General features: G+C 42.0%; 1 protein-coding gene across 1 annotated transcript; it reads left to right on the top strand.

Moving 5' to 3' along the window:
• Nucleotides 1–16570: 16570 nt before the first annotated feature.
• LOC115139414 (scavenger receptor class A member 5-like) lies at nucleotides 16571–70641 on the top strand. The gene is made up of 9 exons (XM_065026356.1): nucleotides 16571–16898; nucleotides 19426–19544; nucleotides 21842–21973; nucleotides 37485–38159; nucleotides 40661–40741; nucleotides 41394–41501; nucleotides 46503–46568; nucleotides 58059–58247; nucleotides 68729–70641. Exons 2-9 carry the CDS (start codon nucleotides 19433–19435, stop codon nucleotides 68860–68862), a joined length of 1497 nt encoding a protein of 498 aa, XP_064882428.1. The 5' UTR covers nucleotides 16571–16898; nucleotides 19426–19432; the 3' UTR covers nucleotides 68863–70641.
• The last annotated feature ends 1448 nt before the right edge of the window (nucleotides 70642–72089 follow it).

Below are 72089 nucleotides of genomic sequence, written 5' to 3'. Positions count from 1 at the left end.
TTCTAGAATAATCGTGAAGACATCAACACTGTGAAATAACACATATGGAATCATGTAGTAACCAAAAAAGTGTTAAACAAATAAAAATGACAGCTCTGCACACTCTTGGCATTCTCTCAACCAGCTTCACCTAGAATGCTTTTCCAACAGTCTTAAAGGAGTTCCCACATATGCTGAGCACTTGTTGGCTGCTTTCCCTTCACTCTGTGGTCCAACTCCTCCCAAAACATCTCAATTGGATTGAGGTTAGGTGATTGTGGAGGCCAGGTCATCTGATGCAGCACTCCATCACTCTCCTTGGTCAAATAGCCCTTACACAGCCTGGAGGTGTGTTTCGGGTCATTGTCCTGTTGAAAAACAAATGATAGACCCACTAAGCGCAAGCCAGATGGGATGGCGTATCACTGCAGAATGCTGTGGTAGCCATGCTGGTTAAGTGTGCCTTTAATTGTAAATAAATCCCTGACAGTGTCACCAGCAAAGCACCATCACACCTCCTCCTCCATGCTTCATGGTGGGAACCACACATGCGGAGATCATCTGTTGACCTACTCTGCGTCTCACAAAGACACGCCGGTTGGAACCAAAAATCTCAAATTTGGACTCATCAGACCAAAGGACAGATTTCCACCGGACTAATGTCCATTGCTCGTGTTTCTTGGCCAAAGCAAGTGCTGCCATAGAGTTACATTAGAAGTGCCCATCCAAGAAGGCTCAAGGCACAGACATTTCAGCACAGGGTGGATGACGTGGCAGGTGGCATCGTGGTAGGCACACCTCGTTCCATGAATTAATCACAAAAATAGAGGATTAGCTGATAACTACGAAACAAAAATTCTGGATAATATAGAGATTCTGGAAGTATTTATTGATCAGCATTTTCATATGCTTGAAAAGGAAACAAATATATCGAAGCGAACGAGAATATCTTTCCTCGAGTTCTGAGAGCGAAACGGGAGGAAAGCCGCCGTCTAAATTCTAAACTTAACACTGGAGGGGAGCGTTTTTATACCTATGTCTCCAGAAGATAGAGCATTGCTTACAAGCATGAGCAAGCAGTTCAAAAACCGGAGCTATTACCTGGGCTACTGGGTTAGGTTGAGGCCTTAAAAACAGGAATGGATTACAGTAAAAAATGATGGAAATAATACGAGCGTAAAATAAGATATTGAAAACTCCCTAAAAGACACTACAGAGAGGGTACAGTATGACAATAAAACAATGAAAGCTGAATTACTTGAAGTGCAGAAGTATGAGAAATAATATTGTTATAATGGGAATAAAGGAGGATGAAAACTATTAGTCAACGGAGGAAAAAGTCAAGGTGTTCATGAAACTTCATCTCAAGATGACGGACGAACAGGTGGAAACAATTGATTTTCAAAGAGCTCAACGTTTTGGTGGCAGAGCAGAAGGAAGGCCCCGTCCGATCTTAGCTATGCTAACCCACTACAAAATGAAAATGGATTTTTTTAAACAAAAAAACATTTTTTTTGTATGAACTACTTTTTGTTTTGTTTTATATTCATGCATTATGGAACCATGGACTTAAAATAAGGTTGGATTTGTGGTAATGCAGAATGGGTATGATGAACTTATCCTTTTTCTATTTAGTCAATATGGAACTTTGGACTATATGGACGTAATATCAGGTTTTGATTTAGGGGAAGGTGAGGATGGGTATGGCTGACTTTTTTTCTTCATGATTTTTTAATGTATTTAATTTGAAGATTGTACATAAGAAATACCAAGGTACTTTTTTTAGTTTAATATAATATGTCCTAATTGAAGAAGTCGGGTATATTATGACTTTAAAGCTGTTATATAGAGCAGCCCTTGTTCGCCGATGTAAATCGGAATGATTAGCTTTTAAGCTAAAACCTAATAAATATGTATAGATGTATTACAGGGCTAGGATAAAGGATTATATAATTCAAAACCTGCCTAGGTTCTCTATTGGAATAGGCCTATACGATCCTAAAATATTTGCTATTACCCTTTTACATTTAAAAAATAAATCTCAATATAAAAAATGTAAAGGATGATTATTCTTCCGATAAATGGATGGATTAGGTATTGTCAACAGGGTTGTTGTCTCTAGTGTGTGTGGGCTGGTTAACACTGGGATAAAGTGATTAAAGTTAACGGTAGAACTAATACAATAATTGGCTTATGGAAGCACTTCTCTAACCGAGAGAAAGGTATAGTATATATTTCTATATAAGCTATTTATGTTACCTTTTATATTCCTGATCCTAATGATATAGGCCTAGGTGTAAAACAGCCGAGGTAATAGAGCAACGACCCTGGAATAAAAAACAATGTGTAGGGTGGAGAGAGCGTTGGTTTTACAGGTTTACTTTCTCTGGATTGTCAGTACTGCATGTGTTCTTGGCTGTCGTGCCATGGCTGTGTCAGAATCGATTGTGAGTTGAACTTGAATATGCCTTCCCATAAGGAAGTGACCGGGGTTGGCTTGCGGTCGGCTCTGGCACAGCCATGGCACGATACAACAGGATAATGATATAATGTGATGCCTAAGACAATTTTTTAAACTTGCGGTCGTTAGAATCTATGTTCCTTTTTCCTTCTTCCTTTTTGGTCGGAATACAACAGGATATAATGAGGACTACATGAAATATGTCTTGCATGTAATTGGCCTAAAAAACGGTGACTGGTCTTGCGATATATTATGTTGTTTTCTCTTTTTTTCATTTTTTTCATTTTTTTTTTTTTTACAAACAATTGAATCCAATGAACTGAGCAGGCTGGGCTGACATGCTTATAGCCTTGCTAGGACTTTCAAATTTGAGCATGCATGTTTAAGATTGTGCTGTTATTTTTTATATTAATATTATATATTATTGTTACTATTTATTTTTTTCTGACTGTTTTCCATGTTATTTGGTTAGTTCCCATAAGCACCCTCATAGATAATTATGTTATTCAATTATATTTCCCTCTGGCCAATGCCATTTGGCGACCAAGGGTTTGCCTTAGGACGCAAAGGTGCGTCATGAGTCAGGGAGAGGGTCTGATGGTCTTAGTGACAACAGACCTAGACATGGGGGGAGGTTTTAGTGGGTGGAACATTAGGACAATTGGTGGTTTACAAAAATCATGGATACATTAGAACTTGTGGATATATGGAGGTTGAAAAACCCTGACCTAGTGAGATATTCTTGGAGGAAGCTTAATCAAGCTAGCCATCTTGATTACTTCCTAGGCTCGTTCTTGTTGTCATCAAAAGTTTAAAAAGTATTAATAGGAGACAATGCGATCGGACCACCATCTAATTGGCCTCCATATAACTCTTACAGAATTTCCACGTGGATGGCTTTTAATCAAAGCTTTTTGGCTGACAAGTTGTTCTTAACTAAGACAAAATAATTAATAATTTACTTTACCTACTTCATAGGTACAGCATACACTTTCAAATGTACTTTTAGAGGCAATTCAATACAATACTAATCATTAAAACAAAAGTAGTTTAGGTCAAAAGAGATTAGACTAATAAAGGAAATAGAAGAAGTAACAGCGCAGGGAGATGGTATTGGAAATTGTACTATAGAGGCACAAAATAGGTTAGAGGAAAAACAAAAAGAAATGGAGGTACTTATTCAAGGACGATTAAGTGTAATGTATTACAAAAATAAAGCGAATTGGATGGAAAATTGGGAAAAATGCAGAACATTTTTCTTGATTCTTCCACACAGAAATTCTACCAAAAAGAATTTACAGAAACTCGTTACAAATGATGGAGTTATCCATGATTCACTAAATTATATTTTGAAAGAGGAAGCAAAACATTTTAATCATATGTTTTCCTTTCAGTCTCCTCCATGTCCACTGAATGATGTTAACTGTAAGGATTTATTTCCTAATAATAATAATAATAATGTCAAATGAACACATTTACAGAAAGACCGGTGTGAAGGCCAACTCACAGAAGGGGAAAGTTTTGAGGCAATAAAATGTTTTCAGTCTGGAAAAACACCAGGGCTTGACGGTATACCAGTATACAAGTAGAGGTATATCAAACCTTTTTTAATATCCATTATTAGCATGTTTTAATTACTCTTATACAAATGGTAGACTTTCAGGTACTCAACAAGAACGTCGGATTGCATTACTACTAAAGCAGGACCCAGGTGGTAAGTATAAAGATCCAGTCCGTTTAAAGAACTGGAGGCCTTTAACACTTCAATGTTGTGATGCGAAAATCCTGGTGAAATGCATCGCATATAGAATAAAAAAGGTTATACCAGATATTGTTCATCCTGATCAGACAGGTTTTTTACATTTTTGCATGGACGAAATATTGGGGATAATATATGACAATTACTTGAAACAATTGAACATTATGAAACATTGAAGATACCAGGTCTGGTCTTTATAGCTGATTTTGAAAAGGCATTTGATAAAGTACGATTATAATTTATATATAAATGCCTGGAATACTTTAATTTTGGTGAATCTCTTATACAATGGGTTAAAGTTATGTACAGCAACCCCAGATGTAAAATAGTAAACAATGGTTACTTCTCAGAAAGTATTGAGCTTTTAAGAGGAGTAAAACAAGGCTGTCCATGGTCTCCATTTCTATTTATTATAGCCATTAAAATGCTAGCTATTAAAATTAGATCCAAGAAGAACATCAAGAGGTTAGAAATCCAGGGGATAAAAACAAAAGTGTCAATGTATGCTGAGGACTCTAGTTTGGATCCCTGCACAGTCTCATTGAAGATCTTGATCACTTTTCTAGCCTTTCTGGATTAAAGCCTAATTATGACAAGTGCACCATATTACGTTTTGGATCGTTAACTAATACAGTGTTTACACTACCTTGTAGTTTGCCAATAAAATGGGCGGATGGTGAAGTAAACATACTTTGCATTCATATCTCAAAAAATATAAATGAACTTACCACAATTAATTTCAATAGAAAGTTAGCAAAAATAGATACGATTTTGCAACCATAGAGAGGTAAATACTTGTCTATTTATGGAAAAACCACATTGATTAACTCTTTGGTCCTATCACAGTTTACTTATTTACTAATGGCATTGCCTATTCCAGATGATTCGTTTTTAAAATCATATGAGCAAAAAATACTTCATTTTATTTGGAATGCTAAGCCAGACAAAATTAAACGTGCCTATTTATATAATGAATATGAGTTTTATGGGCTACAATTATTAAATAGTAAAGCTTTAAACCTCACTAAATGCTTCACTCATACATAAGTTATACTTAAATCCAAAATGGTTCTCCAGTAGAATATTAAGAAAAGCTCATCCTTTGTTCAAAAATTGCTTTTTTTTGCCTCCATACAGATTACAACTTCTCATTTCCGACTATTTGAAAATGAAATTTTGTTTAAAGTATTGCCCTTTCTTAAACAAGCCATACAAAGCTGGTTACAACTTCAGTTTTATCCTCCAGAAAAGATAGAACAAATATTAATACAAATGTTATGGTTAAACTAAAATATATTGATTCAAATAAAAAAAACATTCTTTATGGAAAAAAGTTTAAAAATTGTATTATATGTATTAATGAAATGATGAATAAAAATTACATTTACATGACATTTAAGTCATTTAGCAGACGCTCTTATCCAGAGCGACTTACAAATTGGTGCGTTCACCTTAAGACATCCAGTGGAACAGCCACTTTACAATAGTGCATCTAAATCTTTTAAGGGGGGTGAGAAGGATTACTTTATCCTATCCTAGGTATTCCTGAAAGAGGTGGGGTTTCAGGTGTCTCCGGAAGGTGGTGATTGACTCCGCTGTCCTGGCGTCGTGAGGGAGTTTGTTCCACCATTGGGGGGCCAGAGCAGCGAACAGTTTTGACTGGGCTGCGCAGGAACTGTACTTCCTCAGTGGTAGGGAGGCGAGCAGGCCAGAGGTGGATGAACGCAGTGCCCTTGTTTGGGTGTAGGGCCTGATCAGAGCCTGGAGGTACTGAGGTGCCGTTCCCCTCACAGCTCCGTAGGCAAGCACCATGGTCTTGTAGCGGATGCGAGCTTCAACTGGAAGCCAGTGGAGAGAGCGGAGGAGCGGGGTGACGTGAGAGAACTTGGGAAGGTTGAACACCAGACGTTCTGGATGAGTTGTAGGGGTTTAATGGCACAGGCAGGGAGCCCAGCCAACAGCGAGTTGCAGTAATCCAGACGGGAGATGACAAGTGCCTGGATTAGGACCTGCGCTGCTTCCTGTGTGAGGCAGGGTCGTACTCTGCGGATGTTGTAGAGCATGAACCTACAAGAACGGGCCACCGCCTTGATGTTAGTTGAGAACGACAGGGTGTTGTCCAGGATCACGCCAAGGTTCTTAGCGCTCTGGGAGGAGGACACAATGGAGTTGTCAACCGTGATGGCGAGATCATGGAATGGGCAGTCCTTCCCCGGGAGGAAGAGCAGCTCCGTCTTGCCGAGGTTCAGCTTGAGGTGGTGATCCGTCATCCACACTGATATGTCTGCCAGACATGCAGAGATGCGATTCGCCACCTGGTCAAAAATGGAGGAGTTATGTCACATATGCAGTTATTGAAAATATATGGTAATATCTGCTCAATACAAATTTACAACCAACTGATTGCAGCACAACCACAAAAATGGAGGAGGCAAGTGGAAAAGGGAGAAGGTTGGGAACTTGTTTGCCTGCCATATATTAAAGATACAAATTGGCTGAAAGGAACTGGCATAAATAGAAAAATATACCAGTTTATCTGAGGACAAAAATGTTGACAGCTGCACCATACAGGTTGCAAAATAAATGGGAGGAGATCTGATGTACCAATTCCATTGCACATGGTTTATGAACTGGTACAAAAAAACTGCACTTGACTCAACACTTAGAGTTTTTCAATTTCAATTATTACATACAATTCTTGCCACCGACAGAATGCTATATATAGGATATACAACAATCTCAGCTCTGTAGATTTTGGTGCGAAGAGACAGAATCACTAGATAATTTATTTTGGTATTGCCCCTATGTAGCTTGTTTCTGGTCACAGGTTCAGGAACGGTTAAAAAATCACAACATGCTCTTAAAATGAACCTTACAAACAGCAGTGTTGGGTGATCTGGAAAGCCATAGCCAGTCAATAAATAATATAATAATACTTGTATGAAAGGTTTTCATCTTTAGATAACAATCTGTGGATAATATACGATTACAAAGATTTAAAAAAGTAGTAAAACATCACAGCATAATTGAAAAATATTTGGCACATGGAAACCAAACAAGGGCGGTCTGTGGTGATAGGTGGGATGGGCTGAGAGTGGCTGAGGGTTGGGATTAAAGAGTTTGTTTGGTAATGTATTGTTGTTATATATAAAAGTACCATGTATGTAAAATGTATATGTAAAATGTATAGGTAAAACGTATGTATATGTAGCAAAAAAGCTGTAAAAAAAACAACGATGTTTGTCCTCCGTAGAGGAAAGCTTTTCTTGCTACATATTTTACCTATACATTTTACCTATACATTTTACATATACATTTTAAATATACATTTGACATACATGGTACTTTTATATATAACAACAATACATTACCAAACAAACTCTTTAAAGGAGGTGTAAAAAAAAAAGAAGGAAAAAAAACGTATATTTTTTTATTATTTGTGTCCTTTAGTAGTGGTTTCTTTGCAGCAATTCGACCATGAAGGCCTTATTCATGCAGTCTCCTCTGAACAGTTGATGTCGAGATGTGTCTGTTACTTGAACTCTGTGAAGCATTTATTTGGGCTGCAATTACTGAGGTGTAGTTAACTCTAATGAACTTATCCTCTGCAGCAGAGGTAATTCTGGGTCTTCCTTTCCTGTGGCGGTCCTCATGAGAGCCAGTTTCATCATAGCGATTGAAGGTTTTTGCGACTGCACTTGAAGAAACGTTCAAAGTTCTTGAAATGTTCTGGATTGACTGACCTTCATGTCTTAAAGTAATGATGGACTGTCATTTCTCTTTGCTTATTTGAGCTGTTCTTACCATAATATGGACTTGGTCTTTTACCAAAAAGGTCTATCTTCTGTATACCATTCTTACCTTGTCACAACACAACTGATTGGCTCAAACGCATTAAGAAGGAAAGAAGTTCCACAAATTACTTTTAACAAGGCACACCTGTTAATTGAAATGCATTCCAGGTGACTACCTCATGAACTGGTGGAGAGAATGCCAAGAGTGTGCCAAGCTGTCATTAAGGCTACTTTGAAGAATCTCAAATATAAAATCTATTTTGATCTGTTTAACACTTTTTTGGCTTACTACATGATTCCATATGTGTTATTTCATAGTTGAAATGTGTTCACTATTATTCTACAATGTAGAAAATAGTAAAAATAAAGAAAAACCCTGGAATGAGTAGGTGTGTCCAAACTTTTGACTGGTACTGTAAGTGAATGTGTCCCAATACTTTAGGTCCCCTAAAATGGGTGGACTACGTCCAAAAAGTGCTGTAATTTCTAAACGGTTAATCCGATATGGATGAAAATACCCTCAAATTAAAGTTTGCACTTGAACCTCATTGTATCATTTCAAATCCAAAGTGCTGGAGTATGGACGCAAAACAACACATTTTTTTTTCAACCCCTCATTTGTTGCATGCCAAACAATACACAGCCCAGTTTCATATTTTTTGTTTCATCTCTTTGGGTCGACGGCACGATTTGCTAACCTTTGGAATATTCGGGCAGCCCTCCTTCTGTCAGCTATGATTTAGTATCTCTCCCCGAGGTATATTTACATTTAATGTGAGTCAGCGCTTTCCTGATGCACCACTGCCCTGAATGGAAGAAATCAAATGCCATGCATCTCTGAGGGATATTAATCAGCCCGTCTAATTTGGTGTACCCCCCCCCCCCCCCCCCCCCCCCCCGCTGGGACCCTAGAGCCACAGGCTCAGCACTTGCTAATGTCCATGGAAGATGAGGAAATGTAAACACTCCTTTTATGGGGCACATCAGATTCAGCACGTCAGGGCTGGGCTGCACTTTTCAGGGGCTGGATTACTGAACAAAGAAAAACAAATCTGAACTTCCCGTAGAGGTGTTACTTTCACTGAACAACATGTTGTTGCTTACATTCGGCTGTCCTCCATTTTTTTGGTCTGCCCTTCAGAATAACGAGGAGATTGCAAGTTTGGGTTGTCTGACAAGTTTGTGGGGAAGTGGAAAGATGTATTGTGAGTCATGTAATAAAGACAAATGGACAGTGTCTAGGGCAACAGTATGCCTCTCAAGATTTAGGCCACTGGCTGATTCTACATATTGATTTTTAGATAATTATCAGTGGAGACAATTATTTCAAACAAACATGGATCAGACTTGGTCTTCATTAGAAAATAAGGTGTCAAGTCAGATTCCTCCACTAAATGGAGCTCTCAAATGCCATACCTTGTTTCGTTCCTGAGTTCTAGGCTGGATATAGCAAATGGATGTCTTCCTGTTTTTGAAAATACTACACAATCATACAGGTTTAGTGGTTTAGAGTTGGATTGCATTGTAAAATACGCTAAGGTATGAGCTTCAGATTTGACAGTCCTGCAGTTTTTCATGTGCATATACTGCCTAGTGAAACGTGGAGAACCTTAGGCATGCACCAAAATAATTCCAGCTGGTGCAAACAAATGTTATCATTATACTATGGGCAGAACATTTAAGTCTGGGGAGGGATTGCTCTGAGCAAGAAAGATTTGAAAGAAACAGACTTAGTATTTGCAAATGTAGCACTTTTATTTGCTCAACTTGAAAACATCCTTAATATGCCAAACCATTATCTCTATGCACTTTAAACTAGCACATATAATACACACATGATAACACAATGGACTGTTACAGTAATATGAATATGATTCGGCATCAAATAAAAGAGGAAATCTCTGCCTATACATACGTCTCTGTCTGGACGGTTTCTATGTATAGTTGTGTTTCATTCCAAGATGTGTCAGTGATCGTATGTGATCGACAGAAAAACACAGCCGACATCTTACAAGCAAGCATGAGGTTCGGAGCAACAAAAGACAAATAAAGATGACGATGCCGATGTCAGTCAGAAGACACAACATCTTTGCTCCAGCATCGAACTTATAAGCAAATACATTAGACATTTTGTCTCTGCCGGAAAACTCCCATTAAATGATCCCCCATTACCTTCCCTGTGAAAGACCTAATAGCTTGGAGCAGCATTTGGGATGTTATCTAAATGATGGCCATGTGTCCCTACATTTAACTCGAGACTAATTGACTTACTTTCCCTACTAATTCACACTGGATCTCCTGAGAGTAATATAACAGGCCATTAGCTAGCCAAATCACTGCTGGGTATGGGATTGCAACATTTAGTCCAGATGAGGGATGCATTGTATCCCCTTGTTCAATGGGGAATTATATTTTCCCTCTGCAATAACTGCCACATAGTGTATTGAGTATTGTAAAAAAAAATAAGACTGCAAGAGCAGCACAGAGCGAGAGGCAAGGACTTGATTCACAGAAGTGTCCGTGAAAATACCACTGTGCCAAAACCAATCTGGCCTTTTTTCTTCAGGTCAATGATTCCTGAAAGCAAATGCTTTTGTCTTCTCTAGACCTCCACATCGTAGAAGGGGAACATAAGAATATCAGAGACATCTTCTCCTAGTCATGAAGAGAAACACTCAAAAGAGAAAGCGCTAAAGAAACCTTTGGTTAAAAATACATTTTAAATGCAAGCATACCCCACTGTGAACAAAAACCCTGGTGAACGTATTTTATCTGTAGTATTGAACTTGAACTTGTTTTATGTATCCACGCCAAATAGCGTAACTTGTTCTGTCTTTTCTTTTCAGTTCTGTTGAATAATCCATCAGAGGCTTTCTCTTCTCTTTCGATGTCAATCTATTCTTGGCAGGGGATATGTATCTCTAGGCTAACCCTCTTGATGAAATACATGTCTGTCAATCATGTTGGCTGATGATGGAACCTTGTATGACTCTCTCGCAGTATTTGCACTGTCTGAGTTTATATGAGCCAACTGATATAGGCTACAAGTGAATTTTTTCTGCAATCTAAGAGGACACAGTATATGTCTGTCCCTTTATGATACAGTTTTAGACAATACAGTAGTTACTTCTTCATCAAAGAAGATGCCGTTGATATAGGCTACAACTGTATTCCTGATACAGTTTAAAGGGATAGTTTGTCATTCTGGCAATCAAACCCTTTTTTTCTACTTACTCAGAGTCAGATGAAATCCTTCTAGCTGCACCAGTAGAGAACCAGTCATTGCTCTAATGTTAGTTAGCAATGTATCCAGAAACGACCTTCAACTTCCTTCAAACTGCACTCAGACGTAAAAATGGTAGAGTGGAGTAAGTAGAGACATTTTTTACCTTCAGCATCACTCCATCAACAGAAATATAGTATTCTTTCTAACAAAGACACTGTATCTATATATATATATATTCAGGATGTGGTGTATCCCTGGAAATAATCAGAATTAATTTAAACATTACAGTTTTGAAAACATAGCTTGTCCAAAAAAAGTGGTCTCTTGGCACAGCTTAATCGTTATGGGTTAAGTTGAGCCCCCTACAAACTTCTGTACTGAATGAAATATTACCACTACCTTTTTAAAACCATGTCTGTATTTATTTCCCCAAACACAATTTAACACAATCACAATCATTTTTTGTCTTTTAATAATTTTAAGGATCATTTAACACAAGCTTAACAAAAACCAAGCCCTTTGTACTTAAAAAAAAAGCACTTTTAATATAGGCTAGGCCCTGTTGGTACCTCATATCCCAGCGATAATGCCTTCTATTATGCCTGGGAAGAAAACACTTCAATTTTCGAAACTTGCCATTGGCACAACCATTGCCACAACGTACCCCAAGGAAAACATTTTGACTATAATCCCACACAGCTACAAGGATGCACTTTCATGCTGGGTTTAGGACCTCATATTGAAGCTTATAGAGACCCCAACTGATGCATAGAAGATCTTAAAATGATCTACTTTAGTTTAGATACAAGCATCATGAAACATCTAACGCAATAAATTAATTTGAGTTTTTTGGACCTAACTTGCTTACCATTTTTTCCATGTGATTTCTTCCTTCGGACTCCATGAAATGATGACCTCTTCCTACATTTTGGTCAAATTATTACTTTTGTGTATGGTTTCCTAGAAACAAGGATGGCTCAACTAACCCTTTTGACTCAATTTACCCCACTCTCCCTTATCCATGAGTTCATTTGACTCTGGGTAAGATTACAAAATGGCTTAACTGCCTAAATGTCTAACTATCTCTTTAAGAGGAGACTGTAGAATCCCTCACCAGAGAAGAAGTTGATGTTCTCCAGTTTCTCCTGGACCCTGAGGCGAAAAATATCCAGCAGGATGTCCTTAAGATGCTCCCCCTTCACCCCCATCCTCTCCAACTGGTGCTCACCCATTATCAGCAATGGTGAGCCTGGGGAGGGGCAGAGCAAGGAGGCAAGAGAGGTGGTGAGGGGAGGCCACTAGAGTTGGGGACAAAATTATGCCTGTCAATTCAGGCTGGGTACATGGATTTTAAATTGAAAATTGTCTGAATTGCATGATCAACTTTATTTGTGTCAAACATGAGCTCTGTGTTCGTTATGATTAACAGCAATTGGGAAGATCATTGGAGGCAGTTAATGTTCCATGTCATTTTGTGGTGAACTGTCTGCAGGCATCCGATGCACACAGTACAGGGCTGGAGTAGGCCAGGGATAAAATATCACATATTCACAATTAAAAAATATATTTTTTAAGATCATAGCAGTGTATTAATAATGACTGTTATACATGACCATAGCTTCTTTTGTTCTAAGACAAGATTTGGTAAGTAGAGGAGCTACTGAAGATAGTTACCGGATATGTCATGCTTCACGATGGCCAGTTGGAGGACACTTTTTTGGTAGGGGTGCTTCTCCTTGACCCAGTCAAACACGTCCTCCATGGTCCAGAGGGAGACCCTTTTAGGGAGGCTCATTGTGGATTTCTAGCATGGGCTGCAATGTATATGCCAGGGAAGGAATAAACAGCACAACAAACTAGTGTAGATTGGAGATTAGCATCTCACAATGGATCCTTGGATTACATTCCTCAAAAAGTGGCAACCCACTTTCAGTACATCACTGCATTCTATACCAGAAAGTAGGCTGGTCCTCTTTGAAGTCATGTACAGTAGGTCGATTCATTACTGTCTTTTTATGTATAAATCTCTATAACAAAAACCTCAGTCTTTAGACGTACAAATGACCATGCCCGGTGTTAGGGATGGCTAACTCTGGAGACTCCTTTGGTCTCCACAGAGTTAGGTAAATCTGCTTTTAGTTTGTTCCATACATGGGTTGCAAACAATATACAGAGTTCCCTACAACTAGATGTACTGGTGCCTCTCAGACAGTTCAACATGTTGATTGGGGACATCTTTGCTGAGGAATGGGATTGTTCCTCTTGAGTGTGTTTTGAAATTGTGTATATTTGTATTATGTTGGATTAGTGAATTGTGTATATGCATGGCTCCCTTGTATAAGAAACCTTGGTCTCAATGGAACTCCCTGATAAAACAAATGAATACTGCATTCACAAATGTTATGACAGTGAGATTGTTGCTTTTGTAAATCAACTTCATTATAGTACTATTTCCTCAGTCATATCACCTAGGGTTCAACCGGTAACTTTTATAGAGCTAAAACTGCATCAATGTTTATTTGGCCTTTACATGCTGTGGGGCATAGTATTGTTTTTGTGATGTTGGATATATAGGAATGTACTTTTCTGATTTAACAAAGAGACTGATATATGATGGAATGAGCTCCCATATGAGTAATTACTGGACAGCCAGACCAGACAGTGAGAACCTCTGTCCTTGTACAGATGTAATTTGACCGCTCTGTTGCAGGGTGTAAAACGTGTAGTGTATTGAAGGTTTAAAAAGTCTTCTGAAGTTTGTCATTTCCATTTCACACTCGATTTTCCATTACGAAAAATGTATCAACCCCTACAAAAGTGTCCATTAATTATAATCCACATAATTCATATTTCCTGTTACTGCAGGATTATTTTCCTGATGTAGCAAACTGGCTCAAATTAAGATCCACATCTGTATAAGTACGTATCACCAGGAGTTTTTCCTACCCACATAAAGAAAGCACTCTGAAATGTTGCAGTAAGATCTTCTCCCCGGAGCTAGGGGCAGTGGGATTAGATCTGTATACAAACCTCACGAAAACCTGTATGAAACAATCTGAGCAGAGAAGCAAGCACCTTTCTTCATCAGTCCTGCTGCTTTCCAGAAGGATTACATCACCATCTTCCTGATCTGACCGGAATGAAACCACATAATCTGACCCAGTGCATTTCTGACTGGTGTGTAATTCGATGTTTTGTGTGATTCAAAGTCTAGAGTATTTAATTTCTTACAATACACCCGGGTTAATCACATGATACTGGAGAGATAGGATCTAAGTCGTGAAAAAGACATCCTGTGCATATTGACCATTACTCCCAACCCCAAATCTCCCCTTGGGCAGTTCCCTTCTGTTTGTTTTCACAAACTCTTGGAGAGTAGACCACGGACCAGACGGAGTATGAGGTTTGGAGTCAATTTCGCTTAAGACTGACCTAATCAAATAGTATATATCAGTTTTAGAGCTCTGCGGGCCTGGAATGTTATAGGAAAAAGGTTCAATAAACATTATATGGGTTGGTGGAATAAAGCTACAGAGAGAAGGTAAGAGGAGAAGGAGGGAAAATGAGAGGGAGATGATAGTACGTTTCTATGTGAGGAGATGCATACAGTAGGTTCCCCTTGCTCAGCTAATTCATCAAACTTGCCAAGTAATTGAACATACCTTAAACAGATGTTTAATGTTTTGAAGGACCTGGGTATACAATAAGTGTATATATATATTACGGACAGTCTTTTGCCAACAGAACTCCCAGTGGGTTTTTACTGAACAACATTAGGCCCAATGTGAGAAATACACCACCTAGTGGTGATATGCAATATCACAGAACATTCACCTCCCAAATTCTACTACTGACGGTCATTCAATAACGTTATATTGTACGTTCAAGCGCGACACATTTAATTAACCTTTCACTGCAGTGGGCTAAATCAGGGTCCCACAGAGTTTTTCTTGGTAGTCTTAAACAAATCTGCTTTGAAACAAAAGAATACACCTCATACAAATGGTTATGGGCTTAGAAAAAAGAAGACACCTGTACCATGTCAGATATAGAGTTGAAATATATTCCCATAAAATGGGGGGGCTATGTACAAAAAGTGCTGTCAAATCTAAACGGTTCACCCGATATGGATGAAAATACCCTAAAATTAAAGCTGCACTTTAACCTCGTAGTCATTGTATAATTTCAAAAAGTATGTGCTGGAGTACAGAGCCAAAACAACAACAACAAATGTCCCTGTCCCAATAATTTTGGAGCTCGGTGTAGACATGGTTTTAAAAAGGTAACCTTAGTGGTAATATTTCATTCAATACAGGCAAATGCTTAACTTTGTGGTCAAAACTGTAATGTTTATATGAATTCTGAATATTTTCAGGGATACTCAACACCCTGAAATATATGTAGACATCATTTTTTTGGAAGAATACTATATTTCCCTTGATGGAGTAGTGCTGGATGTAAAAAGGGCTCAACTTAACTAAGTTACCCCACTCCCTCTAAAGTAATGGTAGATGCCATTCACCGGAAATGTATTGAACTGCACTAAAAACCAATAAAGGTCTAAAAGTGGTGAAACCAAATCGGTAGTCTTTGTTTACAAGTGCCACTAGTATACAATCTACTGTAAACCCTACCACGTCGTATTTGTAAAGTAAACCTGGCTCTGGTAAGGCAGACTTGAGTAGGCTAGTCCTTGTCGATGTCCTGCTTTCACTATCACTATTCACTATCTACTAGGCTAGAAATTCATAACAGTTAAAGTAAAAGTTGTTGTAGTGTTTAATCAAGTACAGTTCATCGTTTTATCGGCAGTCAGATCTTACCTGCCCAACCCTATCTGTGTCTGTCACGCCCGCGTCCTGCGCACCTGGTTGGAGGAAGAACCGCTACTCGAGGGCGGCCTCGGTGTGGAAGGAACTCTAACTAAAATGTGATCTTGGACCACAGCCATATTCATCCAAATAAAAATCGCATTTCACGCAGAGGCAATAAGGGCTATTTTATGACGGACATGCTTTAATATAGGCTATTTATATACTGGGCCCACAGAGTCATGTTTACAAAATAGGCCTAAAGACAGAAATTAACATGAGTCTATTCTAATATTTTTGCAGACGAATTACTTTCGATTAAGAATAGTTTATTTTCCTCTGACGATATTGAACTATCTATAATGTATGTATCTTATGAGGAATTAGGATGGTAGTCTTTGTAGGATCTGTAGAGATACATTGCGCCTTTTCTGTAGGCCTGACGTGCCATGCTTAAATGCCCAGAGGAGGGCGCATTTGTTCAGAAATGTGTAAAAAAAGTTTTACCGCGGTACAAAATTTATACTGGACCCTGCCCCGGGCGCATGAATTGAGAAACTAGATACTATATAGAATGAGATACGAACACATCTAATCAGAGTTGTCCAGGAAGCGGTATTCGTCACATCGTAGTCTCCATGCCTCCACTACAATTTTTAAACAGGGATTAATTCACCCAAGCATCACAGACTGGCTGATGCACGGATCTCCACCCTGCGTTTATCTGCTGAGAGAGACTTCAGTGAATTGTCTTATGTTGAGAGGAAACATTTATTGAGATTTCAGTTCATTGGCAAAACATGCACCCTTTTTAGATAACATTTTGAGATGTGCATCTGTAATACTTTGTAGTCAGAACGTCGACAAGGTGAGTGACAAACTTTTCGAAATGTTGCATCAATTTCTGTCGTGTAATTGTGACACCTGTTCTATGAGTTATTTGAAAACATCAACAGAGTGAACCTGAAATGCATTTATACCCGCGGACCTTCTTACATTCATGTATGTCCATAGATACATTATTTTCAGTATTTTTGCATTATGACTTTGAAATTGCAAAAAAAGTTAAACGAGACAATTCACCTGTAGTCTCTTCATAATGACATCTGAATTAAATTATTGTATGGACACGTTATTTTACACCTGTGCTCTGGTATCCCAAAAAATAACGGGTCTGTGTTTCTCGTTGACTTCATGCCAAGAAAATGCACATCCAAAACCACTGAACGTTTTTTGTTCTATATTTCTCCACTCATGGGTGAAATGTCCGCGTGTTTAATTAACTGGGAAATGGGTTAATTCCCCACGGACGGATGGACACGGGATGTCTCTGTAGAGGTTTCCGCTGATGTGAGACTTCTGAGACCTCATGTACTGCTGACCCAGTGCACTCTGCAGAGAGACGCCACTCAGCTGTGAGGTGCACCCGAGGACATTGGACATTTTAATTGTTTTCTCTCCTTTAGATTCCATCACTATCCAAGTATGCTGGTTTTCAGTGCATCTTGTCTATTCAGACCTACCTGGTTGGCAGAGAGAAGGCAAATATTACAATGGCATAGTCATAGCCCACAGTGTGTCTTTTTGTCACAGTGATGGATGGAGACCTCTGTCTTCTCCCTTTGCCTATAGGGACTTTATTTTTCATGATATATAATGACCTCGTGGAGATTGGACATGCTCAAGGGTTTGTTCCTGTATTTGAGGAGACATCACAAGGCACACTCATTGCCAAGTAAAGCAATACCATGGAGGAGTTGTACCGTAGCTGCTGACCGCAAAGGAAAAATACCATGGTGGGAACCTATCAGTGCCCTGCCTCTGGGGAAAAACATGAACATGAAGGCAGGATGGAAGGGGTGTACATTCTCATAGTCCTGCATGGGGTGACCATGATCAGGGATGGTGTTAGCATACTGTACAGGTTTCCTAGCAGCCTGGTTCGGTAATGGCTGTCTGCCCCCTATCCAAAAATGTCAACTGACACTCCCTCTGCGTAATGAAAAAGGCCAGATTGAACTCTTTTTAATGACTTTGTTCAACAGTCCCACATCCGTCTCTGTATTCACTATCTATTCTCTATTACGGAGTTATTAATGACCTACTCCCCACCCACTAAAGTCCAAATGGCACTGTTTTCTCAGCCATAGCATACTGTACATGTACATGCACCTTTCTCCTAAATCTAGTGGATTATTATAATATTTTATGAGGTACTAGTTAATTTCCTGCTGCTACTTGTTCATAGGGGGAGGAGTCCATAGGTCTGCCTCTGCTGTAGCCCAGGAATGTGGGAGTGCTTCTCTCTCTCACAGCTGTTCAGATGGGAATGTTCACGCTCTCTCTCTCTCTCTCTCTCTCTCTCTCTCTCTCTCTCTCTCTCTCTCTCTCTCTCTCTCTCTCTCTCTCTCTCTCCCACTCTCTCTCACTCTCTCTCTGACTACAGTCTGATTTATGGCACTAGATGGCAGCACAGGAGGCTTTGAACCCTCTACATTCTTGTCATTGATTATTATAATTCAACCCATGCCCCTTGCTTTATGTTTTAGATTCTCTGCTGTTTGCTTTAGAGACAAAAGTTATGACCTTGGTGTTGTATTCCATGCTAAAAAGATAAGGTAATAGATTGGTAAGGATACTTGTAATAATATGTAGTAGTCTGAGAGACAGGTACAGTGTTCGAACCGACGGCCCTACATCCACACTTCAATTTCAAGTTAATAACGAACGCTTTGACACTGGCAGCCTGCCACATTAGTGAGACTTGAGATTGTTAGCCATGGCGTATAAGAGACAGATCACTCAGATCAATGTTGGAAACAAGAGTGGGGAGATATAGAGCTTGATAGAATGTAATAAGTCAGCTTTGTCCTGCCAGAGGTTTTACTGGAACATTTCATATATTCATGCAATCTGGAGTGCATTCATTGCAAGTATTTTTTCTCTCCCCTAAAGCAAAGACAGTGACTTCATCCAAGTAGTTCATAATCAGAACAACAGGCAAAGGGGGGGAGGGGCATGGCAGTGGCACACTAAATCTAAAATAGACCAGTAGAATAGAGCGGTGGTCTGGTCTCTTTAGTGCTCCTGAGCTGCTATGGACTGCCAGGCCATTACAGCCTGATTGTAATAGCTGTTATTACACTGGAAGTTAGTCTGGTGTCTGCTATTGTATGACAAAGACAAGCATTTCTGAAGGAGATACATCATCTTGTCCAGAGGGGTTAGAATCAGCATGTCAAGATGATGAAGCTCACGTGCTTTACATTACATTTCGGCTGTAATTCTCTGTTCCATGAATGACTATGGAAGTGCATGCATACAGAGAGCTTTTTATTGTTCTCTTGCATATTGCTTTGATTGCATGGAAATCATCTGTTTTGTCCACCCTACAGTTCCTGAATGGAGAATAAGGCCATGTACCTGAGTACATACGAAGAGAGGGAGAACGGATCCTTCTGTGAGGAGGGCTACGATGGCAGGAACCTATCAAAGCTGAACCTGTGTGAAGACGGTAAAGAAGCAGTTTCCCTTATGTCCTGTATAAATCCTTGCCCCTTGACCTTTCACACAAGGGCCCACAGGTCCATGCATAATCACAGCATATTAGAATCTCTTTGAATTCTGCCATTGATGGAAGAATTCATTTAGTGCCTCCATATGTGAGGTGCTCATATTTCAGCTCATGAAGGGATGCAAGCAGAGTTCCTTTGACCTGACTTAGTCATGACCTTTTTAGAGGATATGCTTGTAACTACAAAGATAAACATGGGAAATCTGACTCTTGTCCCCCAACCCTCCTGGGGACTGAAGAGTTCTCTCACCCAGCGAGCGGTGAAAAAACACTAAGTGCTGATAGTATGTTGTGTGTGTTAATGTGTGAGGGTTTCGGGCTTGGACAGGTGTAGCGGAGAAAATCTACTTTAGTGTTCTCAAGTTATGACCTCCGGCATGGCACGCTGGTGGGAAAGGCTTAACGAGCCTTACCAGTGAAATGGTTATAATTCTGTTGGCCTCTTCTTGCCCAAGTCAACTAGTTTGTCCCTAAACTTGCCAAGCATACTCACTGTAAACACTGAAGGACATTGTTGCCATCACACCCCCTTTTAAAAAAGTTAGGCTGTACATGCAGCCACATTCTGCCAAATTAACTTGTGGTCTTTGGTGTTGTGTCTAAACGTATTACAATTTCTGTCTTAATTTTGCAGGATTTTAAAAAAAGTCGAAGCTGTTCTGCTCCACTTCCTCTATAAATATTCAGTCTCACTGCCTGATGTCAGCTTGTGTTTAGACTGTATTGACCCCTATGAATGTCTAAGATAAGTAGATATTGTAATGTACACTATATGTGGTCAATACTCAGGGTGTATGGTAGGATATATGATACACATAATGCCATGAAGTAAACACTTTAAAGCACCAGTGTTTTTCTGTGGAACATTTTTATTTACGTGTTTCTCTTCCACAGAAAAACTAGTGTGATTTAGTTAGCAGGCAAATTTTCAAAAAGGCACATTTCAACAAACAAATGCTTAGTATTTGTATCATTGAGGTCCACGTTTGCACGGTTCAAATATGCTAAGGCCTCAACATTTCTATATGTTCCATATATTTCACTCGCTTAAACAGCCGTGTTTTTTAAAATTTCACCTTAAGAAAAGGTACCTTATCATGGAGCTCAGCCTAGTGGGATGTGATGTGAAGTGGCTCTTCTGCGAGGTTATTGTTCACACAGAATCCCAGCAGCCACAGCATGTGTGCAGCACAGATCCACTGCCTGTCTCCACTGACATGACATCACCAGTCTTAGTACAATTGAAACCAGGCTGCAGAGCAGGCACAAGGCTGTTTATGGAAAATAGGCTGAAGGCCTTGTCTGCTAAAGCAGGCTCCTCAGTGACTTCAGAGCTACATGTTCCACAGAGAGGAAGAGAAAGACCATAGGCACATAGAAGAACCATGTTTCAGGCTGTTTCTAAAAACAAGTCATTTTTTTGTCTTGTGGCTGGGATGAGTTGCCAGGAGAACATAAAATCAAAGTGTGTAATACTTTCCTCTCGGGTCTCTCTCAGGGCTTATGTCGCCTTGAAATAAGACAATGTGCTTCATAACGTAATAGCATAATACACTCTGGAATTGATACCAAATTCCTATTAGACTGAAATCTTCTTAGCATGACTAATGATGTCTTCTGTCACCATTTTTTGGGGGCCTATTTGACCAGCACTGAATGTTCCCTTGCTTGCTCAGTAATCCTTGCTTGCTCACACACATGTCGCACACACTTCCAACTGGAATGTCACGATGACAGTTTTATCAAAATGAATTCCCCTGAAACCGTTTGACCTGGACAGTGCAATAAGTGTTTAATGAATGTATATATTGCTCTGTATCTGGGTGGCAGCCCTGTGATGTATGGTGGTGCAACAGCGGCCAATAGGCCAAATGCCAGACTTGCAGACTTTGTTTTGACTCTCATGCTCACTACAATATCAGCCCAGTGGGGAATCAAGGCCTCCAAGTCGCTACATCAGTACTAATAGAGCAATAACACAATCATTTGGGGGATATTTCTTTGCACTCATAAAGTTGTCCTATGGTATGAGATGCTCATATTGTATCTGACCGCAACAAGTCATTCAGTCTACGGTCAGGCATGCATTTTCATGTAGGACATTTTTATTACCTCATGACATGTTATCCTAATTTCATCCGACTTCTTTTATCCTCTACCCCTCACTTCAGACCTCACCGAAGAGCCTTTATGTCCGTCTTTGTCGTCCATTTCTAAAGAGATGTTTTCTTTTTCAGCCGGCTCTGCCAAGAGGAGAAGAAAGTCAGACAATTGCTGCAGCCACCTGAACTCCCTGTCTGCCATCAAGTATGCCATCGTGTCTCTATACATCCTGGTACTCCTGTGTATCCTTGGCCTCTGTTTAGCAGGTATGTCAAATCACTTGAGTTACAAACTGGCTCTTTGTGAGTTTAAATTAACAACCACAGCGACCCTATCTGGGTAGTTAAAATAAGATAAAAGACTATATTGGACACTGTCAATGTTATTCTAGTTCCCAAGAGCTAAATGGTGGATATAACAATAATATCCTTGACATTTTTCCTTGTGGGATCAAATGTGATCGAAATCAATGATCTACACTGTCTGAAACGGGTATTCTGGTTGACTTGTGTTCAGATGTGTTCAGTTCTCAAGTTCTTCAAGTGAAATTCCAAATTGTTAGTACATCTGACTTCACTTGAGAACTCTGGTCTTCAGCCGTTTGCAACCAATGACATCAGATTAAGATTAAGATTAAGAATGAATTGTTAAATGTATGGGTACTGTAACATTAAAACAGTTAGTCTGCCTGAGGTAATACATAAGGATTATGCTTTGCAATTGTACTCCACTTTAAATTTAAGTAACTGTCTCATTCAGTATATGGAATAATGTAATTTGACACAGGCCTTTCCAACTCCTTCCATCAGGACCATAATTACTGAAGTTCTATAGGTTGAAACAGGCAACATTTCCATTCCCTGAATAATTCAGGCTGTTTTTGAGGCAAAGAAGGGTCTGTCCCAGTACTAGGGTGTACCTAATAAACTGTCCACTGGGTGTATATTTATTGATTATGCAAATCCTATAAATGAAAAGGGCCAATTTTGGTGCAATTAATTATCTTAATTTGTCAGATCAAATTAAATTTCAACAAAATAATGTTGCAGGAATGCTAAGCTTATCCTTTTCTAACAACGGCAACAATTTCAGAACAATCTGAGATGGTGGGTGTCATGGCTTGATGAGATGGTTCCGGAACGACTCTCCTGTCAAGCCGTGTCAAGAGCCTCTCCCCTCCTCCAGGCCTGAGTGTGTCTGTGGAAGGATGTCTATAACGTGACTTGTCAGGGTTAGAACCAATACCCTGGTGACCTGCAACGCTGATATGTCAGACGTGGGCAACACCTTGGTGCTTTATTTAGACAAGAGCAGCAGGACTAACAGAATGGGGCTTGAACAGGGGAGTGATGTGAAGTCACTGTCTTGACAGGTCTTTCAAGACTAATGACCACTCTGGTGGGATGAATGCAAAACTGTGGAAAGTTTGAAGTTGGATTTATGTTCATGTGTTTTGTTGTCGTTTACACCGATTTTGAATTATACCATTGTTGCCTAGATTGATTAACACTAGCTGTGACCCCACTCCCCGAGGGTGTCTCAGGAAGAGTGGGATCTGCGAAAAAACACATTTCCAATTCCAACATGCGAATGAATTACACGCCTGTACATGTGTGAAATAGGACAAACATAAGCACCAGTTTTGTTTTAGCTTTTTGATTGATTTGGAAAAATCCAAAACATCTGAAAAGAATGAGGCTCTTGGTAGCCATGGCTGACAAATGAATAATGTTTCACTGGTAGATACTAGGTCTGTAGCCCAGTGAAACCCTGCAGTGTTTCCCTGTAAATCACACCTCTGCATTATTCGTAAACGGGAAAAGTTTCCGGACAAAGACTTAAGCGTTTGGGTTGGTGAACAGCGGGAATCTGAATGGATAAACTCTGTGTAATCTCTATGTAATTTGAAGCAGGCCTTTCCAACTCCTTCCATCAGGACCATAATAACTGCAGTTCTATAGGTTGACACAGGCAAAGGCATTATTGAGACCGACATGCAATACCAGTGACATCATTTGAAAAGGAGCCTGAAAACTGTATGAGACAAACACTGTCATGGAGGTATTTAGTCATTTGTGGTTTAAATTTAAGCTAACTTAAAAACTAATCAAACAGAGCTTTCAGATAGTCCCTATAGAATTACATGTGGATCATTAGATGCTGAATGAGATTAACATAACATGAGGACCGCTGTGGAGGGGGAAATTACATAGTGATCCTGCCAAGTTTCCAGTGTGAACACGAACCAACACCCAGTGCACTTTTTAATCCACATTTGCTTTCATTCATATATATACTTTGCGTTCATATGTGAATATTTAGGACGTCTCCCTATATGACCTTGGCTTCAATCTCCGAGCCAGCACAAATATGCAGACCTGACATCTGAACCTTTAATCTATGCTTTTAGATAGATACTGTAAGAGAGAGGGGTCATATCACTCGATATTTCAGATGTACTCATTGACCCATGCTGAGCGATTACATCTCTGTAAGGTCGGAGAAGGCACGGCAGGAATACTGAACCCTGTGGACTGTATCAGAGGATGCTCACACGCTTTCCGTAAACAACCTCTGTTGCTTTACCTCTGGCCACTGCACACTGACTCAGAATGGCTGTTGCAGCTGTTAAACAGTTGAACAGCTTACATACAGTACAATCAAAGAAATCTGCTGCTTCGTAGGATTAGCATAACTACACATTACTCGGGCCATCACAGTAACTATCACCCTCCTCCTCAGGAATTGAGATGGAATGGAAGTGCCAAGGACAGCAAGGAGGGACATATGGAGAGAATAGAGAATTGGGATACTGTATAACAGTCTAAAATCTCAGGGTTCAGCTTGGCAGAGCAGTGAAGTAAAACTGAAGCACTTGTTCTATGGCTACTTGACCTTAGCACATGATGTTGAGAGTATATGAGAAGTGAGTGACCCAGCTAGTATTTAGGTTCCAGTGGGGACCTCCCTGATTAAGTCTGGCTCTCTCAGCTGCCTGAAAGTGTTCCAGTGAGTTTAACAACCTTTAGGATCCTTACTGTCTCTCATAGTTTTGATCCTCCATGTTTATGCGTAACAGTAATGCACTTGTTCGGCCAGTGTTTTTAGATGGGAAGGAACCGGTGCAGTCAAGAGGGAAAAGGCTGCAAAAAATAAATGAAATGCCAACCCAAAAACTGTATGCAGGATAGATGTGAAGGAGGATGTCACCGAGAGTTCATGCTTTTCTACTGTCAACAACTGAGCGTGAAGAGAGGCAGCTTCCTATTCCAGGTACATAACTAATGTGTCATGTTAGAGTTGTTCTATTTCAATAGCTAAACCAATTGCAGCTGCTTTAAAAAATGTTTTTAACTTGGCTACATTAGTCTGTATAAATGGCCCCTATGAATCATAATCAAGTGCCTAGTTAAGCTTCAGGCATTGGGAGCTATTACCCCCTTACAGTGAGTTCATGTTTCAAAGCGTGAAAACACCAGGATTTGCTGGTAATAACTGCTCTCCAAACCTTTTCCTGCATAGCCCTGTTCCAAATGCCTAAAAGTCATCTGGACAGTATTTCTACATATGAAATAAACCACATGGACCTGTTCAGATCATCTATTGTTTTGAAGGCCGACTAGTTGCCTATTCCTTGATACGGTCATAACCCACTGCGCACAGGCATCAGTTCAATGTGTACTTTTGATTTACATTTGGTTGAGTCTTCAACCTAATGTGAATTCAAGGTGAAATCAATCAAAAATGTCACCATGTTATTGGATTTAGGTTAAAAGACGAAAAGCACCTAAAGTTGATGACTTTTTGCAAATCCAAGCAGTTCTCCACATTGATTCAATGTCATCACATCGATTGGTGGTTAAAGTCCTCTTCATGTTTTGTTTACCTAGTTTCTTTCTGACAAGACATATGTTATGTTCTCGAATTTGGCCAAACTACGTCGGTATTTTACCTCCTGTTTTGGGCTCGGTGTGTCAATGTATGTATGTTTCTTAAACGCTTAATTCAATTAAACAGTCACTTATTTTTTTAACTTACCTCATTTAGCCAGCAGATTCCTGGTTTGAGAGAAACAGATTTGTTTGAAGCTGTAGGACAACGTTTTCCATAGGCCTGTCTGGCATACATTTGAAATATAAGAGATTTAAAAGAGCGTTGTTGGGCGTGTTTCAATGTGCAAGCCCAGTTCCATGAACTAAACCTCATCCATCTGTGTAAATAGTTAAACAGAGGAGCACTGCTGAGAGAGAACATTCAACAGAAAACCTTTCTGCTCTGTCATGAGTCATGACGGCCTCACCGTCACTTCTCCCCAGATGGTTATTAGTTGGAACGATGGCGACTTGATTTAGTTCTACAGGCTCAGCACCAGGTTAACATGCTCTGAGGCTACTTTATAAGGAATGCAGTCAGACCTGAGATGATATTGTTTTTTTTTATGTCTAAGCAGTTTCGAGAGATCAAGATCAAGGCACCAATCGCTGTCCATGTTTTTATAGTCTTGGTAAAAACATATTGGTCCGTTCACTGATACCAGTGTCTAGTTATTTGCTTTTCTCAATCAGAGTTTTGCTATATTTAGGAGTCCCTATTCTTGGACCTTCCTCCCTGCTAGGCTGTCTGGATAGAGACTTACATCCTTATTGTTGAGAGGAAATGACCTTTCATAGATACAGGCATCTACAGTATTTTACTGTAGACATACTGTAGACTTAGGCTATTGCTAATCATTGGCGTCCACAAACAATGTTTAGAAATGCCCTCCAACCCCTGTGTATTAATACATGTTATATGGCATGATTCTCTACCACAGGAACCATTTCCTGTATGCCTCTGTTTCCCCTATACATTTGAGTAATGTTCTCCATTTGAATGTACTGTATGTAACCAGTCAAATTTGTGCACATTTTTACTTATGGCTTTTATCCCGAATTGGATCGTTGGAAAAGTTGAGGGCTGCTGATTTTCCTGACAAGTTGCTGGTTAGCAGAAATGACCATAATACTGTAGGTTTCTGCTATGAAAAATCAGACCTCCGATTTTGTTTTCCACTTAACTTGTTTTTTTATGACATGGCATTCCTTAGATGTTCTGCTTTTTGGGCTGGACCTCGACTCTGCATGGATGGTCAATTGAGCCGCTCCTCATAGCTCAAACAGAACCTCAGTAGTACTACCACATCCAACTCTATGGTGCAAAATCTTTCTATGGTTTAATATTTAATTGGTTTTATATGTGATTTTGAAGTCATATGATTGTGTGCTATTGAACTTCTCCTGCCTTGCCGAAGTCAATTTGGACCAATGAAACCATCTTCCTTGTCTTCGGTATGATGTTTGCAGGATATGATCTGGACAGGGCGCTGGGGCTTTCTTGGCCCAGTTTGTGTAAAGCAGTAAAGCTTAGTCCCAAACCTCTCTGCTTACTCTCAACCACACTGCTGGCCAACATAACCACAAACTGACAGATTAAAGGAAGGTCTGTGGTCTGATGCCAACCTTGTGGCGTTTTCATTATCTGTGACCAACTAGAAAGGCACTACTCAGCCAAATTATTAGAAGTGTAGGACTTGGGCGAGGCAGGAGACATTCAAATCCAGTCAGAGTTTTTGGGAAAATAATGAGAAGTTGAGCTTAACATAACCACAGACAAGTTTTTTATGGTGTCTGAAGTTATTTATGACCATATTTACACATTTCATATAACATGATACAAGATTTTAAAAAGCATGAATCTATAACACATGTCATGCCCAGTTCACCCATAGAGTAACTTTCTCCTCATAGCTGAAAGAGAACATCAATTGAACTGCCACACCCAACTCTGAAAAACTATTGGGTTTTCGTGCACATTTGCAAGTTATGTCTTATTTTTACGTGTTTACGTTTGATATTAGTGAGAAGTGAACTTTTATATGGGCTTCATAAGCATTCCGAAGAAGACAAAGATTTTCCGCAAACACGTGTAGCTTGGCAACAGAGTTAAAGCCCTGGCTGGAACCCTCTCTAGTTTCCAAGTGCCCCTTTTTGCCCCAGTTTCCGTCCATTCTTCTTTGGAAAAGCCCCTCTAATGAACTTCTGAGCTGACGTTCAGGCTCCTTTGTGCCGAACTCATTACAGACAAGGATGAACCCTTGGGTTCCCGTTGGATAAGTCCTGCTCACTATAGGCTTACTAGGAAGTCATGAATGCTAAAAAGATGCCCATTCAGACAGAGAGCTAAACAGCATGTCAATTAACATTGTAGCCATAATTGGTCTGGCACGTTGCTGGACTGTGCACTTTGCCGTTCCTCACTGTTATAATGAGTTGTCCCCATGTGCTGAGTTCATTCCACGCAGAGAGCTTTGTCAGCTGTTCTATCAAAAATAGTCAGGGGTTAGTGACGAAAGGGCCGATAAGCTCTGACACAATATCTGGACTGGATGTGAATAATATCCTTTCATTAAAAAGTTCTGTTGGGAATTGTTGATTTGAATCTTAGTTTTCCGTTGGCTGTCGGTGGTCCCTCCTAACCGACCGGGACAAAACCCCTTCATGTCAAGAGGTTAATAGGATGTAAACTATTCCACTTTCAAGGACCTCAAGTAGTTCACAACAGACAAGTTTTAGAAAAATGAACACCGGAAAACCAAAGCTCTGCCCGTCCAATAAACCAGCAGTGTCATTGATACAACTTTTCACAAATGACGACAGTGATTCTAGAAGTCTGCAGGAGAGGACTATAAATGTATATCACACTCGAATGTCGCAGCAGGCTACAAAATGAAACCTCTAAATGTTTCTCTGTTTTACAAAGGGGTAATTAAGCACAAGAGATTCCGAGGCCTCATGCTGAGCTGTGTTTTGTGTCTTGGCCGTCGTAGGGTTTCCAGCCTCAGTGATTATACTGCTGGGAAAACACACAATGCGTGATGGCTGCCATCAGGGGCTTGCATAGTTGTTACTTTCAAACAGTGTATGGGGAGTTGATGAGATGGCAAAGACAAATTAAACAAATGGTTGGAGAGCAAAAACCGAAGGGATTGTTTGTCTCATGTCCAAACCCCAGGTTATAGATAGTAAAGTTACATGAGCCTGGTATCGGTTTGTGTTGACTCTACAGTAAACCTCTGAGATCAACATCTTGGCCTTCTTTTGTGGCTGTAAAAGTTGTTTTGCGGCATTCTTATAAAAAATAGTGTTTAGTCTAGGGAAACGAACGTTCGAAGAGGGACATTTCATCTGTCTCATTACTTGGTTTACCAGTGGTTCAAAGTTGTTTGCCTCAATGCTTCTTCAAGGTACAGCACCTCATAAAACTGTAGTGTTGACAAACCTGCAGGCAATGACGTAGATAATGCCCTCCCTTCCTGAACGTCAGAAGTAGTAATGAATAGATGCAGAGATAAGCTCAGATGAATTGAGAGAAAATACTCTCATTTAACTTTCCTTAGGCACAAGATATTTTCAATTTCCATAGTGAAAGCCCTCGGGAGAGAGCGAGAACAGGTGCTTTCTACCTCAGGGGCTTCAGGGAAAAGCTCCCCCTGTGGTCCTAGAATACATCACGTCAACCAGCCAACCCCCCTTTCAGCAGGACTTGGCTTTGATCCCTCTCACACCAGAGAAAGTGAAGCAGAATCAAACAAAAGCCTGGGTTCTATATTCCAGCAGCGAGGTTTCAGATAGCTGGTTGAAATTCCATTCCACACATCCCGAGCTAGCTACAGCCTGCTTGTCAGGTCTGACCTTCTCATTGTCCAGCAGACAGTCCCTTCATGGCTACTCCTGGATCACATGGTCCAGGTAGAGTTGGTTAACTCCCTGTCTGGGACACTGACTGATCTATGTAATCCACAGCAGTTTAGCGCACATACCGTCCAAACAACCCCACACTCCTCAATTACGCATTCAATCCCATAGGCTTCTGGGTAAGAAAGGTTGTTCTGGGAACAGGACTAAGTCGAGCCTTTGTCTTGTCCAGACAATATGAATAATGGATTTTCACTGATGTGAAACAAAACAGATTTAACCTCCCATAATTGTATTATTCCACCTGGAAAATGTCAAGGTCTCTCTATAGTTCTCAAACAGCTCTAGTTGCTCGGACAGTTCAGTAGTGTGCCCAGATGAGATTTCTCCCTTCATAGCAGATGTCCACTGGAGTACCTGACTCTCTGTTTGGGGTATTACATTGAGAGGTTGCCATCACAACATGGAACTACTTGATGTGTATCCACCACAAACAGAACTCACACCGTGGGGATAGATGGCATACTGGAAGCACAGGCAGCTGTTTTTGATCTGCTCACATCCTCCCCCACAAACAGCTCAAATGTACATCAATTTGACTGGTGGACATAACGAATAGCTAGTAGACAGTATCAGAGTCAACATTCAAGTGACACACTGGCTTTTAGCATAGTTGGTGAAGGCCAATATAAACCAAGCATGGGCCATGTTTTTAGACTCTGAAGACCACTTGGGCACACAGAGGAACTTTTATCATTAATTAAAGCTCCAGGGTGGGGAAGGGTTTAATGGCATCGAACACTGCGATTAGAGAATGTTTATTATTAGATATTAAAGTTGGACGACAGAAGGATTTTTGTCCTGGGAGAGGTTGCTAATTTCAACAGGAACGCTTAGTCAAAGGTCAATATGATAACGGTTGACCCAAAAAGGATTTCTCCAGTTGTAATGACAGAACTGAGAGTCAGGAAGCAAGTGCAGGTGAAACATTTAATAAAACAACAAAACAAGTAACGAGCCAATTACATAAGGCTACACGCCGGTACACAGGAACAATACCAACTGGTGAGAAAACATAAGGGAGTGACATAAAGGGGAGGAAATGAAGGTAATGAAGTTCAGGTGTGAATCATAATGATTAACAGGTGCACGTAATAATGAGTGCCAGGTGTGTGTAATGATGAATCCCAGGACGGGTGGTTAGTATTCTGGCGACGTCGTACGCCAGAGGGAAGGAGCAGGAGAAGATGTGACACCAGTGGAATATTAATCTTGACTCAGGCGTCCAATATCGCTGTTTGTTGGGGCAAGACAGTCCAAAATAAATTACGCCTGTATACATTTCCGTGGCCACCTCAGCAAATTCAGCAGGCCCTTTTAATAACCTTATTGAAAACCCTGAGAGGCCTAAACGGCCAGCTTAGCATCTATGGCTACAGGGTCAGGTCCGTACATGCACTGTGCAGTATACAGAGTCAATCCGATGAGACTCTTTTTCCTGACCTCCCCACCACTTTTACTGCAGCCTGAGTACAAGTTAATGCCCTGTTTAATGTGCGCGTGACTCCGAGAGCAGAACACATACTGAAATGTGTTCCAGATGACAGTCATGTCACAGCCTACACACTCTGATGTGCTAAAAAAAAGAGTGACTTGGCACCCTGTGACAGCGCTCTGTGCTGCTCTCTGCTCTCAGCGCCGATCGGAGCACTCAGCAACACTGACGAGGCCCTGACACGCATTCTCAGAACGAAATGACGCCACTGACTCATTGCTTTCAAAATTGGTTCTCGGAGGAATGCGGCTCTAATAGTCCTCTCTGTGCATCTTCTTGACAGTGGCACTGTGAAGTGGACGCAGATGGAGCCAGCCCAGCGAGCCACCATGTAAATGTCATGTCAGTTTGTGCGCCCCATGGCTCACATTAAGTTGTTCAACTGTAAGAGCCTGGTTGTATCTGTATGTTTTCTCTCAAAGCCCTTTAACAATCTGAGATCCCTTTGATTTGAGAGTGGGCTGCTTCTTGGCCAGTCTGTGACACTGTGGATGAAAGAGCCGAGCTGGTCTGAGCCGGATCTAGGATGGACGTCTCTGGCCTCCACTCCCAGAGACAATGGTCCTATTGTGGGGTGGGTGTGCTGGCTGAGCCCTAGGGCTGGGTGTGCCACCATGGATCCAGTATGGGAGTGCAGGCCTGGGTGATAACGTAGTGGTACAGGTTTCTACTGGGCTCTGGCCTGGTGTCTACTCAAACATTCTGTGACACTGTGTCCACCTCAGAAAACAAGAGCGCTGTTGTAGGCCTATTGTGTCCCTGCCAAGACATGGCCAGACCACAGCTCCAGAGCATTGCTGGGTGGACAAGGTTGTTGATTCTCCCCAGAGAGCCCTTTCGTGATGTCTAAAACACCCCGACCTGTGCATGAGATTGTAACTAATCTGCATCGTTGTCTGTCACTGGGAGAGAATACTTTCTCATATGCAATGAGCGACGACGGAGAAAGAATTTGTAATGATTTCATCAGGTGCAAGATCATCTGTAAATCAGCTTATTGGTAGCTAGACACTGTCAGAAGTATACTCATATTCCAGTTCTTTCAGTACATGACTCATATAGGATAAATGATGTTGAACATATCTGAATGTGATATATAATTTGTTTTGTTAATGACAGAGCCTATGCAGAACCCAGAACCAGTCAGAGACATAACAGATAAATGTGAGGACAGGGAGCCATAACTGTCAGGGCTGATAGATGGACCTTTAAACTTCCCCAGATTCAGGTTAACCTGCTCTGTCCAGATGCACTGTTTGTCTGTCTGGAGCATGAACACTGTCAGCACCTGCCCTGTCCTGCCCTGCACAGTGTCTTTCTCTATCAGGGTGATTCACTTAAATGCATGCCTCTAAGCCCTAACCCTTCTTCTGAAGGGCCCTTGACCTTGGGTCAGAGGAGGAGAATGGTAACAAGTAAGACCGAGAAACAGCTGTTGGGGTTGCTTTGATGTGGGTAATTGGATGTTTATTAATAAAGACTCTACATATGGATGTACAGTGGAACATAGACTCACCGGACAGCTTATTAGGTACACCGTCCGTTTATGAAAATGGTTAACTCCTACAGTCACAGTGAGTCACGTAGCCATGGCTTGCTATATAAAGCAGGCAGACAGGCATCAAGGCATTCAGTTACTGTTCGATTGAATGTTAGACTGGGCAAAACGAGTGACCTAAGCAACTTTGAGTGTGGTATGATTGTGGTGCCAGGCACGCCGGATCCAGGTACCCAAAAACACATACCCTCCTGGGCTTTTCACGCACAACAGTGTCTAGGGCTTATCGAGAATGGTGCAACAAACCCAAAAAATCCAGTCAGCGGCAGTCCTGTGGGCGAAAACAGCTTGTTGATGAGAGAGGTCGTAGGAGAAGGGCAAGAATCGTGCAAGCTAACAAGCGGGCCACAAAAAGACAAACAATGACGCAGTACAACTGTGGTGTGCAGAACGACATCTCGAAACGCACACCTCGTTGATCCTTGTCACGGTTGGGCTACTGGGTTTCACTTCTATCAGCTAAAAACAAGAAGGAGCCTCTCCAGTGGGCACAGTGGTCACGTGATCACCAACACGGGTGTAGAAGGAGTGGAAAAACATTGCCTGGTCCGACAAAATCCCAGTTCCTGTTGTGTCATGCCGATGGCAGAGTCAGATTCTGGTGTAAGCAGCATGAGTCCATTTACCCATCCTTCCTGGTTTCAACGGTACAGGCTGATGCCATCTCGTCTGCATGGACCAACATCGCTGTGGAACGTTTCAAACTTGTAGAATCCATGTGTTTACCTTATATTCACATTGAACTGTAGGCTGTATATTTTGAAGTATTAGATTCATGCTGTAATATGATGGCGATATTTTACCTGGTCGTAGGTTAAGGTTCCCTTTAACTTATTCAATTCTATATTCTGTGATGGATACCTTCATATATTTGCGCCCTTCCTCTAGGCACGTTCAGATAGAGATGAGAAAAACCTCCTTGACTGCATTACTACTTGTACACTGAGTATACCAAACATTAGGAACACTTTTGCTCTCAAAACAGCTTCAGTTTGTCGGGGCATGGACTTAACAAGGTGTCGAAAGCATTCCACCGGGATGCTGTCCCAGGTTGACTCTAATGCTTCCCACAGTTGTGTCAAGTTGGCTGGATGTCCTTTGGGTGGTGGCCAATTCTTGATACACACGGGAAACTGGTGAGTGTGAAAACCCCAGCAATGTTGCAGTTCTTGGCACAAACCAGTACACCTACTACCATACCCCATTCAAAGACACTTAAATCCTTCGTCTTGCCCATTCACCCTCTGATGGCGCACACACACAATCCATGTCTCAATCGTCTCAAGACTTAAAAATCCTCTTTTAACCTGTCTCCACCCATTCATCTAAATCGTTTGAAGTGGATTTAACAAGTCACATCAATAAGGGATCATAGCGTTCATCTGGATTCACCTGGTCAGGAAAGAGCAGGTGTTCTTAATGTTTTGTATACTCTGTGTATTTTGTAATGGTTGTCATGCATGTCTGTATGTGGTACGCACTGGGAAATATCCCACTATGAATGAATATCACACGTCCTCGGGGTATTTCTTATAAAAGGCTGATTGACAGAGACAGTAGAGGAATGCATTGCAAATGATAATATTGGCAGTTTAATGGTTCGATGAGATTTACTTCATCCACGAGAAGATTCCAGCTGCAGGAATGTAAGCAGTTGTCCAGTGACACAGAACTCAACATCACACTACCAGTCGGTACACCACCCTGCACCTTAGACACTGCTGCCCAACAGTATGTACATAGTCATTGAACACTGGTCACTATAATAATTTTCACATACCGTTTACCAGCTTCATATGTATATACTGTTTTCTAGTCAAGGCTCATCCTATATAACTACTGCTGAACACAGCTTTTCTATTCATATACTGTCCATAATGTCTATACACAACATCATATACTGTACACATATATATATATATATATGTATATTTATATTCCGGACTCTGACATTGCTCATTCTAATATTTCTATATTGCTTATTTTGGGGGATTTGAGTGTATTGTTAGGTATTACTGCACTGTTGGAGCTAGGAACATAAGCATTTCGCTACACCCGCAATAACATCTGCTAAATATGTGTACGCGACAAATAAAATGTGATTTGATTTGATAACACAATGAAGCAATGTATCACTCATCCTTGTGAACACAATTTTTGTAGGATATAGCTTAACTTGATTAACTTGAACGTCTAACTTGAACTTTAGATAAGTGTGTTATGATCTTGATGTATTATTGATAGAGTGCGGTCTAACATTAACTGGTACACTCTGTAAATTGGATGTTTGACCTATTTAAACTCTTAAAATACCGAATATCAGTGACAAGTTTTGTTTAACTTTTGAATTTCACCAGAACACCCAAGGCCAAAAAGAGAGACATGAGCCACATCAGACAGTACTGTTAGAATGTTGTGCCATAACATGTTTAGAGTTTCAGGCACTGTTGTAACCTATCCCCTCAACGAATGCCCACTCAGGGAGAGATTCAGTGATCCTCTGAGAGCTAGATGGAGAGACTAGTGGGCCAAGCCGCTCAGTTTGAGGCTGCTCTCTCTCTGTTCGAGAACAAATGAGTCACAGCGGGCTGTGGCGATCGCCTTCCTCACACTTGGTATGTGTAGTCCATTAGGCCGGTTCCAGACCAGCTCTGGGTGTGGGGCCCTAAACCTCATCAGCCCCAACCTCAGCCTCCTTTGGTCATTTGAGCCTCTGAGTGCACATAGGCGCTATGAGCCTGGCAAACTGTCAAACTGCCACTACTCCTTTTGGAAAACCTGTATATTGTTTGGACTTTTCTCAGAGACAGGAATGAGGACAATGCTTAAAGCAGGTTGTCCATGGATAGTTAGCAATGCAAGTACCCCCTTCCCCCTCTACTGACCTTCCTCGGGAGTTGAAGCCCTAGTCGCCCCAGACTCATGGTTCTCCAGGGACTAGTCAACTTTATCTGTCTAATCATAGTGGTTATGTTATTGTTAGTTCCAGGTCATTTGGTGATAGAACCCATAACGAGCTATGGTGGGTATGTTTTGGTTTTATATTTACAGTACATTCACTGGTAGAGGAGGTGTGTAGCTGAAAAAACATATGGTTGTTTATTGAGGTATTGATGTTATTCTTTTACAAGAGGATGTCAGTTCTTATTGCCAATAACACACTTCCACGAGGTCAAAAGTCCCCTGCATACTGAACTCCTGGGACAGGTACAGAACATGTATGAGGCTACAATTTTTTTGAAGAGGCTTGTTAAGAGGCAAAACAGTGGATAATCAGGAACCTGGGTGTGGGGATGTGAAATCCTAAAACAGGAAAAGGAGAGGCGCATGGCCTGTATGTTTCAGACTCCTGTTTTTTTTAAACTAGTTTGAAAGTAAACAGCTGACCAGCACCTGGTCCTAGAGATGCTCTTGCACAGTAAGGTCCTGTAAAACCCCATGATGCACCAGAACATTGAGGACTCTGGGAATAACAGGTCTGCTACCACACTCTCACAGGGGATGTTTTACACATTGACTCTCCATATCTTTTACAGATTCCGCAGTCCTCATGGTAGGTAGTCTAGTGGTGGATTGGGGTTGTTGACCTCACCTGCTGGCTGTTTCCATGAGCAGTCCAGTTTACTGGTCGCCACACCTCTGTTTGCAATTTTGTTTGGCTCTGGTGCATGACTTAAATGTAAATGTAAATGTGCGCAGGTAAATTTTGCATGGGCGATGTTGAAATGTATACATTCGATTTTCTCCCAGTGCATTGCTTGAAACTTAATTGGGCTCCCAGATTCTTGGAAACGGAAATACATGAGTAGGAGCAATAGAAAAATAGGAGTCTTTGTGCATTTTGGAGCATTTCAAGGAATGTGTCTGTTTTCTTGCAACTGGCCTTTGGTAGAGCAGGTCACACCAAGAGCCTCAATGTGTTACCAGAGACTTCGGTGACACCCAGGATGAGTGATTGAATGCTAAATGAGTGCAGACCTTCACCAACTCTATATTCACCCGAGTCTAGTTCAGGAACCCACATCTCTCTCCTCTTAATTTATCCTGCTGGGAAACAAATCCATCTGTTTCGGTTTTGTGGTTTTTGCCACGTTAGAACCGAAGTCAGTGAATTCCCGATGAATAACAATTAGGCTTATCTTCGTGTGGATATAACATACTGTACAACATAAAATGACAAGGAATATAAAGTCCCTTTTGTGCAGCCATGTAGGCAACATGTCCCTCATATTGAAATAATTCATTTATTTCTGGCCCACAACACACACATAGGCAACAATGTTATAATAGCTGTGGACAGGGATGAGAGGGGTGCTGAGCATCTGTGCTGGGAAATAGCCATTTCCATCCATTTCTCCAACATTCTCTTTTTCTCCCATTGAGCAACATTACATTACATTGAAAGTATAACAGAGGATGTTGTCATTGCAGAGGTGAGAGGATTTGGTTTCAACATACTGTATCTATCTGGCTGATTGCACTGTTACCAAAGAAACTTCCCTCCAACAGAACCTAAACTTTAAAGGCCCAATGTAGCTGTTTTTATATCAATGTCAAATCATTTATGTGTAACAGTTAAGATCCTTACTGTAATAGTTTTCCACTAAAATGGTAAAAAATAAGAAACACAATGGCTTTTGTGGGAGGGGGAGGGCGCCTGAAAACTGAAAACTAGCTGTAATTGGCAGATAGGTTTGGAACTCTCTTTCTTATTGGTCTATTAACTTATTTAGGCAAGCCGAAACTCCACCCATTCAAACCCTGCTGATTAGAAGATCATGTAGATTGTATTTTCAACCAGCAAATGTCAGGAAATAACATTGATCCAATTTTTTCACACTTTACTCTAGTAAGCATTCTTCATATTTAGTGTTTTCTATGTAGGCGTTGTAAAATCCCCTCTTTCTCCTCTCTCCATGTGTCCTCCTCAGTGTCCAGGTCTCAGATGTCCTCAGAGAAGCAGGAGGCACTGATGGAGAACATGACCCGTATGGGGGACCGCTCCCGGGAGCTCCAGCAGTCCCTGGGCGACATCTCCTCTCAGGCAAACCTCCTGGAGAAAATCTGGAAGCTGGAGAACCTGTTCCAGAACTACAGCGAGTCCTTACAGCAGCTGGGCCGGGCATTTCACGGCCTGGAGAGGGACATCAGGGATCTGCAGGGCCACTCCCAGTCGACAGACAGTGCAGTGGAGCAGCTGGGGGGCCGTGTCTCTACCCTGAACCAATCGTCCCAGAGGAACGTGAGTGGGCTGAGCAACCTGCTGGCCCAGGCCTCTGTCTCGCTGCACGACCACGACCTACTGCTGAAGAGCGCAGCGGATCAGGTGGACCAGCTCAAGGAGAGGCTTGAGGAGGTGGGCTGGACGGTGGACGCGGTCAACCACACATTCACGAGTGACATCAGCATCCATCACCTGAAGATCCAGGACCTGCAGGTGCAGATCAGCAATGTGAGCCAGGACACACGGTACATGAGGGAGACACAGGTGCAAATGGAGGAGACACTGAAGAACGAGGTGGAGATCCTCAGCACCGTCACAGAGGACCTGAGGCTCAAGGACTGGGAGCACTCCAATATCCTCAAGAACATCACCTTCCTAGAAGGTAATAACGGCCCCAACACTAATCACTGGCTAGAAGTTCATGTCATGATTATCCCCCTAGAGTCGATTGACACCCCGGGTCATCAATCTAAATTACATAACACAAAAATCCCCAGCAAAATCTGTGAGTTTAAGCTAGAGATACAGTATGTGTTATTGTATATCTCGCACTTCCACAGTGAAAGGGTGGCAGAGCTAGAGCAGTGTTTGTCAGACCATGACACATCCCGAAAATCAGTCTTCTCACATAAAAGTCTGTAGCATCCGAACGGTTTGACCTACAAAACTGTTATGACCACTCTGTGGAAAGGGGAGGATGTCAAAAACACGATGGTGTTCTCTGCTTTGCTCTACGACCCCCACAGTACCAGTTTTTTAAAAACGAATGGAAGTATGATGGTAGTTTTGTACCTACCCCAAAAAAGGGGTTAAATCTGTATCTCCTAGATTTAGGACAGACACTTTTAAATCTTGTTTTTATGATACATTTTTTGACTGTCCTTTTTGCCGTTTATGAATTTGCTATTCAATGGCCAAATTCAATATTTTATCAAAAGAAAACATAAAAAATGTCAAATGTATACCTAAAGGAGTCCTACAATTCTGAATCAAATAGCTAAATGATCCATAGTATGACCATTTTAAAACAATTCCTTATGTCATCTTACCACCTCCACCTCCATGTTGATAGGAGTTGAGTGATGTTAATCTTTGCATAAAAAGACTTTAAACCAGTATCTGATGTATACTGTTTGTAGGTGGGACAGTGGTTTATTTAGGCTGGAAACAATTGTGGGTTACATTTAGAAGCCTCCAAAACCAAGGAACTCAGCCCTGTCATTAGTTCCCCCTCACATCACATTTGTTTGTCATTAAGTGTGGGTTTAGCCAGGAAAGCTGCACCTCGCCATGGTACTTGGTGTTTCTGGACTGATGCCTCCTCTCCCTCCCTCCATCCCAATGCCTTTTGCTTATGTTTCATGCCTACCTTCCAATTTGGCAGCGGTGGACAAATGAGAAGGGAAAAAAAACATATTGCAAAAACACACATTTTTGCAAAGTTGAGAGGTGGATTAAGAAACTGTGATGTGTTGGTCTGAGGAGAGCGTTAGCATGGAAACATTTATAATCATCACACAGCCACTTGATTAACAGTAATGGCCTCAGGAGTGACCTGTTTGCTGTTTTAGTGAAGTGTCTTCAGGCTGGGAGGAGCAGTGTGTCTATTGGCTTAATTCTCATGGAAATGTGATTTTCATTATATAACATTGATCTTGCGCTGTTTTCATTGTTCACAAATGGTGAAACAAAATAAGGAAAATGTTCTTTTAGATAATTTGATAAATGGACATCCTGGTGTAAAACAATATCAGTCACCTAAAATAGCCTACTTTTTTTTTTTTAAAGCAGTCTAATGTTTTCAAATAATCTATTTATCAGCTTGATATTAAACGTGTCAAAACTGATTGCATTGCAGACATTTTCCCTTGACATGCAATTAGCCCATTACTAACATATGGATTCTGCTCAGCCAAATCAGATTTGCTGATCCATTGTATGTTAAACATTCTCAATTGAATTAATAGAAGACTCTAAATAAGAAGTGATGAGTGGTACCGTTGATCCTACTAAAACAAACCAGTCACCGCTCAATTCAATTCAGTGTTTTCTCCTTCAGACCCCCCAGGATGATATGACTTCCAAGTCAACCTGACTTCTCACTAGTCACTATTTCACTCCAATAGATTAATATTTTCCCAGTAAAGTTTCAGGCCAGGCCAGGGGATGTTGAGTGGCTCAAAGCATGGCCAGGACAGTATCTTAGGATATACAGATGTAGGATCTTAGTTTGATCAACCTGTTGCAGGAGAAATGTAAAACTTGTAGTGTTGTTTGAGGTTTAAAAAATCTTCTGACATTTTGAAATTTCCACTTTGAAACGTCAGACTTGATTTTCCCTTGTGGAAAATATGTCAACCCCTACAAAAATGTATTTTCATTATAATCCACATAATAATTCACATTTCCTGTTGCTGCAGGATTATCTTCCTGCTGTAGCAAACTGTCACAAATTAAGATCCTACATCTGTAAGGATCAGATCACACCATTATGTGAAAAGCTACATTGGAACATGTCAGTTGGACAAAACAAGACAAATGTCGAACTATTCCAGTGTGGTTCCATTGTGGTGTAACTTGTGTAACATGTGCTTTCCATCAAGGCCAAGCTAATTCTACAAACAAGTCTGAAGTCAGTCCACTGGTTCCAAGTACAACAAACCATTGAACGATGTCCCTTAACCATGTTTGAGATTTTGCCTTAAGCTCCTCTGCTTTAGTCAGAGGGTGTGGTGAAACAAGAATGACATACCAACAGGAAACCAGTGTGATTTATGGGATTACACAACTTCAATAATCATATTGTCTTTATATTACAGTATATTAATCAGTTTATATTATCTTGGGATCAACTTAATGCGTTAATTACGTTGTTTTCAACAGGGCCTCCAGGACCAAAGGGTGAGAAGGGCGATGTTGGGCCACTTGGGTCCCCTGGTGTGGCAGGCCTCACAGGGATGACCGGTTCGTACACTGTACAGTACTGTCATTTGTCCTATTCTACCTTTCAACATACATTACTTTCTTCAACCATTATTTAAACCAATTTTTTCTAAACGTATCTTACTGTAATTGGCCCAGGTCCCAATTGTGATTTATGTAAACCCTCAAGGACCCTCAAAGACTTATTTCCAAGAAGAATGCTGAAAGCAAGCCTCCCTTTAGGAACATGGGACATTTGTTATAGCCACCCAAAGCACTCCTCCTACCACATTCAAAATCTCAGTTGTTCCACTCATTCCTGCTCATTAAAGAGTTGGGTACTCCAGTACATTACCTTGTGAGTAATGCAGTGACAATATCTTCAATACCTAGTGAATGGGACCACTGGTGGTTCCAAACCCATAAATCCACTGTTTGCTAACAACTTAATAACAGCCCCTCAAACTGGGCTCAAAGCATCCTGGGAAAGGGAGTAAGGGCATTCCATTAGATAGTCTTTCATGACATAATGAAATGATGAATAAAGAAAGAGAACATTGGAAAATGTTATTATGGCATGCAATCGTACTCAAATATCCCGATAAGATAGGTTGTTTTCATTCTTTGAAATGCATGCCAGATATCCTGTTTGAAAAGACTTGGGAAAATACATGTATCTATGTCTTCCCGGCAGGTTTTACAGGAGTAAAAGGCACCCAGGGTCCAAGGGGACTAAAAGGCCCGAGCGGCCCCGATGGCCGACAGGGGGAGAAAGGGGATATGGGACCCAAAGGGCCCAAAGGTATGTCTGATATCATTACTGTCTGACAGCTGTAGAATCATTAGTTAAACTATCATCTGTACCTTCCTGTCTCTTTGAACCTTAAAGGGGTGCTCTCACCGATTGTGCCACCGTGCTCTCTCTTTGGCTCAGGCTCCAGAGAAGGTAATCCAAGGCAGATGGATGGAGGATCAGGGTCAATTCCGTCTGATTTGTTGTGTCTCATTGACAACTATATCTGCAGGCCCTCTGCCTTCCCATCCTAACCCACAGCAGACCTACCTTATCAGCTGATGTGCTGAGCCAACCTAAAACATTGAAGATAGAAATACACTTCATGATCAAAAGTATGTGGACACGTGCTCATCGAACATATAATTTCAAAATCTTGGTCATTAATATTTTTATTTGACCTTTATTTAACTAGGCAAGTCAGTTAAGAACAAATTCTTATTTTCAATGACGGCCTAGGAACAGTGGGTTAACTGCCTGTTCAGGGGCAGAACGACAGATTTGTACCTTGTCACCTTGCAACCTTTCGGATACTAGTCCAACACTCTAACCACTAGGCTAACCACTAGGCTACCCTGCTACCCCAATATGGAGTTGCCTACACCTTTGCTGGAACATTGCTACGGCGACTTGCTTCCATTCAACCAAGTCGGTTAGATTTTTACACGCTACGCACTTCAGCACTTGGCGGTCCCGTTCTGTGAGCTTGCGTGGCCTATCACTTCGTGGCTGAGCCATTGTTGCTCCTAGACGTTTCCACTTCACAATAACAGCACTTACAGTTGACCGGGGAAGCTCTAGAAAGGCAGAACTTTTACAAACTGACTTGTTGGAAAGGTGGCATCCTATGACGGTGCCACGTTGAAAGTCACTGAGCTCTTCAGGAGTCAATTAGAAATGTATGGTAAGAGCAAGACATACACTATATACACTACCGTTCAAAAGTTTGGGGTCATTTAGAAATGTCCTTGTTTTTGAAAGAAAAGCACATTTTTTGTCCATTAAAATAACATCAAATTGATCAGAAATACAGTGTAGACATTATTATTGTTATGTCTCATTAACCATGCCTACGCTGTATTTCTGATCAATTTGATGTTATTTTAATGGACAAAAAATGTGCTTTTCTTTCAAAAACAAGGACATTTCTAAATGACCCCAAACTTTTGAACGGTAGTGTATATAGTGTATGTCTTGCTCTTACCATACTAATAGAGGAAAGCCATGTCCGGGCTTTAATTGGTCCAACCTTAGCCCTGAGAACTGGCTGTAGACTCCTATGGTGCCTCGACACCATTCGAGTCTATAACCATGTCTCAAAGCCTTCTAGAAGGCCATTTCCTCGTTCGTCACCTTGTGTGTTGGAAAGCAGCACTTGCTTTGAAAGATATGTGTGAGAGATACTCCTCTCACACACATGATTCGAGACACAGCGCCTTATCGTATTGGTCATAGATTTGACTCTTCACAATAGGCCTATTCTATTTCTCCATGCTAAACAAGCAGCTGTTCTGGATCAGTTTAGTTTGGCTGAACTGTCCGGCGCTGGAGGCTCAAACCCCTGTGAGCCAACGACATTAAGATGGGATGTGGATGCCCTGTGCTGTCTATCTGCCCAGGCCTCCCAGGCCCAGCTCTATTAGACTGACTCACTGAGACTACAACACGCAATTAACAGGGTTAGAGAAATATCAGTGATGCTTGCAAAAGGGTCCTTGTGGAAAAGGCAGAGGTGTTTTGGGGCTTGTTAAAGCAGGCCTATGAATAGCCAGGCAGTTTCATTAAGTCTGTTTCTCTGTGAATAGTGGTGTTTGCAGTAGGTGTTTGAACCAGAGTGGTCAATTTCTCAACCTACACTGAGGATGTGGTCAGCACAGAGCACTACCCGACACTTGGTGGTTCGGTCTGGGCGCCACTGCAATTGGTCCCTTTCCTGTGATTTTGAATATGAAAATTCACGAAGTAAACGTGGGATAATGGTCACTTTATAATCATTGTGTAATGTTACTTTATTACAGTAACAGCTCATAACCACACCTTGGGGTTTTAGACTTGTAATTACAGAGAAATGTTCCCACAGAACTGAGCGGTAGGACTTCATCAAAGGCATATCTTTAGTTTGTTATTTTTATGAATATTCTACTAAATAGTACAATAATGTTCCTTTTTGCCAGATTTCGTGGTGTCCTCTATTATCATGGACATACTTCTGGTATTACACATTAAAATACAACAAATCTGAAGATTTTATTGAGCGGAATTAAAGATTGAAATGGAATGATTACTTCATTCTTTACAGCCTCTCTCAAGTCCAGACAGTAAATCTAGAATTTCAGATGAAACTGCAAGGCTCCAGAATGTCCCTGCGTCCACACTCCGATCCTCATCAGATCAACATCAGATGCCCTCATTCAGGACACAAATGTCTTCAAGGAGGATCTACTTTCAATCGCATTTATAAGACTGTTAACTGGCCTCAAGTAGTGAGGCTTTTCTATGTCTGTGAAGCATATAACATCATCGGACAAGCCAGAAAGATGCCATAACCATTCTCTCCGCTCACTCTGAAAGAGGAGATGCAGGACAACTGTGCTTTCAGCCTCTCAATCCCAGTCATTTTGTTAATTAAATCCTTTAATCGTTAAATTGATGTTGTCTTTTGCCCTGACCCCTTTTTTGTCTTTCAAAATTTGGCATACAATCCACAGACAGCTGAGTTGCCTCAGATGTCGAGAGCAACAAAAAAAACAATGGCCCACAATAATGGACTTCAGATCACAGAGAATCAAGGACATATGGGTTCATGTTGACTTTTGGGGAAACATACACCCTGACCATATTTGCTATTTGTACTGTTTCTAGTCCGCTGCATTGGCTAGGAAAACCAAAAGCCGAAGGGGGTTGTAGTTCACAAGGGGGTTGTCCTATAATTTGTATGTCTAATGACAAGGTGATTACATTTCGTTCGTGAGGCTTCAATTCAGGTTAACAAGATAATAAGGTATCCAAAGGGAAATTGAGCTGAGGGATAACGTTTAATTTCAGACCTGAGGTTGGTATATCTGGCGTTCTTCTCAGGGTGAGGGGGGCTATTTTAGAGCTACTTTATGTTCCCCCAACCAAGAGCAAAAAGACCCTCTCATGTCTCCCAAGTATTCCAGTAAGGCAATTTGGAAACCTCAAACCATAGCCTATATTTAGGCCTAATCCCTGCCCACCCAGAGTCAACCATGACAGACGGAGAGGGCACCGCTCAGAGAAGTAGCATGCTGGAAGGTTCTCTAGGGACATACACGTAATACTGTTCTTCTTCAAGTGAATCACTTGTGTTCAGTTTAATTTTGTACTTGCATGATGTTATATACACTGCTCAAAAAAATAAAGGGAACACTTAAACAACACAATGTAACTCCAAGTCAATCACACTTTTGTGAAATCAATCTGTCCACATAGAAAGCAACACTGATTGACAATACATTTCACATGCTGTTGTGCAAATGGAATAGATAACAGGTGGAAATTATAGGCAATTAGCAAGACACCCCCAATAAAGGAGTGGTTCTGCAGGTGGTGACCACAGACCACTTCTCAGTTCCTATGCTTCCTGGCTGATGTTTTGGTCACTTTTGAATGCTGGCGGTGCTTTCACTCTAGTGGTAGCATGAGACGGAGTCTACAACCCACACAAGTGGCTCAGGTAGTGCAGCTCATCCAGGATGGCACATCAATGCGAGCTGTGGCAAGAAGGTTTGCTGTGTCTGTCAGCGTAGTGTCCAGAGCATGGAGGCGCTACCAGGAGACAGGCCAGTACATCAGGAGACGTGGAGGAGGCCGTAGGAGGGCAACAACCCAGCAGCAGGACCGCTACCTCCACCTTTGTGCAAGGAGGAGCAGGAGGAGCACTGCCAGAGCCCTGCAAAATGACCTCCAGCAGACCATAAATGTGCATGTGTCTGCTCAAACGGTCAGAAACAGACTCTATGAGGGTGGTATGAGGGCCCGACGTCCACAGGTGGGGGTTGTGCTTACAGCCCAACACCGTGCAGGACGTTTGGCATTTGCCAGAGAACACCAAGATTGGCAAATTCGCCACTGGTGCCCTGTGCTCTTCACAGATGAAAGCAGGTTCACACTGAGCACATGTGACAGACGTGACAGAGTCTGGAGACGGAGTGGAGAACGTTCTGCTGCCTGCAACATCCTCCAGCATGACCGGTTTGGCGGTGGATCAGTCATGGTGTGGGGTGGCATTTCTTTGGGGGGCCGCACAGCCCTCCATGTGCTCGCCAGAGGTAGCCTGACTGCCATTAGGTACCGAGATGAGATCCTCAGACCCCTTGTGAGACCATATGCTGGTGCGGTTGGCCCTGGGTTCCTCCTAATGCAAGACAATGCTAGACCTCATGTGGCTGGAGTGTGTCAGCAGTTCCTGCAAGAGGAAGGCATTGATGCTATGGACTGGCCCGCCTGTTCCCCAGACCTGAATCCAATTGAGCACATCTGGGACATCATGTCTCGCTCCATCCACCAACGCACCACAGACTGTCCAGGAGTTGGCGGATGCTTTAGACCAGGTCTGGGAGGAGATCCCTCAGGAGACCATCCGCCACCTCATCAGGAGCATGCCCAGGCATTGTAGGGAGGTCATACAGGCACGTGGAGGCCACATACACTACTGAGCCTCATTTGGACTTGTTTTAAGGACATTACATCAAAGTTGGATCAGCCTGTAGTGTGGTTTTCCACTTTAATTTTGAGTGTGACTCAAATCCAGACCTCCATGGGTTGATCAATTTGATTTCCATTGATAATTTTTGTGTGATTTTGTTGTCAGCACATTCAACTATGTAAAGAAAAAAGTATTTCATAAGAATATTTCATTCATTCAGATCTAGGATGTGTTATTTTAGTGTTCCCTTTATTTTTTTGAGCAGTGTATTAATCTGTGTTACTTCTTATTCTGCCACTGAGCGTAACACAATATTTTGTTGTCTGTCTTTCGTTTCCAAGGTGACAAAGGAGACAGAGGACTGAAGGGCGAGAAGGGAGACCGAGGTGACCGTGGTGAAAAAACAGGTGAGACCAGTGAGCAGTGAAGAGTTATGGGATTGCTGATCCCTCCTCATCCTCCAAATGATCTTGGTCGATGATGGTGTCCATTGTTATCTGCGTACATATCGCTGACACTGCTGCATCGTAAAATGAGTTATTGGAATAGGTTGTAATAAAACCCAGGTAGGCTATAGAATTTAACCCTAACTGACCTACCAATCAACTTTCACTACCTCTGCACTCCTTCGGGGGGTGAAGGAGTGCAGAGGGTCTTTTGAGGCCTTTTCCCTCTCTGTTTTGCTTTGGAATGCTGTTTACTCCATCACAACACATTCCAAAACTCAGCACCAGAGCTGAAGTCACATGCTGGTCTCAGTCTAGTGAGTTCATTACTCATTTACATCAGTAGCTGGAGGCTCTCACCTGGCAGACCCCACTTGTAAACAGGGATGCCAGTGGATCAAACAGAAAAATAAACTATTTTTATGGACCGAGCCACAACAGGCATAAATCTCTGCTCTACTTGTACATGGAACGGTCACCTCATATGTTGAAGCAGTTATTAGCGTGACGTTTTACAGGATTCTTCCTGTATCCAAACCACTCAATATGGCTTACCTCACCAAATAATAAGTATCAAAACATTTATTCACCGAGTTTGAAGCATGGGCAAACTGGTTAGTAGGCCTGGTTGTACTGAGTGGGCCTGTCGTATCATTGTACAGTATACGCCCTCACACCCCCACTGACAGGTAATTTCAATAAAACCACAATGTGTTTTCAAGCAGGGAAAGAAAACAAACCCGCAAACCTCAATTTCTTCCCTCACACAGGAAATATTATTCTTTCTCTATGACATCATTAAACCCATTTTGGTGTGATGAGAGCTGGAACGGTGTTCTTCTTAAAGAGACAGCTACAAACATCTGAAATACATTTCTCTTCATTAGCTACAACCAGGAAAAGATCAGAACTCCACATTCAAAGCCATGTGATTTAAGAGGTTTTCTTCTGGTACTTGGTCTGGATTTGTTTCCATAATTGTCAAGCTCTCATGCTAGTGGTTGATGGAAAGCAGTGGTGTCACACAAAGTATAGGTCCTCGTAGTGAGAGGAAGGTCTGTCACAGCTCAGACACCGTGGGGCTCTCCCCCAGTCCCCTTGTTCATTTATCTTCTTTACCCCACTATACTTTTAGAATGTCACAACTGACAACCATGCTTCTCCTAGAAGGCTGAGAGCTGGCGCTTACCTCAGCCTGAGGGTTAGGGCTGAGAGCTGGGGCTGAGAGTTGGGGGTGCAGTTGAACCTAAAGCCCCATATACCGTAACTAGCGTGACAAGCTGTAAAATGTCAGGTGCTTTAAAGCTTACTTGGTAATTGTTGCCATAGCGTTGCCTTTCACCCTAACATCCACACACTTCTCAGGATGGGGGTACCGAACTTTGATACGATATCCCAAGAGTCCAACAGAAACTGGAGTAAGCTTGGATTGGAAAGATTATTTTTACAGGACAGGCACAAGCTCCGTTCTCCACATTTGAAGTGTCAACCCGGTGCTGAGTTAGAGACTTTACTCATATACACATGCGTGAGCGGTCACATTTACACATGAACAACCTGAAGTTGTGAACATAACACACACTCACGCGTGCACTCAGAACTGCACACACACATGCCCCAAAATGCACAACATTGTCTTAGTCCATTGGTCCAGAAATGTTGTTGCAAAGGGTGGTTCCCTGACAGATGTTGTAAGCTGTTGCGCTAAGATTCAGATTCACTCCCTTCCTCTTCCCTAAGAGTAGAGAGGAAGGTATAACGTTTGGTTGACTGCCAGTTTTATAGGTTTTGTTTTTTTAATCAGTTATTGTTTATGGCCTTATTATGTGTTCATACATGCCAAAATCAAGTCAGATATCATTTTCCCCCCAGTGTATTTGTAATGAGTATGATGGGAGACAGAGTGCTTGTTTCAAGCACAGGGCGCAGCAGGTGTTTATTTAGTAAAGGACCACAGGAGGAGGGAGGTAGCTGGGTCCAGGGAAAGGCAGAAGGTCATACACAGGGAATCCAAAAAGGTAACAGTACAGGCAAGGAAAATGGCTAATGACGTAGTCCGGGAGATCAGGCAAGAGGTTGATGACAGGAAATCTGATAGGCAAAAGTACAGGCAGGAAATAGAAAAAAAAACAATGTTTGTGAATGGATAAAATGGACAAAAACTATGATACACAGGAGGACTAATATGGCCCTAAACAGCGCTCCGCCTAGACCGTGGACAAAAACAAACAATACCTCACAATAATGGGATGCAATGGACTGAACTACATAGTGTGTGTAAATGGCATACCGGTGTGTGAACAGGTGATCAGAATTCAGGTGATTGGGAGCTGGAGAGTGAGCTGCTTTCAGGGGATCTACGTGTTTGAGAGTGTGAGTTGGAAGCCGACGTTACAGTATTTTAATAATGAAAAGACCTAGTTAAAATTGTAGCTGTAAGTATAGCAAAGTGGGCCAGTGCTCCAATCGCCAAAGGCACAGTTGGAAACGTGCCTGCTTTCACAAGGTATTGACAGCACTGTTTTTAGTGTTTTCTCCCATAAGACTAAACAGCTCTTTTTCTAGAACAAATACTTCAGTTGTGAAACTACAGAGAGATGTCATGAGCGTATTTTAGTTGGCAGTGTTTATTATGATTTTTGTGGAAAAGCAGAAGGGAGGGTGATGTCTATGAATCCAAAAAATAGTAATTATACAGATGATTAACAAAACACGAACACAACCGTATTTATACCTTGGTTTTTATGGTAAATGTGAATTAAAAAACTTTTGATTATGGTTTTCATACGCATACCTTGTCCATAATGTAGAGGCCTATGTGATTTTCATTGAAGAGGAGGATGTGATTTGCATAACATACCAATACTAATGGACATACAGTACCAGTCAAAGGTTTGGACACACCTACTCATTCAAGGGTTTTACTTTACAAAACCATGAAATAACACATATGGAATCATGTAGTAACCAAAAAAGTGTTAAACAAATCCAAATATATTTTATATTTAAGATTCTTCAAAGTAGCTACCCTTTGCATTTGTCACACCCTGATTTGTTTCACCTGTCTTTGTGCTTCTCTCCACCCCCCTCCATGTGTCGCCCATCTTCCCCATTATCCCCAGTGTATTTGTACCTGGGTTCTCTGTTTGTCTGTTGACAGTTAGTTTTGTTTGTCAAGCCTATCAGCGGTTTTCCCCTTGCTCCTGTCTTTTTCATGTTTTCCCGGTATTGACCATTCTGCCTGTACCTTGTCACACCACCCTGGATTATTGACCTCTGCCTGCCCTTGACATGTCGTTTTTCCTGCCCCCTGTTCTAAGAAATTCCACAAATTAACTTTTAACAAGGCACACCTGTTAATTGAAATGCATTCCAGGTGACTACCTCATGAAGCTGGTTGAGAGAATACCAAGAGTGTGCAGAGCTGTCATCAAGGCAAAGGGTGGCTACTTTGAAGAATCTAAAATCTAAAATATATCTTGATTTGTTTAACACTTTTTTGGTTACTACATGATTCCATATGTGTTATTCATAGTTTGATGTCTTCACTATTATTCTAGAAAATAGTAAAAATAAAGAAAAACCCCTTGAATGAGTAGGTGTGTCCAAACTTTTGACTGGTACTGTACCTTTGTGTGCCTCCTTGTCTTTATACCTACAGACAAAGACACAAAAGTGAGCAGTTCAATCATCTTCACCCAAAACAACTAGCCTTCAACATATTCTAATGGCCTACATATTATTACCTCTCTGTTGATTGATATCCATTGAATTGTGTCCTTTTTCTTTTTGCACAATATGAAAAGGTAGATGGTGTTAACATAAAACAATATCAATTTAGATAATACACGAACCAAACCTTACCTTAAATTGTGCCGGCACCTGCTGTCCTTTCAAATTCAAATCCAAATGTTTCAGTTGGGCAGTTAGGTTCCTGCAAGGACCCCCACCAACTAAAGAGGTTCCTCGATGAACCCCACCTCATATCGGCTTCTTGGAAGAACCTTTTGGGGGGCATTTTCAGTGCCAGGAACCCTAGGGTTCATAGAAGAACCCTTGTTGAACCCCACATTTTTTGAATGTGGTGGACAGGAGGCACCCAGATCAGCCTCCCACTGAGTTGGCTGGGGGAAAGAGACGCTTGCACACACACACACACACACACACACACACACACACACACACACACACACACACACATCTCTGGGAGGTGAGGTCTTGCATATGAAACTCCCTTAGGGACCGTGAGCAGGGGCACCTACAGTCCAGGGTAGAACACAGATTGTGTTTGCCTAACCAAAGAACTGACAAACACATTTAGTCAATGAAAGCCAGAGAGATGTAGTGGTGTTTGTATTCAGACGCACAGATATCAAGCAGAGATACATTATAGAGTAAATGCTTGTACAAGTTGACAAACTCAACATGGGAGATTGTTTGTTATATTGTCCTTCTTCTGCAGTAGGCTACAGCTATTTAGTTTATCTTGACAAACGGTAATCATTTCACTTGATGATATGGCTGATATCCTGTCCCTGCATCTCTATTTCTTGTGACAGCATTCTCAGACCTAATTCCACTAACGGATAGGGGAGGCTTTCCTTCTACTGCAGCACATAGTCATAAATGTCTCTCTGTAACAGTGTAACATGGCCCTCTAAAGTGCACTCAATTCTATTTCTCATTTCCCACTTCTCTAAAGGAAGTATTTCATGATTCACTTACAGCTGTACGACTGTTAAGTTTTAGTGATACTACAGTGTCGTGTCTTTGGCTATGCCGGATTAAGTGATATAACATGCTATTCTATAAAATAATTTATCCGTAATTAATATTACCTGATTGAGCTAATCATGTAAATGTAATTAACTAGAGTGTCGGGCACCACAAAATAATATTTATAGAGCTGTTATCTTCCGAATAAACTCTTAAAGACCTAGTAATATTTTACAATATTAATCGTCATCTTAATTCAGTCTCATCTGGAAGTTGTAAATTCTTGGTGATCTAGTTTGGAGTGGACTACATCGTATTTAGTTTGGGCTAAATCGAGTTGTTCTTGACAACGATTTTGTTCAAGAGTTTGTGCTCGTTCATCGTCATAAGTATTTGCAATTACTTTTAATTATTCAGATTTCAAACGCAGTTCCTCGACTAGCAGAATGTTTTCATTTGCTGCTTTTGTCAATAGTTGCTCAGTTCTCTCCACCTGTCCCCTCATGTTAGCCATGTCTGGCACGTGCATCAGCTGTGCACTGTGGTATTGGACCGATGCCACATTTGTATGGCGATACATCAGTGCAAAAGTGGGGAGAACCGTCACAAAGCCTGATGGTTGATTTTGGAGAGCGTTCGCAATTTCGGCTGTTTTTTCGCTAATGGCATAATTAGGGTTGGTATCGCTGCTGAGGTCAGAGATCAATCCTTTTATGGGTGGAGGTTCACTAATTAGCAGAGGAGTGGTGTGACCACCTCCTTTGATAGTTTGCACATTATTAGAAAAATTTAAAGGAAAAATGTTCCTATTTTCTTTCAAAGTTTGGAATTCATTGGAAGCTGATGCAAAGACAAGTTTAATCTATTTATAGATGTTGACGAACTGTCAGTACTGTACCAGTAATGTGGAAGTTGAACGTGAATGAATATGCAAAAGCAAACTGAATAAATTAATCAATGCCAATGATTAATCCTACCTGGGTAGGCTATCTGGGTATTAAACTTTAATTAACCTGAGGTTAATATGAGAAGCTTAAAAGTGTCTCATTTGATTGGAAGAACATTAAGTTATGTTCAACAATTTAACTTATTAAATTGAATGAGACGATAATCCATACAATCTCCATTGATTGGATATCATAAGTGTAAACAGTAGCTCAAATGTTGGGAACATTCAACACAAGATCAAAGCCACGTGGGATTCCCGCTGGGGCGGGGCTTCTGTCAGTACTGGATTACTGAATGGTTTTGCAAAAAAACAAATTTGACTGATTTATCAATTTAATGATAAATCAGACCTGTATAGGCTATTTGGGAATTAAACTTTAATTAACCTGAGAAGTTGCTTCATCTAGGTTAGTTTGGAAAAAGTTTACAATGTCTTATTTAGAAAACTCATCAATTTGGATATTATTTCAAATGTCTATTTCAGAATGTAAATTGCCAGATTTACACTTATTAGTTCAATTGGATCAGACATTGATATCCGTCTGGATAGCATAAGTAATGACTTGAGTGTGACATGAATAATTCTTCATGAACGAATATCCTGGGCACACGTCAGCGGTCAGTGATTTCACACAGATACATTTCCAGATAGTATATGTTTCTATTTTTGTCAGAAAGTCATTTTCATATCAAGTCAAAGCGTACTATTAGCTAGCTAGCGAACATTAGCTTGCTGGCTCGCTAGCTAACTTTACGTGTATGATCTGTGTAGTAATATCATTTGCATTGCTAGTTATAGCCTAATGTTAGCTAGCTAACATTGCACCTAGTTGGTTAGCTGTTTAGCTACCTGCAGATTTATACTACAGCTATGACATTGTTTGTGTAGTATGAGTTTATGCCGGTTTATTGTGTAGCTAGCTAACTACATGTCTAAACAAAAGACTCCACTTCGCCAGCTGATTACATAATCCATCAAGTTAGCCAAGTGTGTCTGCGGGTGATTACAGCCATCTATTGTATTTCATGAACATGTGTACATGTCTAGACAATAGTGACCCATCCACTTAACTAGATGTGGTTGGGGAGTGGTTATAGCATTTCCTTCACGTGTCAGGAAATCAAACGGAACTATCCGGAGCGGGACTTCTGTTCCGCAAGGCGGAGGAATTTCAACGTAGCACAAGAAAACAAAATGGCTACTTTCCCTTGTTAGCTTTAGCTAACCCCTTCTTTGTGCCTGAAAATGCAGCACATAGGATTACCTTGGCAAGGGAAAGGTTTTGCTTATAACGTATTATGTTCAAACCCTTTTCAGCGTTTTTTGACGATGTTTTAACCGGAACACGCGCAAACAACGAAATGCACCTTGGTCTTCTCGTGAGAGAGACAGAGATATATATATATATCGTTGGTCAAGCTTATATCTCCTGAATTTCAATCGGCTGGCTCTTTGTCCTCGCTCGAGAAATTAATAATGACCAAGCCTACCCGCGTCTGAAATGCGCCAGGCAGAAATAGCACTGCGTTTGGCCAAACGCTCTATTTCTCAGATGTCTATAATTAGCTTTCTCGGCCCTCATACAGAAATGTGTTCGCTTACGTTACCTGCTGACTACGTCAGCGAACAACACGGAGGCGGGGAATCTTCAGCACACACACACAATAATGCTTGTCTTTAACACTCCAAGAATGTGTACAATAAGCTTGGTATATTATGTAATCTGCTTTTCAATTTTATACAGGCTGAATCAAAATGAAAGCGTCATTATATTTTAGATTCCTATCAGCGGCCTCCAATAATGTTGATTTAACCAGACGTGTGGCCTAGTTCCATAAATGTTCAAATCCTGAGTATACTCTTGGCTAACAAGTTGAATCAGCAATACAAAATTGGGTTTAATTATTTATTTACTAAATACCTAACTAATCACACAGAATTACACATACACATATTTAAATCATAACTTGATTACAAATTACGTCATAAAGGTAAACGTCCCTGGCGGGCGGAACAGATATGACAGCTTGTTACACAAAAGAAAAGGGGCTGAGTTTGAGTGAAAGAGCGGGAAGACTGAGGAACAAAGGGCGAAGCTGTGCTATCGTAAATACAGTATCTTATGCATTCTAAATTACCGCCCATTTGGAAAAGGAAAATGCAATAAATATTTACTTTGAGCTGCGCTTCGGTAGGTTGGTTGTAGATGGAAGGCCTTGTTGCCCAACGAGTCCTTTGTCCTTTGAAGAATGTCTCTGCTGGTAAATTGAAGACGTTGTAGTAACGTCGTTGTGTGGTAGACGGGATAGTCTGTCTGTTCCTTCCTAACCCTCGTTTGCAGCGGCTGTTGCTAACTCAACGGCTAGGAGGTATCACTTCTGTAGTGAATAAGAGTTCAAAGTTCATACCATTCACAACCAAAGCTCAAGCTGATGTTGGCTTCATTCTGTAGTTATTATCTGAACCATTCTGACATCAGACCGTCGTCCTCACATCCTCGGAACAGGAGGTTATATTGTCTTCAAGGGCTTTTATAAAAGGAAGGGAGAGGAGGGCGCGTTTGAAACGTTTTATAGCCCATGTCCCTTCACAGGGGCGGGCCACTGATTGAGCAGAGCCCTATCTTATGAAAACCCAAATCTCACATTTTGGAAGCTAAAATCACATTTCATCCCATCACGAAAAATTTCATATTCAAACATTTAAATTGAACAACAATTCCACGTGAATCCGATAACTCTGATGTGTAGACTTTCCACTGTAGAGTTTATGTCATCTTATCATTGATTAGAATGTCTCAGATGACAACCGAACTGACATCATATTCATTAAGTACCACCGCATATGTTCAATTGGTCGGATTACCAGAATATAGTTCATTTCCCCCCACCTTCTGATGTTCCCAGAATCTCTATGTTAACCAAGGGTTATGCAAATGTAACATCATTAGGGTAGAGAGAGGAAAAAGAGGGAAAGAGGTATTTATGACTGTCATAAACCTACCCCCAGGCCAACGTCTTGACAACAGTAAGTACGCGTATCTCTAATTTGGCTCTGTGGGCTAAATCAATCTGACCTCATAGTGCCAGTCAAGTAGACCTATGCATCATTGTGCCGAATTAGCCGTTTATAAGAGCGTGGGCTTCTCCATATCGGTTCAGCTACCTACTGCAAACAGATCCTCATCCACTGTGCCATGTTAGCTACCCTGCTAATACCACCATGGCTCTGGCCTAGCCCCATCACACCCCTATCAGAGATAACCTGGGTCTGCGTCTCACTGGACAGATTGAAGTTTCCTGAGCCATTACCAGAGTAAAGTTATGCCTACATATCTGCAGCAGACACATGGTTTCAGTCTGCCAGATTGGCTGCATGTCTCAGGCTAAGAGTAGAGCGGAGCTCAGGCGGCAGCATCTGCAACACATTAACAAGATGTTCCTGTGCTCTTCTCGAGTTTATCCTCCAGATTCATGTTCAGCCATTGGAGCCCCAGGCTACTCATCTCCTAAAAAGGTCAATAAAGGCTAGTTGAGTCAGAGTTAATCTTCCAATGGGAGGTGCATTTACACATGAACAACCTGAAGTTGTGAACATATACACACTCACGCGTGCACTTAGACCTGCACACACACACACGCCCCAAAATGCACAGCATTGTCTTAGTCCATTAGTCCAGAAATCTTGTTGCAAAAGGTCCAGATGTTGTTAGCTGTTGCACTAAGATTCAGATTCACTCTCTTACTCTCCCCTAAGAGTAGAGAGGAAGATATAACGTTTGGTTGATTGCCAGTTTTATAGGTCAGTATAGCCATTTTTGTTCTTTAATCGGTTATTGTTTTTGTCCTAATTATGTTGCTCATACATGCTAAATTCAAGTCAGATATAATTTTTCCCCCAGTGTATTTTCATAATGAAAAGACCTAGTTCAAATTGTAGTTTTGATGATGTAAAGTATAGCAAAGTGGGCCAGTGCTCTAATCGTCAAACTTTGGAAACGTGCCTGCTTTTATAAGGTATTGACAGCACTGTTTTTAGTGTTTTCTCCCATAAGACTAAACAACTCTTTTTCTATAACAAATACTTCAGTTGTGAAACTACAGAGAGATATCATGAGTGTGGTGGTAGAAATGGGAAATACTGGTTTTCATCTTATCAATTAGCTGGACTTTAATAGGCCCTGTATTATACTGTGCATGAGTCTCTCTCAGGAGAAGTCTGCTAAGAGGTTTTCTGTTGGATGTGTGATTAACTTAACTTAAGTTTCTGTCTGAACTTCTAAAATGATTTGAACAAACCAAGCCTCATGCTGGCTTGAAGGTAGGTCCATACCTGGCTGCAACATGTTTTACATTAGGGATTTTGTTGCAGGATTACAGGACTAGGCTTCATTACAGGTCTAGGCTTCATGTGCAGGGGAGCTGTAATATGACATCCTGGCAAGAAATAGCATTTTCTCTCCATCCAATTCTTACTAAATCTTCCCAAACATGATGGTGGACGGGGGGCCCCTCGGATCAACCTCCCACTGTGTGTGCTGGGGGAAAGAGACGCCTGCTGTCTTGTGGGGCACACGGTCACGCACGCACGCAGGCACGCACGCGCACACACACACACACACACACACACACACACACACACACACACACACACACACACACACACACACACACACACACACACACACACACGAACGAGGATAATGACAATACCCACCCAGAACCCTCTTTAAACAAGGCAGTCTAGCATCAACACACACAGCGGAGGTGACCTGTAATGGAGGAGATGGTCTCAGCACAGTTACGATAGCACATAGACTGGTCCCTGTGATGGCCATCTAGAACACAGATTGCGTATGCCTAACCAAAATGCTGATGGAACACATTTAGTCAACTAAAATTTATTTTGACAAACTGTAATAATTTCACTTGATGATATGGCTAATATCCGGTCCCTGCATCTCTATTTCTTGTGACAACATTCTCAGACCAAATTCCTGACCTTGTTCCTGTGCTCTTCTCGAGTCTATCCTCCAGATTCATGTTCAGCCATTGGAGCCCCAGGTTATCCATCTCCTAAAAAGGTCAATAAAGGCTAGTTCAGTCAGAGTTAATCTTCCAATGGGAGGTACTAATTGTTTTCAACACCTTCTCCTGCCCAGACAAGACCACAAATTTCACTCCAAACTCTTTATAACTGCAGTTATGGAGGTCACCAAGTGTGGAGGCAATAATTACCCCTAATAGCAAACCCCTTTGAACAAACAAGCTTCATGGAAAGCATTTCCTAAAGATGTGTTCAAGTGTTTTGTTTTATTTTCCCGCTTATGAAAAAATAATTGACATTAAGTAAAGTTAGAAAGATGTTTGGCTTGTTGCTCCATACCTGATGGATTTATTGTGTCTACGTGAAATGTACAAACAGTGTTTTGAACAAACTAATCCAAAAAGTATGACTTCACTAATCCAAGACATGCTGGTAAACCTACCTGGTTGGGAAATCAACAGCAAATCAGCAAGCCAGTGTCCTCTGAATATTACTGTAATTTAGTTGACTTTACAGAAATGCACTCTATGATCCATCTTTGAGGTTAATACACTGAGTCAAGCCACCTCAATCTGATCAGTGTTCTGTGGCTAGGGGTTTTGTTTGGCCCATGACCAGCTTCCCCTTTCGAACCACCATCCATGTCTCTCTCCCCTGCTGTGTGCATGTGCGTGTGTGTGTGTGTGTGTGTGTGTGTGTGTGTGTGTGTGTGTGTGTGTGTGTGTGTGTGTGCGATTCAGTGGACGAGACACTGGTGAGGCTGGTGAATGGATCAGGCCCTCACGAGGGGAGAGTGGAGGTGTTCCACGAGAGACGCTGGGGAACGGTGTGTGATGACGTCTGGGACAAGAAGGACGGCGACGTGGTCTGCAGGATGCTTGGCTACAAAGGAGCCTTCGAGATCCATAAAACAGGCCGGTTTGGACAAGGTAAGCCTTTTGGCTGTTTTTATCTCTATGGAGATTTGAACTAACTACAGTGCAGACTGTGATAAACTTGTGGAGGCAGATTAGGATTTTTACAATTTTTTGTTGTAATTGTACTTTTTTATGGTGGGTATTAGTGCACAAAGCATTTGAAAACTACTGAGATTCATATACGTTTATAGGGAACATCATATGAGCCAGATGCCATCAAAAATGTGCCAGTGGTAATATCCATCTGTTTCCTCTCTTATGACCTATTTTCCACAACCATCATTACATCATGCATACACACACATCTATGTTTGGTCCAATCAAAATATTAGGGTTTTGTTCAAATTAATCTGGACACAAAAACTTTAAAAAATCTAATTCCAAATAACCATTTTTTAAAATTAACAATAATTCACATTTACTTTTGAGGATTAATTAAACAGTTGTAAATGTGTCTTTTTTTCATAGACCCCATTTGCGAAGCAAAATGTTGTTTCTTTATTCTTGACCTCATCCTGAACCATATTTGTATTTATAATTATGTTAGAGATGACATTGTACATGGTCAATACAATAAATAATTCTCAAAGTAAGTGTTGAGATGCTGGGTAAACCAGTTTAGGAGGCATGTCTAGTTAAAATAAACCCAACAGAGATGTATTAGGCCCAGTCCAAACATCTGTGGTGAATGTACACTATACTATACTGGTCCTGGCCAAGTTTCCTTTTCAAGTTCATGCTGCACTCAAGATGTTTCAGTTATTCAATGTTCTGTAGTTGGTGGTGCTCGAACTTGGAGTCTTCTCTCATGGTGCTAAATGTGGTAGAATGACCTTAAAGCAGAAACTCTGATCATACAGAGTGTGTTTGCCAACATTCTGAGGGAAAATATTGCTCACACTCAAAGTTCAAAATGTTTCTGTGAACAAACGGATAGAGTAGACAGACGGTAGGTCTACCAGGTCCTGGTCCCTTCCCAACAGTACTGCTGGTCATAAAGTATATGGAAAACAATACGGAACGATATTTCCGTACACACAAAGGGCCTCCTTTGAGCATTAGTGATACTACTACTTTTGAGGGAAGACACACAAATACATCAAATAAAATAGCTGAAATGGAGACATTAGTTCCTAACTACACACATAGTTCTCATTGTAGACGTATATTTACACAATATATCAGACAAGCCCTGGCATTTCAAGGGTTGATGGTCTTGTCTGCGGCCTCCAGCCAGTGTAGGATATTTTTGGCCTCTTATCTTACATCAAGTCCGTCTATGAATCCCCTCACTGGTACACAGCCCCGATAGGCCTATGGGGATGAGGCCCACATGCACATCTGTAAACTGTCATCTTAGAGTGAAAGAAATGAATGTCTGATTCAGGATATAAAAAGCATATTGTACTTTTTGTGCTCATTATGTTGCCAGCATTCGAATATAACCCTGAAGCAAACGAAGACCAGGAATTATAACGTGAAATCTCATTCAAATGTGGGATAAGAACGACATGCTTATGCTAATGTTAACTTTGTGGGAACCTTTTGTGGGGAGAGTGATATCCTTATGACATATTGCATTTAAAACATATATTATTCTGGATTGGTTTGGTAAACTGTATATAGTGAGTATAAAAATCATGAAGAACACCTTCCTATTATTGAGTTGCACTCCCCCCTTTTGCCCTCATAACAGCCTCAATTCGTCTGGGCGTGGACTCTTCAAGGTGTCAAAAGCTTTTCACAGGTTTGCTGGCCCATGTTGGCTGGATGTCCTTTGGGTGGTGGACCATTCTTGATACACACGGGAAACTGTTGAGAAAAATCCATCAGCGTTGCAGTTATTGACACAAACCAATGTGCCTGGCACCCACTACTATAGCCCGTTCAAAGGAACTTACATTTTTTGTCTTGCCTATTCACCCACTGAATGGCACACATTCCCAATCCATGTCTCAAGGCTTAAACATCCTTCTTTAACCGGTCTCCTCCCCTTCATCGACACTGATTGAAGTGGATTTAACAAGTGACATCAAGAAGCTTTCACCTGGATTCACTATGGTTTTCCTGCATGTATATTATCCCTTGTTGTTATAAATCAAACAAAGTTGTAGTTATGTTAGGCATACAGTGCATTCGGAAAGTATTCAGACCCCTTGACTTTTTCCACGTTTTGTTACGTTACAGCCTTATCCTAAAATAGATGTTTTTAAATCAATCTACAGACAATACCCTATAATGACAAAGCGAAAACATGTTTTTTTAGACATTTTTGAAAATGTCTTAAAAATAAAAAACAGAAATACCTTATTTTCATAACTATTCAGACCCTTTGATATGAGCCTTGAAATTGAGCTCAGGTGCATCCTGTTTGCATTGATCATTCTTGAGATGTTTCTACAAATTGATTGGAGTCCACCTGGGGTAAATTCAATCGATTGGACATGATTTGGAAAGGAACACACCTGTCTATATAAGGTCCCACAGTTGACAGTGCATGTCAGAGCAAAAACCAAGCCACGAGGTCAACGGAATTGTCCGTAGAGCTCTGAGACAGGATTGTGTCAAGGCACACATCTGGGGAAGGGTACCAAAAAATGTCTGCAGCATTGAAGGTCCCCAAGAACACAGTGGCCTCCATCATTCTTAAATGGAAGAAGTTTGGAACCACCAAGATTCTTCCTAGAGATGGCCGCCCGGCCAAACTGAGCAATCAGGGGAGAAGGGCCTTGGTCACGGAGGTGACCAAGAACCCAATGGTCATTCTGACAGAACTCCAGAGTTCCTCTGTGGAGATGGCAGTCATTCTGGAAGGATCTCCCATCTCTGCAGCACTCCACCAATCATGGTAGGGTGGGCAGACGGAAACCACTCCTCAGTAAAAGGCACATGACAGCCCACTTGGAGTTTGCCAAAAGACACCTAAAGGACTATCAGACCATGAGAAACAAGATTCTCTGGTCTGATGAAACCACGATTGAACTCTTTGGCCTGAATGCCAAACATCACGTCTGGAGGAAACCTGACACCATCACTACGGTGAAGCATGGTGGTGGCAGCATCATGCTGTGGTGATGTTTTTCAGCGGCAGGAACTGGGAGACTAGTCAGGATCGAGGGAAAGACGAACGGAGCAAAGTACAGAGAGATCTTTGATGAAAAACTGCTCCAGAAGGCTCAGGACCTCAGACTGGGGTGAAAGTTCACCTTCCAACAGGACATTGACCCTAAGCACACAGCCAACACAATGCAGGAGTGGCTTCGGGACAAGTCTCTGAATGTCCTTGAGTGTCCCAGCCAGGGCCCGGACTTGAACCTGATCGAGCATCTCTGGAGAGACCTGAAAATAGCTGTGCAGCGATGCTCCCTATCCAACCTGACAGAGTTTGAGAGGATCTGCAGAGAAGAATGGGAGAAACTCCCCAAAAACCGGTGTGTCAAGCTTGTATCATTATACCTAAGAAGACGCATTGCTGTAATCGCTGCCAAAGGTGCTTCAACAAAGTACCGCGTAAAGGGTCTGAATACTTATGTAAATATGATATTTCAGTTTTTTTTTATATTTATACATTTGCAAAAATTTTCTCAAATCTGTTTCTGCTTTGTCATTATGGCCTTTTGTGTGTAGATTGATGAGGAAAAACACATTTGAATCCATTTTAGAATAAGGCTGAATACTTTCCGAATGCACTGTATATTTGAGGTCCTATGTCTTTCTCTAACCTGCTTATTTGGCAAGTAGGCAAATTAGATCGGACACAGTGTATTTTACATTAGCTATCTTTTGTTTGTTTTGAATCCAATCCTTCAATTACCCTCAACCCCTCCCATCTGTATCTGAAGACCATCCAGTTTTGTTTTCTATTTACCGTATATGTTTAACTGTGCTGTTACACAAATGTTCCGAATGTAACGGCGTTCTTCGTTTGTAGAAAGAGAGTCGGACCGAAATGCAGCGTGTAGGTTACTCATGACTTTAATGAAAGAATGCGTACATGAAATAACTCAATAACATACTAAGCAAAACAACAAACGGAACGTGAAACTAATACAGCCTATTTTTTTTTTTTATAAAAATAGTTTATTATCTTCAATACCATTCATTCTTTACAACTCATAATTTACATACATACACAAATAATGGTATTTTAAATAAACTAATTAAACTAAAACATAAACCACAAACAAAACCTCAGGGGAGCATCTTCCCTCCCCGTTACCCTACAAAATACCTCTCCCTATCTCCCCGTCCCTAATCTATCCTCTTACAAATCTAAATTACACCCAGCCCTAAACCCCCCTTCCACCTCTCCCGAGCAGCATGCTGCCCCCACTTCCTCTCCTCCCTCTTCATCCTCCCCCTCAAATCTCCTTCCACCCTCCTCACTATCCCTTCCACCCCCCAATCTTTCCCTGTCTTCACCATGTTCTGCCTTGCTTCCCACAGCCCCCGTTTAAAGAGACTCATGAGAAGCCAGAGCAGAAACCTGTCCCTATCCGTCCCTCTCGCTCTCCCTACACCCCTCTCTAACCTGGCCCACGTCAATACAAAATCCCCTTTACCAAACCTAACAACACCCGTGCCTAGCCCATACTACTCCGGCAAAGGCACAGTCCCAAAAGACATGGCGCACAGTCTCCTCCCTGCCACAAGAGGATCTTAGACAGGTGGGGGATTGCACCAAATTATACCGGTACAAGATGGAACGTACCGGCAAACACTTATGAAGGCTCAACCAATTCAGGTCCTTGAGCCTGTTATCCAGACCCCGCGCCTGCACTCCCTCCCAGACCACTTCCGAGATGCCCACTACAGGCGCCGGACTCCCTGCCTTTCTGACCTCCTCGTACAGGTGCCTGTGATCTAAACCTACTCGGGCAACTTCAACCTCAGGGTGCGCACGCCGCATGACCAAAGTGCCACGGCAGCTGTTCCGCCCGAGGACCCGTGTTAGACCACACCATTATGCTTCTCGCCTGATACGAGAAAAACACCCGCAGGAGGTAACCGGACGGGTGTATCACTGGCTGAGCAAGCTCCGTTAACAAGAAGGAAACAAAAATTGAGTCCAGCTTGAGGGGGAAATGTGGTACCCCCTACCTCCCTCCCGATGGGACAGATCATGCGTGCCCTGGCGACCCACTCGCACCTGCCACTCCACATAAACTGAAACACAAGCCTCACTAGAGGCCTCCTCAGACAAGCCGGCAATGGGTAGATGTATGCCAAATACAAAAGAGACGGCAACACATCCACCTTTAGGACCAGGACTTTGCCCATAAAAGACAAATACCTAGCTTTCCACATTGCTAGCTTCCTCTGTACCACTGCGATACGCATGTTCCAGTTTAGCGTCGCTGAGCCGGAGGTCTCAAAATGGACCCCGAGAATCCTCAGGGCCCCCTCACAGAGAGATAACCCCCCAGGCACATCCGTTCTACCGCGCCATCTTCCGAAAAACTTGACTGAAGACTTTGCATGGTTCAGAACTGCTCCCGACGCTCGGGTGAAATCCCCAAAGATGGCAAGGGACCTTGTCAGGCACGAGTCCTTGCACAACAGCAAGGAAGTGTCGTCGGCGTACTGCGTCATCTTAACACGCAGCCCACCACTTCCAGGGATCAGCAAACCTTCCACCCCTGTGTCTGCCCTAATGGCAGCCCCCAGAGCTCCATGTACAGAACGAAGAGGAGAGCCGAGAGTGGGCACCCCTGCCTGACCCCAGACGAGAGGTCAAAAACATCACCCAAGTGACTATTTACACTAACTCGGCACCCCGCTCCGACATATAATGTACGAATCCATCCTATAAACTTCTCCCCAAATCCTAATCGACCTAACACTCTGAATAAAAGGATCTATTCACGCGATCGAAGGCTTTCGCCTGATCTAGCGCTGCTACCATTAAAGGCAGACCTCTATCTTCAACCCAAGCGATGGAGTCCCTGATTAACTGTAGGTTCCATCGAATAGAGCGGCCCTCTACCCCGCACGTCTGATCCTCATGAACGACGTAGGGAAGGGCTGTGCGCAACCGGTCTGCTAAAACCTTTGCAAGTAGCTTGTAATCTACACACAGCATGGTCAACGGCCGCCAGTTGCCAAGGTCTGTTACTTCCCCTTCTTATATAAAAGTGACAGCACACCAACAGCCATTGATCCCCCGGGACCCCGTCTCAAGGATGGCCTTCAAGACTTCGAGGACCACTGGTCCAAGTATACCCCAAAACTTGAGATAAAACTCAGCCGGCAGCCCATCTATCCCAGGCACCTTCCCTTTTCCCATCCTCCTAAGAGCGCTCTCAACCTCTTCTAGTGAGATCTGGGCCTCCATCACTTCTCTAATGTCCTCCGGCAACCGCCTGGACAAGTGTTCTAAAAACACATTTCCCTGCTCTACATCTATTTCCCTTTCCTTAAATAAACCTTGGAAATGATCAGTTGTCACCCTGACCATATCCTCTGGTTCTCTAACTATACTACCATTTTCTTCCCTAACACCATGCATTACCTTCCTACTCTGTCTTGCCCTAACCAACTTAAAGAACATAGCAGAACAAGTCTCATTATGTTCTAGAAAGCCACTATGCGCTCGCTCAAGGAAAGCTCGAGCCTTCCGCTCCTGCAACTCCCTGAGCTGCGCCTTTAGGGTTGCGGATCTCTCCCAGTCAAACGACCCGCCGAGGTTGCCTGCCTCGTATTCGAGTTCAATTAACCTCTGGATACGATCCACCTCCCTCCTCTCCTCCCTTTTTTCCTCTTGCAATACCCTATTATAAAAGCCCTAATCCTCACCTTAACTAATTCCCACCACTCTAACACCCCTCGCACATGGACCGGAGGCCCTCAAGCCTCAAAAGAAACCATAAAACCCGTCAACAAAAGCCTGCTCCTCCAGCACATCCCGATCTAGCTTCCAGTACCCTCTACCAAAGAGGCAGACTGGCGACCCCACCTGCAGGAGCACCCCGTCGTGATCCGAAAGAAAACAGGCAACAGCCGCCCAGACAACTTACCCAAAGACCTGGGTACAAAAATATAGTCGAGCCTCCGCTCAACCCCCTGGAGTTACGCCATGTAGGACCGTCCATTTTCGGAGTAGTGTGCAGACCACCATCTACCAGACCATGGCAAGCCATTAGCCTGGCAATGGCGCCCGCACTGCTATCCCCCCTCTTCCTAAATCTATATTAAAATCCCCCTATCACTAATTTCCTATTTGTGACACACAGGGCGTCAGACAGTCCACCATCTCCCTTCTGTCTGCCACCACCTGTGGCCCATACACCACCACTAATCTAAATTTACAATCCCTTATCGTGACATCCACCCCTATAACCCTCCCTGCATTACCACGAAAGAATCCTCCACTTTTACCTCCCTGTGCCCACACAAAATCCCTACCCCGATGAGTGCACCCCCAACACCCCAAACCGACTCCCCTTGTCCCACTCCCTCTTAAACCTAATAACATCCCCTCCATCCCTCAGGTGAACCTCCTGTAAAAAACAAAAATCAAACCCCACACCCTCCAAATAACTAAAAACCGCCCTCCTCTTAACAAAATCCCTTAAACCCCTTACATTTAAACTAACAAAAGTAAAATTAGACTCCATGAAAAATAAATACATGTAATACACTCAAATTCTAAACCCAGACAGAAAAAAACATAAAACAGGAGACTCACCCGATGCTCCCCTGCTCCATATCTACCGGTGAGAACACCATCCGTAATCCCGACATCCCCCTCTTCCTCCATCACACCCTCCCAGGATGCAGGAATAGTGTTTGGCTCCGGAGTGCCCTGCACCCTGGGTCTACCCCCACAATCCTCCCCTCCCCAGTGTTGCAGCTGGTTTGGAAAAAAATTGGGGAGGCTGAGTCCCCAAACAAAAAACTCCCCACCTCCTCTTGTACCCAGTCCTGAGTCTTGTTATGTGTGTCCCCACCCAACAGAAGTTGAGGGCCTGGGGAAACCAGCAGCAACCCAGAGGTTTCTCCCGCCCCCATCACTCTCTTGGCCATCCCTTCCCCCTCACTGTCGGCCAATCGCCCCCTCCTCTTCATACTCTTCTTTGGTGATGGCGGCAGTGAAGAGATACCACCCTCCCCCTGCCAGCTCCTCCACCATACCCCTCATCTCTTCCACCATGGCACTTTCCCCCAGTCCACTTTCTCTTCCACCGTCTCCTTCTCCACCACTCCTCCCTCGCTTTCTTCTCTCTCATGCTCCTCCACTCGGTTGCCTTCTTCCGCCGCTTTTTCTGGTTCTCCTACTCCCGTGCCTTCCGTTTCCTTCTCTCTTCCATCCGCCGCTTCTGGCTCCTCCTCCTTCCTTGTGGCCTTCCCCTCTGGACCTGATCTCTGGTCATGAGGCGTGCTTCCTTCCCCTCCTCTTCTTCCCCCATCCCCGCTCCTGCTCCCCCCAGCCGCAGACGCATATGACCTCTGACGGGCCGGGCACCCCCTCCACAGGTGTGCTGACGAGCCACACCCATGGCACGTCTTAGGCTTGTCACAATCCCTCGCCTCGTGATCCTCAGATGCACAAAATCTGCATTTTCTTGCACTGCATGAGGCGAAAATGTGACCATAGGCCATACAGCGTCTGCAAAATGGGGCTGACGTGCATAATACAACGTCCCCTGTCAGCCCCTAGGGAGAACATAGCAGGAGGATGGAGGTAGCCACCATGTCCCCTTGGGTCCTCTCTGAGGAGGGCCTGGAAGCCTCTCCTCCCATTCCAAAACCCAAGGGAGTCTTTGAGGTGCCTTGCTGAGGAGACGTTATCCATGTATCTCCCCAGAAAAGCCCTCACCTCTTCGTCCTTAACGTAAGGGTTGTAAATGTTTACAGTTACAACCCTAAAGTTATTCTTCGCCAGGCTTGTTATTTCGTAGTGGCACATCGGCCTCTCACCTCCCACTGCTCTTGCCCTTCTCAGGATATCATCGTGTTTTTCCTCTGTATATAGTGCAACGTCGTATGCTCCCTCCAACGAGTTGCCTTGGAAACAAAACACGTCCTTCACCGTCAGCTTTAGAATCCCCATCAATATTATCCTTCCAAAGGATTCCCGTCCTAAAGGCTCAAACTCCTTTTCCTTCCAAGCAAACCGAATCGTGTTGGCCAGCCCAATCCCAGGGACCGACCGTGTTGATGTATTTAGCACCATCTCCGCAAGGAGAATGGCGCTCGTTTTCTTCTCTTCCAAAACAATTGAAAAGAAAAAACCAAGTGACTGAGCCTATCTGGTGAACACTACACAGAGACAGGAACAATCACCCACAAAATACGACGCAAACTCAGGCTACCTAAATACGGTTCCCAATCAGAGACAACGATAAGCAGCTGACTCCAATTGAGAATCGCCTCAGGCAGCCAAGCCTAACTAGACACACCCCTAATCAACACAATCCCAATTACTACAAACCCCAATACGAAACACAACATATAAACCCATGTCACACCCTGGCTTACCCAAACATATACCAAAAACACAAAATATAATGACCAAGGCGTGACACCGAACCTATACATAACGATTGAAAGTGAATTTTGTTCTCAAACCCAATGATGAATACAGTGTCCCACATCTACTGTTGTAACTCACAACTCATTATCATGAACAATGGAGTTCCTAAGTTTGTGTTGGACATTCATTTGGCACATCATTCTTCAGACAGCAATTATTACTCAAGCCATCGAGAGATTTTGACTGCGTCTTGAAATTATTTTAATTTGGACCGGGAAACAGGCACTAGAGGGTGTCGTCTCGTATGTTTGTCGGCCTCTCAGTTCTGTCTTCAATGTAATTGATACCACAATAAACCCAATTTCAGACATAGATTCCATGCCAGAGGTCGCCTCTGGTGACTCTTGGCTACCCTGCCTGGTGCCTGTGGACAGGGGAGAGGAGAGAGGAGAGGCTTGCGCCAGTCTCCAGAGCCTCTGTGTTTGTGAAGCCATGACATGCTCTCATCCCTCTGCCAGATATCTGCCTCACATTGACGCTTCCAAGGGCTCTCAGAGGAGAGTAGTGTGATGAGTAAGAGGAGCCTGAGTATGACCAGACCAGACTGCTATCACACTCTCTTTCATTCAGAGAAAGGCTGTGATTTGCGAAGAAAAACAATAGAATAGCAGAGCCTGATACTTGGCCGCCCCTATATTCCCTCCCTGTATATCCCTCCTTTATCATCTTAGCTGTGAATCATACTTTTCTGTAAGTCCTGAATACTGGAGTCGATCTGGATGTTTTTTTATTAATAACAGTGGGAGGCTGAGAGGACATATGTGCACTGTTAGGTTCATCTTGAATAAAGTATTTCTGCCCTCTTCATTTCTCTGTCTGTCTGTCTGTCTGTCTGTCTGTCTGTCTGTCTGTCTGTCTGTCTGTCTGTCTGTCTGTCTGTCTGTCTGTCTGTCTGTCTGTCTGTCTGTCTGTCTGTCTGTCTGTCTGTCTGTCTGTCTGTCTGTCTGTCTGTCTACAGGTACTGGGCTCATCTGGATGGATGATGTGGCCTGCGTTGGGAACGAGGACACCATTCACCAGTGCAAGTTCTCAGGCTGGGGTAAGACAAACTGTGGGCACGTGGAGGATGCGGGGGTGACATGCAACACCTAACACCCACCATTTGAACCCCCACCGAGTTCAGTTACAAACTGCTGAGATTAGTTGCAGTTGACAGGCAGCGTGAGGTAGAGCAGAAGAGCTGTATCCTGCTGTCCTACACCCACCCACCGCTGTGGGCAACTGATTTGACAGTTATGTGCAAACATGCTTTGATTTCAGACCCCTTAGGGCTTCTTGGATGGCTATTGTTCATGTAAAGTAGGTTTATCAATAGCATATACTTCTTAGCTGAACTAGATTCAGTGCCAAAAATGGACCAACTTAAAAAATGGTCAGTCACAAATGTTTGTCAAATTTTTTGATAGATAAAGCGATTACAAAGAAAAGAAAGGGGAAGAGATGCCATTTTAAATGGATGTATGACTTGGCCCTAGTACGATTTATTGGTTTGTGTCTGACAATTTTACTATTTCTGCCTGTAGAGCCAAGCATTGTTTTTTTATCATCATGAATGAGAGTCTCTCTCTCTCTCTCGTTTTTGCTTCTCCCTTCAACAGTTTTGTTTTGTTAGAGCCCAAAAATGTCACCCTCTTCATCGATAATTGCATGGGCGGTTGGAAGATTGACGCTTGGTTTACGTATGGAAACCATGACTCTAACGATGAGTAAGACAAATTACAGCCTAAGAGGGCAAGTTACAGTTTGGGGAAAATCAAGTGAAATGGTAAAACATGCACAATGAATTGAGGTTTCTCACAGGAAATGAAACAGGGAAATATGTATTATTGTGTGAAATAAACAAAACCAACCCCTGATGTAAGATACTTTCACAAGTAAATCACGTGTTGACATGATATGATGGCTGTCAGAAAAATAGTTCTGTAGATGATCCCTTGCCAAATATTGATTTGGGATAAACAATGAAATGTGCGGAGGTCCTGAGGACTAGGTTTGATCCACTCTCAGACTCATGAATCTGGACTATCTCAGTATTTCATCTGGAGCAGTAGAGCAGCTCCCCTCAGAAATGGTCCTCACTTTTATCAACTTAGGTTCATGCGCAGACAAGTGCTATAGAGGTGTTGCAATGCACTCGTTTTCTAAGCCAACAGCCAAGGAGAATACCTTACAATCTCTATATATTTTCACTCAGACTGATCATGCTTCCCTCTTGGGAAAGGTCCTTCAACAGAAAAGAAAGGACAAAAAATGTTTTCTACCTAAAATATTTTCATACAAAACATTTATTCTGGTAGATATTATTCTGATAGATATTCCTACAGTACGTGATCATCTCTATTATAATCCTGTCTCAGATATTCAACCAGGGTGCAGTTAGTCTGTGAACATAACAGAGGTTATTCTTGCATGGATCTTCAACTGTGCTGGAAATGAATCACTGTCATGCAATGCTTTTTCACATACATTTAAGGGAGCAGACTGCACACATTTGCTTTGTATAATAGGGACCACAAACCCAGGTTCCCACTTCAGGAACATACTATCAAATGCCAGGATGGTATGATTGCTATGTGAAGTCAAGATTGGTTGATTTGTTATACTATGGTTATACTTGGTTATACTGTGGCCCTAATCACCACTTTTATTGGACAAAGGGACTGCTGAGGAATGTAAATATCTGCTTATCGATTGTGCTGGTCATAACACCCAGATAACAATACCTGAAGTAGTATGAAATAGATAAATAAATACAGTGAATATGTGACAAGAATATTTCATATGTCCATTAGACAATACTTTTTACTAGATTTTTCAGATTTTTTAATTGTTCATGTACCATGGAAATAATAAAATATACATTTGTTTATACATGTGGACTTGATTATTTTCTGATTAGGATGAAAATGGTTGAGGCAGTTCAGTTGAAAGCGAAGTAATCCTAGCCCATACCCTAGATACAGTACATCAAGAGAACAGGTGAGGAGGGATAGAGGAAGTTGGGTATGTCATCTCTGGTTTGACAACTGAGAAGCAATTACCTTAAAAGTGGTTCCACATGAAGGACGAAAATAGAAATGATTGCTGGAGAATCACCTGATCACCTCAGCATATGGTGAGCCTAGGGAGAACAAAGACCCTGAATTACGGCTGAGGGGAAGATGCTTCTAAACAATGTTTGAACTTGTATTGGATGAAACATTTCTATGGAAGGTAATAAGAACATATTTAATTTTGCATTGTGAAATGTTTAGGTTAATCTGTCCTTAGCATCTGGAACTGTCTCAAACTATTTTCTACCCTCAGTTTTATGTCAAATGCAGACAAACAACAAGTATTTTATTTGAGGTATGACCGAGGACAATATTTCTGAAGCGATAATTCAGGGGAATTCACAGATGGACACAGGAATCGTTGGACTCCATTATCCTGTATAGTTCCCAGAGTACCTCTCTCTGGCATTAACATCCATGACTGTCACATTGAGTCAGCTCGGTAAGAGGGGTTTGAAATAACAGTGCAACCATTTATAGAGATTTTGTGCAAGGGGTAGTGGGCTCAATAACTATACATCTTCAGTCCATTTATAGAAAGAAACTACATTGTTCAGAGCAGTTTAGGGTCACGTCACAGAACTCAGCGAGAGAAAGAGCAGTTCCAGTAATCAGCACTGCTAGAAGTGTAAGCTTCCCCAGAGCCTTCCAGAACTCCCCCATGTGTCCATGTGTATTCTGGACAGGATAAGTTCTATAAGAAAGAGTCCTCCCTTGAGATTTGACAAAGGCTGTTTGCTATTGTAAACTAGAGAGAGTTATCAGTGGCTGTTGGCCTGGATTTCCTGAACAATCTTCCGTCTCCTGTGTCTGGGAGGATGAATGATTGAATGTTCAGATGAAAATGCTGCTGAGAGCTGTGTTGGAACACACATTCTGTCAACATGTCCATATAGCTACAGAATTTATTAATATACAGTACCAGTCAAACGTTTGGACACACCTACTCATTCAAGGGTTTTACTTTATTTTTACTATTTTCTACATTGTAGAATGATAAGACATTAAACTATGAAATAACACATATGGAATCATGTAGTAACCCAAAAATATTTTTGATTCTTCAAAGTAGCCACCCTTTGCCTTGATGACAGCTTTGCACACTCTTGGCATTCTCTCAACCAGCTTCATGAGGAATGCTTTTCCAACAGTCTTGAAGGAGTTCCCACATATGTTGAGCACTTGTTGGCTGCTTTTCCTTCACTCTGCCGTCCAACTCATCCCAAACCATCTCAATTGGGTTGAGGTCGGGTGATTTTGGAGGTT

This window comes from Oncorhynchus nerka, linkage group LG13, assembly GCF_034236695.1.
Source record: "Oncorhynchus nerka isolate Pitt River linkage group LG13, Oner_Uvic_2.0, whole genome shotgun sequence".
Lineage (NCBI taxonomy): Eukaryota > Metazoa > Chordata > Actinopteri > Salmoniformes > Salmonidae > Oncorhynchus > Oncorhynchus nerka.
This window is presented reverse-complemented; position numbering and strand designations above follow the sequence as displayed.

What these genes read in the sequence shown, in the direction of transcription:
- LOC115139414 (XM_065026356.1), top strand. Translation starts at nt 19,433, where the DNA reads ATGGAGAATAAGGCCATGTACCTGAGTACATACGAAGAGAGGGAGAAC. An exon ending in CCTTGGCCTCTGTTTAGCAG is followed by an intron (nt 21,974 to 37,484) that starts GTATGTCAAATC and finishes TGTCCTCCTCAG; the next exon opens with TGTCCAGGTCTCAGATGTCC. An exon ending in GGGACCCAAAGGGCCCAAAG is followed by an intron (nt 41,502 to 46,502) that starts GTATGTCTGATA and finishes TTCGTTTCCAAG; the next exon opens with GTGACAAAGGAGACAGAGGA.